This window comes from Scardinius erythrophthalmus (assembly GCF_964197995.2).
Source record: "Scardinius erythrophthalmus genome assembly, chromosome: 21".
NCBI classification, from domain to species: Eukaryota; Metazoa; Chordata; class Actinopteri; order Cypriniformes; family Leuciscidae; genus Scardinius; species Scardinius erythrophthalmus.
Genome location: NC_138241.1, coordinates 16,680,296 through 16,741,243, shown reverse-complemented (window position 1 = coordinate 16,741,243; position 60,948 = coordinate 16,680,296). Strand labels below are relative to the sequence as shown.

The 60,948-nt window shown below is 38.2% G+C and overlaps 4 protein-coding genes and 1 long non-coding RNA gene across 6 annotated transcripts in view; 2 read left to right on the top strand and 3 right to left on the bottom strand.

Moving 5' to 3' along the window:
- Window positions 1-746: 746 nt before the first annotated feature.
- Window positions 747-1,775, bottom strand: LOC308681785. The gene is made up of 3 exons (XR_014029061.1): window positions 1,581-1,775; window positions 1,042-1,116; window positions 747-951 (listed from the first exon to the last, which is right to left on the bottom strand). It is a non-coding gene; the product is annotated as an uncharacterized lncRNA (long non-coding RNA).
- A 5,585-nt stretch (window positions 1,776-7,360) lies between these two features.
- On the top strand, window positions 7,361-24,852 carry kcnk1b (potassium channel, subfamily K, member 1b). The gene is made up of 3 exons (XM_081350153.1): window positions 7,361-7,865; window positions 13,930-14,325; window positions 22,433-24,852. Exons 1-3 carry the CDS (start codon window positions 7,511-7,513, stop codon window positions 22,693-22,695), a joined length of 1,014 nt encoding a protein of 337 aa, XP_081206279.1. The 5' UTR covers window positions 7,361-7,510; the 3' UTR covers window positions 22,696-24,852.
- A 1,398-nt stretch (window positions 24,853-26,250) lies between these two features.
- tacc3 (transforming, acidic coiled-coil containing protein 3) lies at window positions 26,251-38,576 on the bottom strand. 2 transcript variants are annotated; one of them, XM_081351679.1, is made up of 17 exons: window positions 38,464-38,576; window positions 37,774-37,890; window positions 37,104-37,269; window positions 34,956-35,083; window positions 33,186-34,727; window positions 32,206-32,272; window positions 31,949-32,102; window positions 31,795-31,856; window positions 29,347-29,480; window positions 29,094-29,175; window positions 28,820-28,969; window positions 28,679-28,746; window positions 27,308-27,351; window positions 27,069-27,229; window positions 26,789-26,895; window positions 26,549-26,669; window positions 26,251-26,411 (listed from the first exon to the last, which is right to left on the bottom strand). In XM_081351679.1, exons 3-17 carry the CDS (start codon window positions 37,266-37,268, stop codon window positions 26,340-26,342), a joined length of 3,057 nt encoding a protein of 1,018 aa, XP_081207805.1. In that variant the 5' UTR covers window position 37,269; window positions 37,774-37,890; window positions 38,464-38,576; the 3' UTR covers window positions 26,251-26,339. The 2 variants fall into 2 exon arrangements, with proteins under 2 accessions (XP_081207805.1, XP_081207804.1); XM_081351678.1 differs by lacking the exon at window positions 37,774-37,890.
- A 6,354-nt stretch (window positions 38,577-44,930) lies between these two features.
- mycla (MYCL proto-oncogene, bHLH transcription factor a) lies at window positions 44,931-48,928 on the bottom strand. Its single transcript, XM_081350971.1, has 3 exons — window positions 48,324-48,928; window positions 47,075-47,664; window positions 44,931-46,074 (listed from the first exon to the last, which is right to left on the bottom strand). Exons 2-3 carry the CDS (start codon window positions 47,637-47,639, stop codon window positions 45,512-45,514), a joined length of 1,128 nt encoding a protein of 375 aa, XP_081207097.1. The 5' UTR covers window positions 47,640-47,664; window positions 48,324-48,928; the 3' UTR covers window positions 44,931-45,511.
- Window positions 48,929-59,815: 10,887 nt separating this feature from the next.
- The window catches only part of mfsd2aa (MFSD2 lysolipid transporter A, lysophospholipid a), a 22,926-nt gene continuing 21,793 nt past the window's right edge, over window positions 59,816-60,948 (top strand). Inside the window, exon 1 of the mRNA XM_081351601.1 lies at window positions 59,816-60,073. Coding sequence (XP_081207727.1) covers window positions 59,981-60,073 — 93 coding nt within the window. The 5' untranslated portion in view covers window positions 59,816-59,980. The remainder of the gene's footprint in view (window positions 60,074-60,948) is intronic.

Sequence of the window (60,948 nt, the reverse complement as noted above, 5' to 3'; positions counted from 1 at the left end):
TCCACCAGAAAAGAGGAAAAACAAACGTAAAACGATGCTGTACCTTTTCACTTTTCTAACTCTTTAAGTACCTCACACCAACTTGGTCCCATAGTGACATTTTTGACCACAAACGAAATTGCTGATCATGTGAATTCATATTGAAATGACTGAATTCACCAGTGAACATTCACAGAACAACAGATAATTTTACTGCACCTTAACTCTGTTTCGGGTCGAAGCCTCTACTTCTACTTCCTCTATCTTGTTTCATGAGAATACTCAACAACCATTTATGAACACTGTTTATTCAAGTCACACATTTAAGCTTTTCAAAAGCCATAGTGTACATTACAGTCTCCAGTCTAACGGCATCCCAGACTTAAACATTTTATGATTCAAAATAGCTGAATAACTAACCATCAGAGATTTCAGTATAGAGATAAAGGTTACAGCACAATGAGTGTATATAAGCACTGTTGTTTGTTTTTGGCATCTGATAAAGCTTTTGGACTTGGAAACAGTGATGTCAGACTAACCATCGGACTGAAACACAAATGTTTTAAAGTTAAGTATGATGGACATTTTTAATCAACTTGAATCAACAGTGTTCATAAATGGTTGTTGAGTATTCTCATGAAACAAGATAGAGGAAGTAGAAGTAGAGGCTTCGACCCGAAACAGAGTTAAGGTGCAGTAAAATTATCTGTTGTTCTGTGAATGTTCACTGGTGAATTCAGTCATTTCAATATGAATTCACACGATCAGCAATTTCGTTTGTGGTCAAAAATGTCACTATGGGACCAAGTTGGTGTGAGGTACTTAACGAGTTAGAAAAGTGAAAAGGTACAGCATCGTTTTCCGTTTGTTTTTCCTCTTTTCTGGTGGATGGTCCAGGCACTTCAATGATTTTCAGGTCTACAGGAGGATTTTTATTCTTGATCAAACTTGTATTTCAGCTTTCCGAGATCCCTGCAAAGTACAAAATTTACTGTTAGTAATGTTATTAAAGTGATAGTTGTGAAATTTAAATAATTTCCTCAGCCTTGTGACGTTCCAAACCTGTTTGACTTTCTGTCTGTGGAACCCAAAAGCAGATCTCAGGCATAATGCAACCCCAGTCACCGATCGCTGACACTGCATGAAACACAAGCAGAAAAAAAATGTGTAAATCATTCATGAAACCATTCTTATGCACACTTGTCTAGTTCAATTCAATGCAACAATTTATGTAAAAATGGTTAAGCTCCAAAAATGTCCCAGAAAAGATCCTAAAAATAATCAATGAGTTCACAACTCATGTGTTATGGGTTGTGTTGCAAGTCTTCTGAAGCCTAATTGCTTTTTCATATTTATTTATTTTTTTGTCGAAAAAGACTAAACTTGAAGTTATAATTCAGAGTTAAAATGTCTATTGCATTTTTTGTGAATCAAACCTGTGATATTATTTTTCTGAGTAACATGAATGAGATTTGAGATCATGAGAAAAGATTTTCAGAGAGTAACTGATTAAAAAACACAAGTACACAGTCAAACAATACAATTTCACACAGAGAAAGTTCATAGTAATAAAGTACTTGCATGTGGTGCAGGTAACTTACTGTAATTCAATGTTGCCACTGAAATGTTCAGATTATTTTAGAAATGTAATGGTTGTTCTGGGGAAACAAAAGAACAAAGCTGATTATTCACAACATAATATTTATTGACCAGTAAATGGAGAGAGAATGAGGGCACCTGTAGTAAGTAAAGTTAACGTTAGGCTAAACAAAAACAGAGCAAACTATAACCTGTTTTTGTTATTCATAACAAACGCCAAGAATCAGAGAATTTTCTAAATTAGTTAGGGTATATCAGCAATTTGAAGACACAGTTGTACAAAATATGTTGAATTGAATGACTAAATCAATCTAAGACAATAAGTCAATCATTTCCATTTGTTCATTAACGTTAGATCAACGTAGTTAGCATCGCGGCTAAAACCTTCATACCAGATACTGTGCAATAAACGAGTGGTAAACACTGTAAAAACGTAGTAATGTATAATAAATTTAGTTTATATATATGTGTGTTTAAATATATAGTGAATAGACTCTGTATTTATATTTATTTGGCGAGTTTACAAACCTTGTAATGGAGAGCCGAACAAACGGCGGAAGCTTTGATGAGAGGAGCCGTTACTTAGTTTCCTGATGACGATCAGCTGAGCTTTGTTGCGCGCGAGCATCACTGAAGCGACGACAGCAGAGGAACAGCAGCAGTTTCGTGACAGAATAATACTTTTCTCCTCCTGCTTCTTCTTCTTCATATAATATTATTATTATTTAGTGTTGTTGTTTAAGGTTTAAATGACTTAATAAAATAGGCCTATACTAAATATATGTAAGCTACCCAAGTGAAAAAGACTATAGTTACTGTTAAATGTATTAAAAATGCATTAAAGTATATTTGTATTGTAGGTCTACTAAAAACACACTCAAGTACATTTTTAATACATTTAATAGTACATCTTTTTCACCTGGGTATGTATACTGAATCAAACTTGCCTATAATAATAATAATAATAAAAATGCATTAAAGTAGGCTATATTTGTATTGTAGGTCTACTAAAAACACACTCAAGTACATTTTTAATACATTTAATAGTACGTCTTTTTCACCTGGGTATGTATACTGAATCAAACTTAAGTAGCCTATAATAATAATAATAATAGGATAATAATAATAATAATAGAATAATAATCTAATTCGGTCCTCACTGAACCATTGGGTTCCTCCAGATGCTGGCTTTAACATAAGAGATCTTCCAGGAACCACTTAAATGTTAAAAGATCTTCCAATAACCCTTTTATCGCATTTAAGTTCCTCTATTTTCCCCCAAAGCACTTCAAGGTCTCATGGTAATGAAAAGGTGACTCCAGAACCTCTGAAGTAAATACAAAGTGCTTAAAGGATCCCATAAGTTCCAGCAAGAACCTCAAAGATTGTCAATGCTCCTCCAGTAACCCTACTATAGGAAAAAGAGCTTTGAGGCACCAAAATTACATTTTGAAGTTCCTTGAGTATCCAACAGGATACTTGAGGCTCCTTTAGTTTTTACAGTGTAGGTCTCAATTCTGTGCTCATGGGAGTCACTTCAAAGATTTTACATACTCAACGTCAGGCCCGGAGTGGGTAATCGGGAGAATCGGGAGTATTCCCGGCGGGCCGCTTCACTTTTGGGCCGGTCGAGGAATTTTTTTTTTTTTTTTTACATTTCAATGTCACATTAGTTACATTAGGATACACACGTTCCGCATTCTGCCACCACAGCGCGCAACTCTGCATGGGTTGTACCATGTGAGGGAGTTCTCCCCTCCCCTCCTATAGAAATGGTTGGGTCCATAGCCCGTCTTTTCAAAACGTTTTCTCAGGGAGGCTACCGCGGCTCCGCCGGCGCCTACTGATAGCTGGGCCGGCCGTAACGGTACGCGTCAGGGAGGATGGATGGGAGGAAGAGGCCAGGAGGTATGCAGCTTTGTTTCCGCCACAGAATAAAACATTTTAAAAGATAATTGCGACTTTTTATCTCGAGTTTACATCTCGCAATTCTGACTTTTTTTCTCAGAATTGCGAGATATAAAGTCAGAATTGCCTGAAATAAAGTCGCAATTGCGTGTTAAAAAGTCAGAATTGTGAGATATAAAGTCAGAATTGCCTGAAATAAAGTTGCAATTGCGTGTTATAAAGAATTGTGAGATAGAGTCAGAATTGCGTGATATAAAGTCGCAATTGCTTCTTATAAAGTCAGAATTGCAAGATATAAAATCAGAACTGCCTGAAATAAAGTCGCAATTGCTTATAAAGTCAGAACTGCCAGATATAGAGTCAGAATTGTGTGATATAAAGTCATAAAACGTGTTATAAAGTCAGAATTGCGAAATATAAAGTAAGAATTGTGTGATATAAAGTCGCAATTGCTTATAAAGTCAGAACTGCCAGATATAGTCAGAATTGCAAATTATAAAGTCAGAATTGTGTGAAATAAAGTCGCAATTGCTTATAAAGTCAGAACTGCAAGATATACAGGGGTTAAAGTGAAAAAAATTCCTGAGCCTGAACTTTTTTTTGGGGGGGGGGGGGGTACTTATTTTCAAGTATTACAGCTGTATCTTAATGGCATCTTTTTATGAATGAAAGCCAGTATCACTAATATTATAGCTACTTATATCTCGATGAAAATGATTTCCCCCAAAATTTTAAACGTTAGGCTTCAAAAAAATAAAAACTTTTAATTTAAGTGAACTTAAGACAATCATCATTAAACCCATGTCATATTTATCTGTACCATACAGAAATTGAATAAGGTTATAAAACAGTCCGCACTGCATAAATTATAAATTAAATATAGATTAATCCTTATCAAAGCTACAAGCGTTCTTTAGTCAAGAACAGTGAGTAATTTTCTCTGCTCCCTCTGTTCTTTAGGTCAACTTTACTGACAGACAGAATGAATGGCTCCTGTCACTTTAAGATCTGCCGCTGTTGACAGGATCTCACATCTCATTCTCTCTACCATTTAAGATTTTATTTAACTCATTTAAGACTGTTCTTGTGATCATACTCGACAAAGAGGACATTCTGGCATAAATGTGTGTGTTATTGTTCGTTCAAGCGCGAAAGAGAACTCGATACTGGCGCGCATCTTTCTGTGCGTCGTACGTGTCAGGACATTCACTGAAAGCGCGTTCTCTTTGTCTTGTCGCGCAGGAATGGTTCTAAAGCATTTGCGTGAATAAGAGCGTGATCATAACCCTAGCTAAAGGATGTCAGAAAGAAAGAACGGATGGATGCTGCGTTAATTGCGTTAAATATTTTAAAACGTTAAAGCTGGACAAAAATGAATCGCATGCGTTGACGTTGACAGCACTTTTCATACATTGCTGACAGAAAATACTGCGGTTTGAAAGCTAACCGGTAAGCTACACAGAATGTTCTACATTTAATATTTATCTAACAGTCTGAAGTTACCCATTATCCTGACCTGAGCTAATTTCCTGAATCAACCAACTAACATCTCCTTTCTTTCTTTTCATCCATAATGACATTAGCCTGTTGTTGTTTCTCGCGTTTCATCACTAACTGTGTCGCAATCTATTTTTTTATAGTCTATGGTCGCAACCGCTATACCTGCGCATTAGAACTTTCAGTGAACTAATTTTACAGGCTCGGTCCTGCTCCTCTGTGGCAATGACGGCGTGCGGTTAAAAATCACAACAAACGAATTTGAAAGTGGGGGGGGACATACCCCCCCGTCCGCATAGGAAATTATACCCGTGGGTAAGACATCATCCCCGGGCTTTATGAACTTGCGCTCCATGCTTTCACCGACGACGCTAACGTATGGATCGTGATCACATTGTGTTGCCAGGACCCGCCCTGCTCTGCTTCTGATAGGCTTGTAACGTTAGTTAGAGCAGCGATCCTCTCATATGATTGGTAGGTGAAATCAATTGACTCGAAAATATTAAACCGCATGCAAGTTCCCAATTTTTTTTCCCCTCACGGCCGCACGCCGGAGATCCGGCATGGTGCCGGAATACTTTAAGCCCTGGATATAAAGTCAGAATTGTGTGATATAAAGTAGCAATTGCGTGTTATAAAGTCAGAATTGTGTGATATAAAGTAGCAATTGCATGTTATAAAGTCAGAATTGCGAAATATAAAGTCAGAATTGCGAAATATAAAGTCAGAATTGTGTGAAAAAGTTGCAATTGCTTCTTATGCTTCTTATAAAGTCTAAGTGAATTATTATTTAACCTTTACATTATTTGTTAACCCATGGTATTAATACTAACTACACAATAGTACGAGCTGAACTGTTGCTTCATTTATCCAATTTTAAAAAAGTGCTAATTTGGAATTCCACCATGGAAAAAGTGGGCCGGTCTTGGGCCTGAAACTCCCGGGCTGAAAAGTGGCCCCACTCCGGCCCTGCTCAACGTTATCAAGACAGTTGCGAAAGTACAGTAGTCAACATTTGAAGTGGATCAAAAAAGTTTGTCGAAGTTGTCCTAAGACAAGAACGGGTATTGTTCAAAATTCATGTATAACTTTGATGAAAGTTTTTGATCCACTTTAAATGTTGACTACTGTAGTATGAATGTAATCCGGACGTACTACATTCGCCATGTTGTCATTTTCATGTGACCTGCAGAGTCAGTTTTTTTCTGGTGTTGTGCTGAATTTCGACCCCCGCCAAATTATTACCCCCCTAGTATTGGTAGGTTTAGGATTAGTTGTGGGGGAGGGATTAGGGGTGGGGTTAGGATTAGGCAATCAGGTACTGACTTCAATGAATGGGTAATAATTTGGCAGGGGGTCGAAATTTGGCACAACACCTGCTTCACTGCCATTCACAAATCCTCTCCGTGGGATAGTAAAGTGTCCATCGTATAGGCTACACACCTCAGAATCTCATCGAAAGAAGTAGGTAATCCGCATATTTTGGCCTACTCCTTAATGAGTAGCCTATTCTACTGTGAATTCAGACATAGCCTACTTCTTTTGTCTCATACTTTTTTCGCCTACTATATAAGGAAGTATGTGATTTTGGATGCAGCCTACCTGTGTGTTTGACTTGCCTTTGAAATGACCTCGACAGCGATTCGAAAGCATACGGAGCTGTCTGCTCTATAATCACTCTCGCGGTACTTTGATGTCATACACCAATAGGTCTGCACAGTGCCGCTTTAAACACACCTAACAACTCAACAACAAAACGACAACAAAATAATTCCCCAATGAATAGGCTTGTTCGACTTGAACCGGCGCTGCACAGACCGATCGGTTTATGACATCAAAGTATCGCGAGAGCAATTCAAAAGCATAAGGAGCCGTCTACTTTCTATTCGCTCCCGCGGTACTTTGATGTCATTTACCGATCGGTCTATTGACTCTAATGATTCACTTTTTTAGTGAATCAAAAACGGCGATTAATAAATGTTAGCCTGCACTTCGTTTGAGTTGGCTACTTTTATTAAATATGTAGAACATAAGGACAAATTATTGAATTGCATTTAAATGCTGTTTCTAAAACGTCCCTGAAAATAAATTAAATAGCCCAATCGTTGCAAGAATTGTAGGTCTAATACATTGATTTCTGATGTGTTCTGTTCAGTGGAAATAAACCGATTAAATGGCTGGCAGCAGACTCATTTGAAATATTTCTGTCTCAAAATAAGCAAAGGGATCATTATTGGAACCAAAATCGATTAGCATCTTTCCACAGCAACCATGCTCTGCCTGAGATTGCAACAATGATGTAAGTAAGTAGGAGGGTGTTAAACTCGGCACAGACAGTGATGCTCTTTCCTCTCTTGATGTGTTACCTGGTGGGCGAGAGCCAGTGACGTCACGTCCCCGTTACGAGCTGAGCTCGATCTTCCTCGCGCTGCATTCGGAGCCACTCGATTAAACAAGGGCATTAAAACGCATCTAAACCACGCGAGCCCGACATCATCAACATCGGATCTAATAGGGAAAACTGAAGATGCTCCAATCCCTCGCCGGTAATTCGTGTGTGCGCTTGATTCAGAGCAACAAATCGGCATGGTATTTTCTGTTTCTGGTGCTCGGCTATATTCTATATCTCATATTCGGTGCGGTGGTGTTCTCCTCTGTGGAGCTGCCGTATGAAGACCTCCTGCGCCAGCAGCTCAGAGAGATCAAACGACAGTTCCTCCAGGAGCACGAATGTCTGTCCGAGGAGCGGCTGGAGAGGTTTCTGTCCAAAGCGTTGGAGGCCAGCAACTATGGGGTGTCTATTCTCAACAACGCATCGGCCAGCTGGAACTGGGACTTCACCTCGTCTTTGTTTTTTGCAAGCACTGTCTTATCAACCACAGGTGAGTCATTGAGCAATGCGGATAAAGTCATAAAGTTATATGACTGCATGACATTAAATAACTAACCTGCATACTTGATACTCTGAAGATCCGATGCAATTCATGTTTTTTAATGGTGCACCATTGATGATTCTATATATTTACAATGACCTATATTTATTTTAAAGGCTTCAGCAAGGCATCAATAACTACAACACACAACACAGACATCTCATTTGCCTTTTCCGACTCTTTTTCAAATAAGTTTAATCCAATTCTGATAATAACAGAGAAGTTCTTCTCCTTTGTTTTTCTCCATTTTCTTTGTTCCCTTCGAGAGAAGCTGTCTCGTCTGTCATTTAACACCTGCCTTAACTCAGAAATGTTACCTTAGACAGGTATCTAATTCTCAAACGGGCATGAAACGGACAACAACAACTTTATAGAAGATCTCTACAATTTGGTCTTATTCAGATTGTGAACTAGGCTGAAATGGGCCTGCATGCTCAAATATACAGAGAAGAGGAAGCTCAGACATGCAGATAACAATTTTTAGTTTCTGTTCTATTGAGGTGGACTCAATAGTGTTCCCCTGAAATAAGAAAACTTTAAATGAAAACAACCTCTTCTCTCATTATGAAACTCGCCATTCATAACAAGCCTCAGCATGTGCAACTATCCAAACCAGCATAACATGAAAGACTATCTTCTTTAACCCTGTAAAGACTGACATAATAAATAATTATTAATTATGAATAAAATTCATTATTGAACAAAAATATGCAACTTGGTGCAGATGTTTTTATTTAAATGGCTAAAAAAAATGAATTTTTGAGTTTGTAATGAAAATCAAGTCTGCATGTAAATATCAGTTAGGCCTATCACTTTATATCCTACAATAATATATCTTAGTAAGATGATATTTAAATGCTTTTATGATCAAAGCTCTGTAGTTTTAATCGTGGTGGGCAAATCATATAATGCAATGAAATACAATAAATAAATCTTTCTCAAAAGCCTGATGTATAATTTTTTATACATTTTAACATGATTTAAAAAAAAAGGATAATCAAGTAAATCTAAGATGCTTCAGTCCAGTAAATGTTCATCTTAATCTCAAAAGTAATAACAATATTAGTTTACAAAACATTCAAGATTTCATAGCAAAAAGACACGTCTCCATGACCACATATTTAGAATTATACTAAAAGGTCATTTACTTACTATAATGTATGAACTATTATTAAGAGGGTAGAAGGCATGTAGTAATAAGTGAGGGTTAGTGGTATAAAAGGAGCATCTCAGTCTTTGCAAGCAAAAATGGGTCATGGTCATGACTCATGGCTCACCACTTTGTTCCTAATTTCATGAGAGAATTGTCAAACAATCCAAGTCACATTTCTCAATGCCAGATTGCAAAGAATGTGGGTCTTTTACCATCTACCATACATAATTTTATGAAAATATTCAGGATATCCAGAGAAATCTCCTCAAAGAAGTCCATGTAGGGGCAAGGCAGGAAATGTGCGTGACCATTGAGCCCTCAGATGTCATTGCATGAGAAACCATCATGCTACTGTGTTAAATATAGCCACATGGGCTCGGGAGTACTTTGGAAAACCGTTGTCATTTAAAGTATACTTGTGCATCAAGAACTTCAATCACTGTTGCGCAAGGAGAAATACATCAGTTCTTTGCAGTGATGCCGCTGACATCTGTCTTGGTATGCGGGTGCATTAGTGCAGACGGTTTGAGTGACTTGAAAATGTGTGAAAGATTGTACAGAGAAAATTCATTGAAATACATATCATAGATGTGTGCTCATAGAAATAACCATCTTTTCTGGGAAGCAAGACAATGCCAGGCCTCATTCTGCACTTGCTAGACACTACGCCGTACAGTGGATGTGCTTGACTGGCTGCCTGAAGTCCATATCTGTCTCTTATTGAAAATGTATGACCCATCATGAAAAGGAGAATCAGACGACGTCCACGGACTGTTGAGCAGCTGTCTTGTATCTGGCGAGATTCGGGTCAAATATCCTCTGGCAAAACTGCAACAAATATTATCCTCAATTCCCAAGTGATTAAAAAGTGTACTTAAAAGGAAAGGTGATGTGACACAGTGGTAAACATGCCACTGTCCCAACTTTTTTGGAGGGTGTTGCAATCATCAAAATCAAAATTTATATGTGTTAAATAAAATTTAAAAATGGGGTTGTATGAGTAAAATCACTGTGATGATTTACCAGGAAAAAAAGTTTTCAACCATTTTATCATTAACGTAATAATAATGAAAACTCTGTTTTCAACCATTTTATCATTAATATATCATTGAAGATATATTCAATATCTATTTCCCCTTTACATGTATGCATGTTGCACAAAAGATAGTTTCAAATCTTCTTTCTTTTTATCTAAAAAGGGAAATTTGAACAAGACAGTCTGATAGAGAGCGGAATAAGGCCATAGAAGTATAACCACAGTTTTTTAACCTGATATGGCACAGTCATCACATAAAGGACATCATGTTCCTCATTTTGAAAGTGGAAACTCAATGGCTAGAGAATACTCATGCTCAATGGCTAGAGAATACCCAGAATGCACTGTGAGAGTCGCACACGTAATTAATTTGAATTTCCACGTCTGACCAGAAGATGGCGCACGCAGATGAATCACCCATCCATTTTCCAAACCACTGGTCCTATAGAGAGCCTAAGTCCCTCCCCTTCCGGTCGACCACCATGGGACCTTATTTCGGAAAAATATTGTATGGTAGTCAATGGCGAGAGACAACAAATATTTTGATCTCGTTTGAATTGTGCCCTGATTTACACATATGATGTTTGTCAATTTAAAAGATACATTTTAAAGTCAAGAAAGTCGCAGCTTGATGTAAAACTGCTGAGGTATAAGACTGTGAAAATACGTAATTACAAAGACTACAAACCCAGAAGGCGCACATGCGACGTCATACCTTTTCTCTCAATGAATGAAGCTAACTTTACTGAAGCTAACGTCTGTCATTTTATTCTATAGTCTTACATTATAATCGTAACGTTACGCCGTCATGCCTGAGTGTTTTGAGCCAGAATACACACATACGAGCAACGGATCTTGTGACGTACATAGTGCGAGACGAGAGATGTAGTTCATTGAGCGATTTTCACATAAAACTAAACGTTACTCTTCTGTTTTATGACAAACTGCGACTTTCTTGACTTTCATAATTACCTTTTAAATTGACAAACATCATATGTGTAGTTCAGGGCACAGTTCAGACGGAATAAAAAGATAAGTTATCTCTCGCCATTGACTTCCATACATATTTTTTCCGAAGTAAGGTCCCATGAGCCGGAAGCGGAGGGGCGGGACTTAGGCTCTCTATACAGCGTTAAATCAGAGCCCGTCTACGGAGAGCCTGCCCACTCCCTATTAAGCTCTATTGTACCGAATTTTGGTTGTAGTACCACCAGAGTTCCACTGGGGGCGATCGCCATGAGTGCAAAATGAATGGGAGTCAATGGGGCTAGACAGCTAAATGTGTCTCTTTCACCCGATTGCCGTTGATAAATCTCAAATCTGATTGTAGATTTTGCAAGTTCAACATGGGTTTTAGGTCGAAAGTTGAACGAACGAGTACTTATGTCCTTTCGTTTTCTTACAGGTTGAGTTGTTGTTGCCCATAACACGCTAGCATTCTGCTAATGAACGCTGATTGGTCAGTGAAGGACTGATTACGACCAGAGATACCGCTTGATGGCATCGTGTCATCCGCAGCGGGACCAGAAACAAACAAAACAAAAACTCTTCTAACAAGTGTGTTTACCTGTGTCAGCTGTGTTGTCGATGCCTCGAGAGAAAAGAAAGTGCACAGCGCGAACGCACCAGAGTGACTGAAGGATTGCCGTGAAGCAGTATCTCTGGTCGTACATGTATATGACGTCATTGACACTTTAAAAGACTTTTTAAAGCAAATACGTGACTCAAAAAAATCTAACACCCAGCAATGTGTAATTTATTTGCATCTCCTTTCGAATACAACATTCAAATTACAAGACAAAAAATTATATCCTGAGAAAAGTGGATTTTTATTGGTATAGCGCCATAGACCTCCATTCATTCTGCACTCGTCCTGTGAGCGCCCTCATATGGAATCAGAGAGGAACTGCAACCAGTTCAGAAGCCGGAAGTGTACTGAGAGTGAAACTTCTCGCCATATTAGACATTCTCTGGTTAAATCTTATTGAGAGTGAGGAGTTGTCGTCACGGTATAGAGCCCCTCCCCTCGATCCGCCATGTTGGCAGGATTCCAGCGGCAAAACATCATTGTTTACGTGTGCTGTTAACTCGGTAGTAGAGGAGGTTTTCGCAATTCCGCACTGTTTTACCATGCCTGGAAGTAAAAACTGCTCCAGTGTTTGTCACAAGAAGCCAAGCGCCGACACTAGGCATTTCTCAATAGCAAGTACGCAAAGTTCGGACTTCAATGTCAAGTGCAGCTCAGGAGAATGACTCCCGAGGACGCGCGTCACTCAGCTCGCTCTGCTACTCCGGTTATCTCACTCTGTATGTACATTTTAGGCAACAATAAAACGAAATATGTTATAAAACACTACACTGCCTCTTTTCGTTTTCATTTAAAGAAATCTTAAACATTACACAAATGTGGTTCAGGCAACGCATATTTATTATATTCACTACATGTAACGTTAGCATATTTATAACAAAACTTTTTTTTTTAAATTGTTATATTTAAATTGTTCTTTCCGTTTAAATTTTAAAAATATTAAACTTATTAATATGGTTCAGGCAATATATAATGTGCATTTGTACTCTGATCATCACTGTAATAAAAAAAAAATAATAATAAAAAAACTAAACCCTGTCTCTTTTTGTTGAATTTCAGTTTTATCAATAATAGCCATTATAAAAGTAAGTAGCCTATAAGTAAAAAGTACAAGAAGCTATACAATAAGAAATAAAGCAAACGATTCAGTCAAACATACAAAGTCAGCGCTCTAGTCTAATATTACAACAACGGTAAAGTTAAATAGCCTAAATATAAAGTTATGAAATTTCACTTAGCCCTCAGTTTGGCCAGGGAACAAGATTCACAAGACCAAAGATCGCCCGTTAGGTCAACACAAGACGAATTATATGTTATCTTCTCTAAATACCGCTGTTTTGCGCTTGGTGTGAGCTTGTTCCTGTAAGGTCCCTTTTCTTTCGCTTTATCTTTTTGCATTGCTTTACTTTCTTCCTTTTCTTTTTCGTATTCGTAGATCAGTCTGTGTCCCGCTGAAATAATAAATAGCCTAATAATAATAGCCTAATAAATGCGCAAAAATGAAAGAGCTCTGGAATGTTTAGTCGCGCTTCTGTGTAGTTCTGAAGGCGTTGCCCCTGGCAACCGATAGCGTCTCCTTCCATCATGGCCGACAGGCTCAGACCCCGCCCAAATCAACCCAAGTCGGCACGTGACTCCTCACTCTCAATAGGCATTAATTCCTTTTTAATTGATTATTAAATTGTTTCATTAAGGTTTATAGATGGTTTCCATGAAAGAGTTCAGGACTTTGGGCATAAACTTATGGTAATCACTAGAAATTGTTCTTTGGTCATTTCCTTTTCAAAGTGGCATTTATGTCCTTGCTTCCTTATTAATTGACTTTGCTCTGTAACGCAAATCCTTCTAGCACGGTTGTGTCTGAGGCTCGAGGCATTTAGAGACCCTGCAAACTAACCTGATTGTTGATGCTCATAATGTGAGATTGTCCATTAGTTGTGAGCTCTAGGGAGACATCAAACTGCTGAGAGCAATATAATCTGTTTATCTCAGGGACAAGCACACAGAAATGAAATTACAGTGCTTGACTAAATGATTAATTCGTTGATAATCCAGGATGGGACTTAATCTACGTGTTAATCTGTGTCTGGCAATGGCTTTGAGACAGTATGGTTTTGTTTTCAGTGACAAGGATAGTGTGTGCTAATCCATGGGTATATGCTAGTCTTCTGAAGGAAACGTTTTCATTAAGTAAATGGGAATGTTTAATGTGTAATTTTCACCTTATAATTCACAGGATATGGTCACACTGCTCCTCTCTCTGATGGTGGGAAGGCTTTCTGCATCATTTACTCTGTGATTGGCATCCCTTTCACCCTCCTCTTCCTCACGGCTGTGGTGCAAAGGATCATGGTCTATAGCACATGGCGGCCCGTTATGTACGTGCACACGCGCTGGGGTCTGTCTAAACCCCTGGTGGCCCTCGTACATGCAACCATGCTGGCCGTCGTGGCTGTGTCCTGTTTCTTCCTCATCCCCGCGGCCATCTTCTCTGCCCTAGAAGAGAACTGGAACTTTCTGGAATCCTTCTACTTCTGCTTTATCTCACTCTCCACTATCGGTCTGGGTGACTATGTGCCTGGAGAGGCCTTCAACCAGAAGTTTCGTGAGCTCTACAAACTGGGCATCACTGGTAGGTGTGGTTTCTATGTGCTTTGTTTTGTTTTGGCTTAGAGCTGCACAATTCTGGATGAATTGAGAATCACAATTTTTTTTTGTTTCAAACAGAAATCACGATTCTCCCACGATTCTGAACAGACAACTAAACAAAATAACATGAAATTTACTAGAGGTTCTGACAAAATATAATTGCTGCAGTCTGTTTAAAACGTTTAAATAATCCAAATGTTTTCTTTGTTTGTTTTTTGAGTGAATGATTCAATGACTCACTCATAAATACTTCACTTGTTTCATTCATGGATGAATCAACGTTTTTGAACAAATCTCTTAAATTAATGATTCAGTGACAAATACATTTTTAACAGTCACTTGTCGCCAACTACTGGTGTAATGATGTAATCGATACAATCGTGATGCGTCAAGTTATTTTCAAAAGGTGATTTGCTCTATTTTGATCACTTCCATAGACATCAGTGTTTATATTCAAACTTTAATATAAACTTTTATCCCAGTAGGCCTACTTCTTTGATAATATGAATATTTGTAACAGAAATAACGAGACAGTTTGTGAAGCTGTTTCATACCTATACATGCTAAGGAGTTTATTTAGTTTTTATTCGTTTATTTTTCGAAAATTCAGAAAATCACAGTTGATGCAGCCGTGTTTTCATTACAGATTTGCGCAAAACTTTTGCGATATTTTCTAAATGTCGATAAAAAATTATTGAGAAAAGATGGCGTTTCCATTAACCGATGTTATGTGACTAAAACTTAATTTTTTCCTCTCGCGATAAGGAGACGTAGATGTGTTATCCAAGCATTAATGGCAACGAAAGCCCCTTATACTTAGGAGCGCCAAGGTCTTGATTAATTGTGGCATTTCTTTGTTGTTTAGAATCCAGTATTCCCGTAATTCTTTTATCCTTTATGATTTTAATAAAGAACTCTGTCTCTGACCTGTAAATGCGAAAAAAGTTTCCATTGCAGTTTTGTGAAATATTCCTTTTTCAAAATTATGTTTTATTAACAAAGTTCTGGAGGAACACGTTCAGATAACTAAACCTTATTAAACACATGTGGAGCACATTCAGATAATCAAACCTAATTAGACACGAGTGGAGCACACTCTGTTAATCAACCCAATCAACGAGTTAAGAGGTGTGTGTGTATATATATATACAGCAAACTTGCCTCCGTTCGTCGACAGATTAACAGCATCCCTCCACCACCCCATGGGGGTTCTGGGTTCGGACAAAAATTCTGAGCTCGGAGCCCTCCCCCTGGACAGCACGCCAAATACGCATAATCTTTGCTCTGTTTAATTGATTTTAGTGTGAACTTGTGAATTGCCTGAAAAAATACCTCATGCGAGCTTTTTTATGATATATGAGAGTTTTTGCGAAATTGAAGTGTTTCCATTGGGTGCAATTTCAATTTGCACAATTTAAAGGGTAATGGAAACACATCTTGAAGTGTGGATTTTTGTCAGAGTGCAAAAGATAGAGGACTTAAACTTGACTGAAAGCCTTAAATATGTAAGGAATAATGGCCGTTTCACCTCAGTCAATTATTCCACTTATACTAGTTACCACACATTGTCTCGATGATGTTTCAAGACACTTGTCAGATTTTTGTCCTTAAAACACTCTTGTGTGTGGGACTAATTTCTTACTCATCTCATCATCTTAAGATGTTGCTATTTCCAAAACATCATTTTAGAGCTACGGAGGCTCGAGCCACTGATAGCAGACTAATGCAGTTATTAGAGAGAGAGAAAAAGAGAGAGATTAAAGATTCTGTGTCTCTCAACTGTGTTCGCAACAGTGCCTCTACCAATAGCGAAACTGTAAGTTGATCATCTCCAAGAACAGTGCTGTTATTACCTCGCTAGTGAGAAATGCCATGTCGTTTTTTTTGTTAAACTGTTTCACTGATAAAATCTTCAGAGCAATGCTGAGTGCGTGTGAGAGAGAGAGAGAGTGAGAGTGAGAGAGAGAGTATGTGCTTTCCATACATAAAACGTAATTTTGTGGCAAAATAGACATGGAAATAATTTGTTGTTTTTATCCTGTTGTATACTATGTTTATTTTCTTGGTTAGTGTCATTGTGGGTTTTGGTTCTTTTGCTGTTGTCTGTTGTAAGGACCTTTGAAATACCTGAAATCATTTGGCAAGGTGATATGGAACTGTAATGCGTTCAAGCCCTGCCTGGAACTACTTAGCCGTGCATTTCCCTGAAAATAATTGCACACCTTAAAACGTGTCACCCAATCAGATTCAAGCTGCCCCGTAGTATAAATATTTGTGTGTATTAAAAAAACTCAAAAAAGTCTCAGAAATGCTGACATGAATAACATATGTCAGTATAACCATGTTCTGTGGTATTTTTGTAATCTAAACTGATTTAATGTTCTAGTTGTAGTTTTTGGTTTCTAAAATGTTAAAATTGTGGTCCAATTTAATGGCCCTTATATTTACTCAAGCCTTTTTTTCTCATAGTGACGTATTTTATTGAGTAAGCGCTAGTCGATTCAGTTCCTGTTGTCGTTAGTGAAACTGTACAATATGTAAGTAAAAATACTCCGCTTACTTCCTTTTGTATATCTGAATATCTTCATGTGTAAGTCTGGCCTGTTGTCATAGGAACAGATGGAAGGTAAAAGGAAGTGCATGTGTTTTAAGGGTTCAAATGTTCTTCCACTGCTGCTCTACTGCTCCATCTAGTGTTTGTATTACATAATATGAAGCAGTACAGCTCTCCTTTTTTTTTAAAAAGTTGCATGAAAATCCCACATGGCTTGCGTACTTGTGTGGGTTTAGTTGATGCAGATGGCGCCATCCTTCTATTCAGTATGTGGGAGTCGGTGAGAAAGGTCCACATTTGCTGTCGTGGCGTAATTGTGGAGGAGGATATGGCATTTGTGAGGCCAACACATGCTGAGTTGGCTTGAAGTCTCATATTTCTTTTGCTCTGACTCTCTGCAGTCTAAAAGCATTTTATTCATGATCATTGAAGTGGCATATACACACCTTTCCTTTAAAGTTAACACAACATATTTTGCAACCTATTTTATTTAGCATGTTGTAATGTGATGTATTTTTTATGAAGAAATTTAGAACAGGACTTAAGGAATAGTTCACTTTAAAATGAAAATTCTGTCATCATATACTACTCACCCTCATGTTGTTTCAAACTTGTATGAATTCCTTTCTTCTGCTGAACACCAAAGGAAGATATTTAGAAGAATGTCAGTAACCAGGCAGTTTCTGGGTCCCATTGACTTCCATAGTATATTTTTTTCCTACTATGGAAGTCAATGGGAGCCCGAAACTGCCTGGTTAATGATATTCTTCTAAATATCTTCCTTTCTGTTCAGCAGAATAAAGGAAATCATACAGGTTTGAAACAACATGAGGGTGAGTATATGATGACAGAATTTTCATTTTAGAGTGAACTACTCCTTTAACTTTAGGCCTATCCATCAAAAATCGGATTGTGAAAATGGGCATTATATGCCATACTTAAAGGAAAAGTTCACCCAAAAATACAAAATTCTGTCATTAATTACTCACCCTCATGTCGTTCCAAACCACAAATGAAGATCTTTTTTAAGAAATCTGAGAGCTTTCTGTCCCACCATAGACAGCTACGGAGCTATCAATTTGACGCTTCAAAAAGTTCATCAAGAGATCGTAAAACTAATCCATATGAATTGAGCAGTTTAACATTTCCACCGAAATTACCCGGAACAATTTGTGCCAGGAACTTTACCAGGCAAATAGTCCGGTGACGTAGGACTGCGCGCGACTTTACAGATCCCACTGGATTTCATCCTCTGAATTTAAAGGTCCCATGACATGCTACTTTTTGTAGGCTTTAATATAGGCCTTAGTGGTCCCTAGTACTGTATCTGAAATCTCTTTCCAAAAATTCAGTCTCAGTGCAGAATTATAGCCACTATAAGCCAGTCCCAGAATGAGCTTCCTTCAGACGGGCCGTTTCGGTGTCTGTAGCTTTAAATGTTAATGAGGAGGAGAAAGGCGGCGTAAGGTGGAGGGTGGGTGTGGCCTTGACCATCTGCGGCAACGGTAGACAATGCATGTTTACATTGGATATATTGCAATGGCACGGAGACACGCAGTCGTTCAAGCATTTCAGTTTGACCCAGAATCTGATCCAGATGGAGAAACAACGGATGAAGAAGTTATGCAACTCAGCGGCTCCAGCAGGACGTTTCCGAATGGTTAGTTTAAAATATTATGTCTGGACTTTATTCGGATGGTTTAGTTATTATCATGTAGCTAACGCTAACCTACTGTTGCCTTTCACGAGAGATCTGTAACATCTGTAATTTATCTTATTACAATTACATCAAGCTCTGCGATCTTGAAATGCGGATATCGCGCACACCGTATAACCAACAGGAAAACGCTATCCAAATAACAAAGAAGTGTACAACACTCGCGTTACAGTGTGTGTATTCACACACACTTGATGCTATCTAACATTACATTAGCGCAAGTAACTGCATAGCTAATGTTACAGCCACATTCTACGTGTAACAAGCTAGGTAACCATAAACAGTAAAGCAACAACTTGTATTATTAGTTGACTTACTTGTCCGAGGTGTGTAACGTTAGCTGAGCCAAAGAGAGTTGGTACTGATCCAGACTTTAGTTTCAGACGTTCAGCAAGCCCAGCTCTGTATTAACCCCTCGGTGTTCATTTGTAACTTACATCCAATTATTGAGCAATTATTATGCTTCGCTCGCTCAAAAGCCATTATATCTCTCGTGGACAAACTAAAATCGCGCGCGCGTTCCTACTTCCTTCCTAGCTCATTTTCTCATGGGAGGAAAATATTCTCTGGGCGGGCAAAGCAGAGACAAGGGAGGTAACATTCCTCCTTATAACGTCATAAGGAGGAGATTCAAGATCAGCGCGGTTGAGCGTCCATTTTCTCAAAGGCAGAGAAAGATAGCAAAAGCTCCATTTACACCGATTAAAATTTCTAGAAACTTGGGGACCATATACAGGCTAGGGGAAGTCATATTAATGTTAAAAAACCCCAGAAAGTGAAAATTGGTTGTATTTTTTAAATTCCATTGTTGATTCGAATGGCAGACGACTGTTACTGCACGCACCGCAACAGATGGTGATTGAATAAAATGCTGCGTGGAGTCACCCAATCAAAATGCGGCATGAACTCAACCAATCAGCATGTTCAGCGCCCAAGTCCCACCCCTGAAAGTTCCTGAACTTTGAAAAAGTACTACCTCGCGAGCAGGGACTTTCGGAGGGGGAAATATTTACCCGGAACTTCATTTAGACCCTGGTTCCTGCGGTGTAAACACACCGACTACCACCCCAAATTACCCGGAACAATTTGTCCCAGGAACTTTTTTACCAGGAACTTTACCAGGCAAATAGTCTGGTGACGTAGGAGGACTTTACAGTTCCCACTGGATTTCATCCTCTGAATTTAAGCTTTAGTTCCTTGAATTAAAGTTCCTAGTTCCTGAATTAAAGTTCCTAGTTCCTGGGGAAAGTTCCTACGGTGAAAACACGGCTTTGATCGCTTTATATGATGAACAGATCGAATTTAGGCTTTTATTCACATATAAACATTCATCAACTCACACATCAGCAGAGCCGGCCCGTCCATTAGGCGACATAGGCGGTCGCCTAGGGCCCCGCCTTGCCAGAGGGGGCCCCTGTATCTAACAATAACTATACTTCATAAATCGTTAATTAAGCATAATATTTAAAATTCACTTAGGTGCGTGCATCTCGACTTCCGCAGTCAGAGAAGCCCGACGCATTGCATGGACCTGACTAATCATGATACAGTTCACAGAGACGGTGAGTATCTAATAAATTACCCAGACCTACAACATACATAAAAAGGATAGCTCTGTATAGTTCAGACATGACAAATTTCCGAAAAAGATAATAAATACATAACAATAGAACGAATAAAATACGAAAACATAAGAAATATGCACAGTAGCTCGTCACATGCTAATTTGCACAATACCGCCCGAGATATAGTGGGAGACCTCGAGTACCGTAATTATCACAGTATCCACACACACGGATTCCACCACACTTCTCTCCAAAATGCTCACGTTTTAGAAACAAGAGACTTTTTTTTTTTTGTGGTGCTCTTACCCTTTAGTAATGCTTAATTTCTTAGGCCTATATGAGGCATTTTGCATGACAGAAAATGTGCTGTCAAAAATAAAATACCAAATATTATAATCTCTATGGTAATAACGTCACGAAGTCTCGTCAGAGTCGTAGTCATACAGCAATGCTATTTTTAGTTAATTGAAATAATAATATGTTAAACTGTGGTAGAAATGGCATCCAAACGCCATCTTTCTGGAGCTGAAAAAAGGAAGAGGAGAATGGTTGAGGAATAAAGACAAGCTCAAAGTAAAGGTGTGTTCTTCTGACTTCTATAAAAAGTGCGTTATTTATTGCTGTATTATTAGTTTTACTAATAAATGTAACAATGCCCATGATCGCAGACAGACAGACAGACATGGAAAAATTGGGCCACATTCAGCGTGTTAAGAATTATCTACCCATGCATTTTGTATAGATTTTAATCCTCTGATGAAGTTATCGTAGTTTTTTTAAATTAAGGTGGACCATCTCAGACCTCAAAATGGCCGTTTTACCCCTTTTGATAGGCTATTTATGCAATTAATTTATATTAACTGTCTCTTTTTCTGCAATTTCTCAACTGAGAATAATGGTCATTAATAATCACTATTATAATTTTGAGCAAAATAATTGTGATTATCAGTTCCATTATTATCATGCAGTCCTAACCCACCCCATCCATTCTCCCTTACCGCTAAAAACAGGTTTCTCACTCTTTCCAAATTAATATTTAAACATTTCTAAATAATACAAAACATTTTTATTATTGTGATCATCAGTAAAAAGTTAAAATGTAGTAGCCTACTGCATTTCTAGTCATTATGCATAATTACTACTGCATTTACAAAAATACCTTTAATTTATGCTTTATTTTATATGCTTTATTTTTTTATGTGTGCTTTCTGTCTTTTATGTACTAGGCTAGGGCTATGCTAAAAATCTCTTAGTTTCTTAGTGTTTTTTCATATGTACGTTGAATGTTACACTTTTATAAACTTATATATTGAGCAATCTATAGCCTAATTTTATATATATATATATATATATATATATATATATATATATATATATATATTAAAATTTATGTACAATTCACACATTTTACTTCATTTATTTGAGTTTCATGTAAATATTTTTTTCATTTTTGAATGCTACACTTAATACACATTTACAAACTTAAATATTGAAATTGTCATATCATGTGCTTTCTCTTCCTTCATAAAATTGTTATGAGAGTTTTTTACTCCAGTGGGGCCAATTTTCATGATCTTGCCTAGGGCCCCACAACCCCACGGGCCGGCACTGCACATCAGTTATGTTAAACGGATGTTCTCTTGACTTTTCATTCTCGTGTTACGCAGCACGTTTGAGCTTCTACAAGAAGAACCAATGAGATTTGTTCTTGCGCAACAAGCATGTTCGGTTGAGCTTCTGTTTATGAGCTTCAGTGTTTAAATGTTCATATAAAGCGATCGAGTATCTTCAGAAACTTTGGCCTAAACCTCTCAATTCATATGGGTTAGTTTTACGATCTCTTGATGAACCTTTTTGAAGCGACAAAGTGGTAAATGCTGTAACGAAAGTCACACGGGTAAATGATGATAGAATTTTCGTTTTTGGATTAACTAACACTTTAAGATAGGTGGTTGGAAGGGTGTTGCAAGTAAAAACATTTTTATTGTGTTATAGCAATTTATTGCCCTATTATAAAAAAATATAAAGACATTTTTAATATCAGATGTTTAAGTGTCCATTTGTAACATTTTGCCAGACTGGAGAAAACTCCCTTCAAGCTACAATGAAGCAAGAAACACACACACAGACATGTAGAGCATACAGAGAAATGTTTGAGGTGAAACACACCATTAAACTTATTTAGTTAGCATAAACTCGGTAAAAAGTTTACATTCCTTCATCTCTCCATCTCTCTCCCCTTTGTGTCCCACAGTGTATCTCCTCCTCGGTCTGATTGCCATGCTGGTGGTGTTGGAGACCTTCTGTGAGCTGCAGCAGTTGAAGCAGCTGAGGAAGATGTTTTATCTGAAGAAGGAGAAGCCCCAGGATCGCCTGGCCATCATGGAACATGACCACCTGGCTTTTACCTCCATGCCAGACGGTATCATCAACTCGCCCCAGGAAGATAAAACCGAGCCCTTTGTGGACTTCCCTGTCCTAACTTCTCCGGGAGGTGATGACCCCATGATCAAATAGATGTGTTAGCTTCCATCAACATAACCTCCAATCGAGGAAGACATCTTTAGCCGAGGGTTCTCGCGTGTGACTTGCTGGCCACAGAATTGTGAAAATTACTTGAATATATCACTTGAGATTCTGCGTATTTAACAGCCCTCTACAAATCGATGGCAATCTGGCTTCCTGTTTCTTGACGTGATGAAACCGTTCAGTGTGCTTACTGAATATCTGCAAATGATCATAAGCACACTTAGGCCTAGCCCATAAAAACCCGGGAGCTAGATTAAAAAGCATACATAATTGCACGCTAAAATCTAGTATGTACTTGTCTATTGAGATTGTCGAAATGGTAGAAGTAACCCGACAGCATTTGTGGTATAATGTTGATTACCACAAAAACTTTTTTTTAAGAAAGCAAAAATGTGGGTTTCAGTGAGGCACTTACAATGGACGTGAATGGGGCCAATTCGTAAACACTAAAATACTACTTTAATACTATATAAAATATACTATCATTGTATGGACAAAAAAAATAAAATACAATGGAAGTCAATGGGAACCAAAACTGTTTGGTTATCAACATTCTTCGAAATATCTATTGTTGTGTTCAGCAGAAGAAAGAAATGCAACATGAGGGTGAGTAAATGACAGAATTTTAATTTTTGGGTGGACTGTCACTTTAAATTTTAAAAAATTTGACCCATTTACTGTAATAGTAAGACCCTTATTGTAACCTCAAATTTAGGTTAAACTTGTGTTGCACCTGGAATATTATTTTTCAAAAATAGACTCGTAAATCGTAAAGCACTCCTGCCGTGATCTAAACTTCGAATAAAGACCGCTGTCTTCTCAGATCTTCATAAATATGTTGTGAGTGCTCAATATATATTGTTGGAGACTGTCATCAAACATAGTAGTTGCACATCCATCATCTGTTAAGTGTTATTTCAGACTCGCATGATCTACCTTGTGAGTTTGCTAACAGTAAGATTTAGATTTTAAGATTTAAATGATATCTTCTACAAGTGGCTAACGAAAATATTCTAGCAATCTCATGAAGCTGTATTGCTCTAATGCATTCAAATGTTAAGACTATGATGCACTATAATGCAGCATATACTGTAGCATAAATCGGTGTCGAAGCGCAAAAAAATGTATACTTAAAGGGGAGTCATTACACGTTTTAGATGACAGTTGAAAATGTAACATTTACCTTAAAGGAGAGTTTAAAGGTGTTTTAAAGGGGGAAAAAAACATGCCATACTGTATTCTTGTCTTGATACAGTGAAAACAGTGATATTTTACCTTGGTCTCAATATTATGACGCTTGATAGAGCAAGTCAATCTCAGTTTACATGGATTTTTTGAATCCAAGGCTGGTTCTATGTGTCTTTGTCTTGAGCTACTGAGATCCAGCACAATGTCTTTGCATACCAAAAATGTTTGACGAAAATCTAGGATTTCTGAAGTTTGGTTCAGTATTATCGACTAATTGACTGTAGAAAACTTAGATCATCCAGATCTTTAACTGTTTGCATTCAAAACAATTTTGTGGCTATTTAATAAACATAAAAGATTGAATTATATTTTTGAAACATGCTTGAAGTGTTGTTTACGACAGAATGCTTGTGTTTGTATTATGAGAATGACTGTAGGCACAGACTGATGACTACTGTTTAAGGTCCCGTTGGAAGATCACAGTGTACAGCAGATTTGTTGTGTCACAATCACCACAGTAGAATGTCATGACATTTTTATCACAATAGAATAAAAGCTGAATGTTTTAAGGACTCATTTTAACAGCTGTTTTGTCTGACTGTAGGGATTATTTACAGATAGTGCTGTTTTTATATTAATAAACATGCTGAATCCGAGCTCAGGCCATGGGAACTTGAATGTGCTGATGTGACATATTTATTGTGTGAATAATGAAATGCTTTGTGATGTCAGTGCTGGATTCTTTGTGCTTATTTGCCCTTGGTGTTTTGCTGCATTATTCTCTGTATGATCAGCTACAGTGTCTTAACATTGAATCAGTGCAGCATAAAATCATGTATGTATTAGTTATTGATTTTCAGTAGTATGTTTAGAAATGCACAAGGGCATATGGTCTTGTTCTCTGTTTAAGATGTGTTTGTGAAATACTGGTGAATAAATGTTGTCATTTCAATAGATAAAAATCCTGACTGGATTAATATAGCCTTGCAAACATTTTTTTATTTTATTTTTAGGGAAAACTCATCACCATTACCAATCCTTTTAAATGTTAAAAAATTACCAGAAAATCAGTGCAATAATATTTTTTTTATTATATATATTAGTGCTGTCATAAATTAACACGTTAACGTTATCCTTGCAAGCACACTTAAATTAACTCTTAAATGTACGTAAACAGTTAGGGTGAAAAAATAGGATGTCAGATATGAGTCATGTGCGTCAGGTCTTAAAATGATGTTAGTCATAATGTTAATCAAATAACAAAAAACAGAAAATCACTGACTGCTTTTATAGCTTTAAGTAGGATTAATCTATATTTAATTTATAATTTATGCAGTGAAAACTGAAGTGTTTGATATCTCTTTAATTTTTGTATATATATCTTGCATAAAAATCTTAAAGCACAACGGTATTTACAAGGATCAAAAACAATAACTTTGTGTGCATTCTGACAGTGAAACACAAGTAAAAATAACATTATGACTGACAAGTAAAAATCTGAACTGGTCTGACTGGGTCAATAGAAAGAATTGAGCCCTGCTATTTTGAAGGCACAGGTAAATGTGGCATTTATTATAATGGGTTTATGTGAAGATTGTTTTAAGTTCACTTAAATTAAAAGTTTTTTTAACAGCCCAATAAATGTATTTTAAAAGAAAAGAAAAGCTTTCAATTATACTGTAATGCCAAATGCCTATAATTAATGGGCTAAAATTGAGAGAGAGAAAATAAATCAGTTTCACAAGACATAGTGGTACTGGTATCAGTGATGCTTTCTTTCATAAAAAAAGATGCCATTAAACAATGTGCAATTAATATATATTTTTTAATTGATAACATTAAATATAAATGTTATAAATGTATATATATATATATATACAATATTGTGTAAATGCATGAGTGTTTAGGACTTCTGTAACAAACAGAAAGCCATCTTTAAATTGCTTTTTGTGAGTGCAATTGAAATACAATTTTGGAATAACTGGAAGTCTTAAGTAAAATGTGTGACTCAGATTGAGAAAAATATAACAATGATGAAGTGGGGTGACATTCAAAACACACAAAAAAATACTAAAGATATAAAGTACTATTGAATCAGTCATAAAAAAAAAAACTTTCAATGGAACTATAAAAATAGAACTGGTTAAAAATAGACTATAGGATATAGCACTTAGCTGCTTTTAACCTATCCTGTCTGTTACCCAAGTCTTTAACAGATTTAAGCACTGACACTTTTATATGGCAGTATATTTTAGACAAAGCAGTGGTGTGAGGAAGTAGGATGTGAACTTGAACCTGGGTCCCCATGAGCCAACAGCTCTAACAATTGCAATATTAAGAGTCAAAACAAAGGTTTATACTTTCATTATTATTTATTTAAACATTCTTACAACAAATACAAATAACGAACCAACACAAATAATGAACACAAAGGGCAAAGTGCTTTAAAAACCATGCTTTTGCACTTTAATCAGCAGCTCATCACACAGATCTGAGACATCTTTGACTTCTTTAGCCTGAAAATAGAAAATAGTAAATGTCAACAAAAAAGGCAATACAGATGTTCAACACACCAAGTAATTCAGCCCTACACCCATACAAATCTGCTGTACCACCACTGCAAGAGTGACATCTCTTGTGTGCACTCAATTACCTTTTGTCCCAGATCCTTCTCAAGGGACTGAACTTTCAGTTGTTCTCTCTTGAGCTGCACCTGCAGTGTTGCCACCTCTGCGCCCAGTTTAGTGCGAACCTCGGCTATGGCCTTATTTGCTCTGAAACAGTGGCATTGGTGAGACTTTTTAGCCATATTAATCGATCCAGGTTTACTGTACTATTACGTTCATAAGAAAGGACATATTTCAGACATTACAGACTGTTTAAGAGCACATACTGATCTAGTTTCTCCTCAGCATGGGCCTTCAGAGCTTGATAACGCTTTTCCTCTTTCTGCAGTCTGTCCATGCAGTTCTGAGCGTACTGCTTCAGCGTCTCCTCATTCTATAGGACAGAAGAGAGAGAGAGAGAGAGAGAGAGAGAGAGAGAGAGAGAGAGAGAGAGAGAGAGAGAGAGAGAGAGAGAGAGAGAAAAAAAAGAAGACCGTTATACACTAAAATAACATCTTGATTTGGGATTAAGTTTGCCAGTCTTGTTGCAGAAATCTCAGAGTGTACCTTTTTGAATCCCTCAATAACTTCCTTGCATCTGTCAAGACGTTTGACAACAGAGGAGAAGGATTGCTCCAATTCATTCAATTCTTTAGACAGCTGATCTTTTTCCTGAAGGACTCGCTGCAACTCAATTTTAGCCAAGTCTTCCTTCTGTTTATACTCATCTGTAAACACAGGTGTGTTTTAATATCCAACATACTCCCTAAAAATAATGTGCTTAATCAAAAAAAATCTGGTCACACCTGTGATTTGAGTGATGGTGGCCTCGAATTCTGACACTATGAACCTGAGAAGAGGAGGAAGAGAGTGTGTTATTGGTGTACTGTTCAAATGTCAATTATTCATTATGGATTTCACACTTTTTGAATCAGTAATCCCAACTGAGTGGAAAAGTATTTTTTTAAAAACACTTTGAATCGTTATCTTGCTCTTGAGATATTTGAATTAAGCAAATCATTCCTTGGTGTCTTTTCTTTAAATTGACTTTTTGTAGGGCTGGGTATCATTCAAAAATGTTTGATATCAATAACTTGACTTCGATACCGGTTCCTGAACGATACTTTTTTTCTATACCAATTTTATGAAATCTGTTTTAACAAGATTACATTACATATTACCTAAAAAAAACTATTTTTTCAGTTTGTTGACTTTTTACAGACTCAATGACTCATATAGGCCACTGGGGGGCGGAATATATGCCTTGCGCTCTAACACACGCATAATAGCAATGAGACGTTTTAATTATTTATTAATAAACTAGTGTCTTCTGAGTCAGTGATGGCTGCAAAGATGATGACATAGCTGACTCATCTCCGTAAGTAGTGAACGCGCGCCGCTACAGAGAGAAATGCACCTTTCATTGGGATTACATAATCAGATTATTTGTTTTCTATTCAAATTGGTTTGTTTAAAAGTAGACTTTCAAGATTTCTAATTTGCCTATTTCTCATGTCTGTGAGGCAAGTAGCCTATCCGCTGAGTTTGTTAATTTATGATGTGCTCCAGTTCTTAGTCGAAGACGGCACAACTTTCTGCTCTAAAGTTTATTACATGCACTGTTAAGTGCTTCGTGTTGCCGGTCTTGGCAGCAATTACCTTGTCGCAAATATTGCATCGCGCGCTCTTGGCATCGAGCTTGGTGAAATGTGCTACACTTTTGATCTTTTCCACATCTTTTACATCTATGGTGGTTGGGACACCTACACACTACAGCCTCATGTGTGAGCCATGTCTCTTGGCGTAAATTTGTATTTTTCCTTGATGCCTTGCCACAGCCAATCCTGCTGCATGCTTATTGGCTAACTGACATTGACGAGATTAACCCCTAGGGTATCGAAATTTGGTACCGAACAACAAGATCTTTTGATACTCTATGGTAGAGGCAATTTGGTCGGTGCCTAAAAAGTATCGAACTCGATACACAGCCCTACTTATTTAAGAATTAAATTTAAAAGAACAAGTTCAAAGAACAACTTGTTCAGAATTCAAACATCACAAGAGGGAGATCAATCTGACTAAATATTCATTCAAGATATTTCCATCACTTTTCCAATCCTGAAAGGCAATGATCATGGTAACCCCTATGTGAAAGTGTTTGTCTTAATAGGACTTACAACATGTGTTGATTCTCCAGACACAATTTCTCAATCTGAGTCTGCATCTCTTTTTGCCGTTCTGCCGCCTAAGAAAAGAGAAACAAAGCATTAGAGAGGCCAATGAGACACATGTGCTCATAATCTTGTGTGGGAACTGACCTTTCTGTCTGCTTTCTGTAGTATAGCGTCCATGTCTCTCTGACTGTACTTCAGAACCTCTATGATGGAGTCCTCAGTCTTCACTGGCTGTTTTAAGGTGTGAACCAGTAAGTCCAGAACAGTTGGATCTGGTACCACAGTTTCCACAGCCTGAAGAAGAATGGACATGGTAAAAATTGACTCCAGTGTGCAAAGGAAAATGCTTGTTTCAGTGCCTACTAATGTAGTGAATGTGTTACAAAACCAAGGATTACGGGAGTTTGTGTTGTCTTACTGGTGGAGGCAGATCATCCAGCAGTTTCATACTGTCATAGTGAGACTTCTGCTTCACTTCAGACTTTGCAGCCTCCATCATCCTAACACACAAAATAAGTTTGCATGATCGCTCATGTGTACACTCTGGATTTTGATCACAATGTAGATCAGATCTGTTGCATTAAGGCAAATTGTAATATTTTCAGTAACATTTCAAAAGAGGTTTGAAAATTAGAAAAGTTAATTTGAATGTGTTTGTGGAGAATACTGACCTGATGGCAAGAGAAGGCCGTGGCAGGCTGAATCCAGAGTTGCCGCCGTCCACCACAATTTTCTTTGGACTCTCCTTCAACAGCGGGTCAAACTTCAAATACAGTGACTGTTTCCGCAAAGCTGACTCCTTAAACTATAAAAAGAGTTTCTGTGAAGCACTGAAAATCTGAAATGTTGCTTAATAGAGGGTATGCATAAGTCACTTTCCCACCGGAACTAGGGATGCTCCGATACCAGTTTTTTCAGAACCGATCCAATCCGATCCGATAACAAAAATTCTGAGTATCGACCGATACCAATACCGATCCGATACCAGTGCAGTTTTTTTTTTTTAAATCAAGTAGAATTTCTGTAACTCTGTGTGTTGAACTGATAATCACTATTTTGTGTTAAACACAATCTACTTAATACAGACTAGACAACTTAGATTATGATCATACATTTTTTATTTGTTTTTCTTTATAACTATGACAAACATGCTATTATAAACTAGATTAGTGGATAATTCATCAGTAAAATTTATTCTAGAAAAATCACAAGTTTAGTAATAAATCTGGCAAAACTTTAGACATTGCAATTTGTATTGTTGTAAAATACATTCATGAAAAACAAGATCAAAAAGATTTTAAAAATGTAGGCTAGCTACTATAAAATTAAGAATTATTTTTTTATAGCGCAGCTGAAGCAGCAACATATGAAAGATAGGGCAGAACAAGAAAGGCTATTAATAATCTTTCATTGCGCAAAAGTATTAGAATACGAAAGGCTCCAATACAGTGCGGCACAAAGCGCTTATGCACAACCCGTCGAGTCCACAATAAACACAGTTCAAAGCACTGAGGAAATACATATTGATGCGTAGTGTATTATACAGTATCTATCTTTGCAATAGTTTATTCAGCCTTTTCTTTTAACAGTTTTAAATTTCAGTTACTGTGCGCATGAAGAACAGTCATATTGCTCTACTCCATTGAGATCCAACAGACACCCGGTAGAAAGTAACATGATTAAGGTACAGCAATACAGACCAGCAAGATAAAGTCATTTTATGCAAAACCATAGAACTTTATCTACATATCAAGTACAATAATATTAACATTGAATCATCTTGTTGAGAGTTTCATCGCGTAGACTGACGTAACCGAACGCGCTGTTTGAATGCTGGAGAATGATTGACAGCTGCAGCGGAGGAAAGAGTTTAAGTGAACTTGAATTTAACGACTTAAATATTCATTTCTACCTCATATTAGACTATTAAATGGCTTCTGAACACTTATAATATAGTGCACAAAACTTTATAGTGCTTTATAATACATTTGTGCCTTTTGTGGGGCCTAACAATGACAGAATAGTAATATTACGCACAATATCGGATTTGGATCGGCTTCGTCTGATCGATACCCGATCCGGCCAAAATGGCAGTATCGGAGCCGATACCGATACTGAATATCGGACCGGCGCATCCCTAACCGGAACACACCCTCACCCAGACTGAGTGGCAAAAGAGCCTGCTGCATGACAGTATTTAATAGGGGAAACTGCAAAAAAAAAAAAAAAAAAAGTGATTATCGTTTAAACAAAAGGTTTAAACATTGGATATAGTGTTTCTTACAACTTACCAAAGATTCAGTGATCTATGGATATTGACATGCAGCCACGAAATGCGTTTCCTGACATTTATTTGTGCCTGATTTCGACGCCAGTGAAAAACAAAGCAAATTAGCCTGTGAAAGCTTTATATAAATACAAGATAGGTAGGTCTAAATTCAGATCACTTATATCAGTGTTATATAGTAGTCAACATTTGAAGTGGATCAAATCCTTTCAAAGTTATACATGAATTTAACTACCCATTCTTGTCTTAGGACAACTTAGAACTTTTTTGATCCACTTCAAATGTTGACCACTGTATATAGGCCTATTGTCATATCGTCCAGCGCTAAAACTTGTAAAGTTTTTTGCCAGTGTTTATTTAAAAACATCCAATTATGCAGAATATACGATGGTAAATATTTAATTGATGAGTTGTCAATACAATATATAGCCTAGTGTATGATTTTACCCCTAAATTCAAACTGCAAATCCACCTTTCACTGCCTGGAGTCCAGTTGTTTCTATGAATTGCAGCAATACATTTGCTTCTCTGTAGCGTTCGGCAGACGGTAAAAACATACCTCAGATTTCTAGGCAAAACTAGACGTACAGTCAATCGCAAAGCTCTTTTCCGGGTTAGATGTCTTTGTGTTTTTGGCGGCATTCACACTGAAAACAAATGCTGCCGCTCAGTCTTTTTGCCACTCAGTGGGTGTAACCGCAGTCACCCCGGCCAACAGTGACATCACACGCATACCCTCTATAACCTAATTGCTTCACTATTTGGTGCAGCATTTCCTTTAAAAACTCATTTACTTCTACTTTATTTAAGGCTCATAAATGGAAACACTCACAGTGCTAGATCCAAACTGCTCCAGATAATCCATCTGCCCATCAAAATCTCCTCCAGGCATGACTGAGACAAAGAGCAAACATTTTGCTCCCAATGTTAAAAGCTTGCACCTTATGAGTCAGCGTCATTTAAAACATACAACCATGTTTACTCACACAATGCCCCTGGCACAAATTCATCTTCACTTGGTGTCACCACACCAAGATCACAGGTCTGGTTCTGAAAATCCAATAAAGATTCAGTTGTTGCCATGATCTCTGGCTCCTGTGAAGTGTGGGACACAGCAGATGACTCTATATTTTCTGCCTGCTAGGAGAATAAGTGTAAAATATTATTTTATATGAAATAACAGGATCATAACTTGTGGAAAAAGACTGATTTTTTGGAAATTCTTAAAATGAAAGGCAGTTACCTGCTTGGTGACAGGAAGATGAGTTTCTGCCATGTTTTTATTGCCTTCAGAAACTGCTTGGTGAGATCTGGAGGAGAAAAAAAAAAAAATCTGAGCTCAACAATTATTTACATTTATGCATTTGGTAAATACTTTTATCCAAAGTGCATTTCATTGCATTCAGGCAATACTAGGGGTGGGATTAACTAGGCACCTTACGATTCGATTGTGATTCAGAGGGCTGTGATGCAATGATAAAACGATTATCAATGCATCTTTTTCTTCTATAAAGTTTTTTTTCCTTACGGTTTGGCTACTTGGTATATCTCTGTCGCTATTTCTCTCGCTCTCACTGTCAAAGTTACCATGGCGACGGATAGCGTAACCACCTAATATGGCGGCACCTTCCCGGAATGCAACGCGGAGTGAAACGCATGACGTCAGATTCTCATTCTCTATAGTGCAGTTTCGTTACGTTTGTCATATGTAACAGAAGTTGCTACTCTTATTAATTGGACAACGTAGTGGTCACACCAGTGAGACCTCTTGTCGCCCATTTGCTTGCAGTCTAGAACCCTACTTGCATAAAGTGTGGCTCTTATCCTGGTCCTTTTTCCCCTTCAACTTCATTGAAGCCAAAGTTACACTAGATTTTAATGCAGAGGGTGCCGGTCGGATTTCTCGCTTAACCATCATGCGTCTCTGTTATTTGCACAGCTGCACGCCACAGACGGTCCAGGTGCCTTTTGCGTTCCGTCAACATTACGTTATCATTTAACATTTGAAAATCGATTTTTGACATTAGTGATACGATTCAGAATCGTCCATGTCCGCATCGCGATGCACCTAAGAATCGATTTTATCCCCCACCCCTAGGGAATACATTTAATCACTTCATCTGAGAATCAAACCAATAATACAGGCACGCTTCTGATTCTGAAAATTATCTTTAAAATGACATGCATTGTGTATAGATGCTGTTCTAGCTCTAGTTTCTGTACCGATTCTCAGGCTGATTATCCTGTGTAGGAACCTCAGGCTGCTGAAGAGGAGATCGTGCTTTCATCAAAACCGGGCTGGTCTGGACCCCACGTGGTGGAGAGCTACCCACTGCAGCCTTTGTACCAAAGGGGTTAAAGTTTGGGTCGTCAAAATCGAAGGTGTAAGAACCTTGAACAGAAGGAACATCCACAGGTTTTGTCTCCTCTGGGTTCTTGGGGGACAACTTCTTGGGTTCTGGTTCTTTCTTCTCTGTGACTGTTTTCTTGGTCACAGGTTTTGCACCTGCAGGTCTTTTGACCCCTAGGCGTTTTGGAGGTTTGCGCTTGACTTCAGCTCCATCGTCAAAATTAAACTCTAGTAGCATCTGGTTTTCCTTAGGTGGCATTGAGGCATTGGAGGATGTTGGGACATCTGGGGTCTGGACTAAGAGCTCTGATTCCAGCTTGGCTTCTTGGCTTGGGACATCTGGGCTATGGACTGAGAGCTCAGATTCCTGTTTGGCTTCTTGGCTTGGGGCATCTGGGCTATGGACTGAGAGCTCAGACTCCTGTTTGGCTTCTTGGCTTGGGACATCTGGGCTTTGGACTGAGAGCTCAGACTCCTGTTTGGCTTCTTGGCTTGGGACATCTGGGCTTTGGACTGAGAGCTCAGACTCCTGCTTGGCTTCTTGGCTTGGGACATCTGGGCTTTGGACTGAGAGCTCAGACTCCTGCTTGGCTTCTTGGCTTGGGACATCTGGGCTTTGGACTGAGAGCTCTGATTCCAGCTTGGCTTCTTGGCTTGTCAGGGATGGGACATCTGGGGTCTGGACTAAGAGCTCTGATTCCTGCTTGGCCTCTTGGCTTGTCAGGGATGGGACATCTGGGGTCTGGACTGAGAGCTCGGATTCCTGCTTGGCTTCTTGGATTGGCAGGGGTGGATCAGAAACAGCTGATGCTTTGCCAATCAGAGGAGAGTTTGGGATCTTTGAGCCACCAGTTTGGAATGGGTTGAGCAAATCAAGATTGTCAAAATCCAAGTTGTATGATCCTGCGGGGGGAAGTGGCAAATCCTGGGCCTCAAGCTGATCTTCTGTAGTAGGAATCTGCTGTGACGCTGGGGCTGGGTCAGTCATATCAGTCTCCTCTGTCTCTGTGATGCTGTTTTCAACATTATCTGTCTTGAGGATGACAGTACCCTCTGCTGAAGATATGTTGGCAGAACATTCTGCAAGGGAATTATCCACTGATGAGATAAAAGGAAGAGTCTCATCAAGTGCAATGTTGGTCACCTCTGGAACCTCAGCCTGAGGTGCAGAAACAAGGGCTGGAGTTGTATCCGACTCTACAAGCTCTGATATCCAAGCCTCAGGAAAAGCAGAAGACTTAGGAGGTGAATTCGCCATTTTATTGGACCCCTGGAAAGGGTTGATAGCATCTGGATTGTCGAGATCGAGGGTATAGGCCCCATTGCTCTGAACAGGAATGTCATCATCAGGGTAGGCAACGCAGTTACTCTGCATTTCAATCGGTGTGGTGGAGGTGTTATTCAACAATGAACTCCTGTAAAACAATTTTTTTTTAATTATTATTATTATTTTTTTAAATGTTAGTGGATTGTCATTTCAATTTAAATAGATTATTATGAATGACTGTTACAGCTTATGATTGCATAAAGACACTGAACTAAACTAGATGTTAAAAAATTATGCCTTGTTAAATTACTATTCTTAAATAATATAAAATAAAAATAAAATCCTAAACAAGTTGAGCTGCAAGTAATTTGCTCACTGGTCAGTAGAGGCTGAGTGAGTCTCCAGTGCTTTAGTGTTGCCTTCTTGGATGGCAGGCCTACTGGTGCGGCTTGGGGACATGATTTTCTTTGTGACTGGGTCTCGCCGTGGAGTTTGAAAACAAACCTATGCAAAAACAACAAAGAATTACGCATGTAAATTTAAACTACAGTACATGTCCGACAATGCACGATCAACTAATGCTTAACTTCTTAAGTACAAAAGAGTTTAGCACTATTACAAAAGTCATATTGAATGGCCCCTCGCCCTTTTCAAATAGCCAATAGCATTTAGTTTACATCACAGACTGCCATGCATACTTGACAGCACCATGGAAGCGAATCCAAGCACTGATGATAGGTTGGATTCAACAGTACAGGTGTGAATAAATTCTAGCCATTTCATTCTTAACCAACGTACAGTTGGAAAATGGAATAAAAACCGAATACACATCTCCAACCCATATTGCTCTGTGACTTTTCAACGCCGGTCGCTTTGGCCAGGTGGTATTTATAGCAAAGGGGGCGGGACGCTTTAGATTCTAGAGAGCATTTGATTGGACAGAAGATGTGATGTCCACGGTGATGTGATAAAAATCCGTGATCCATTTTAGCGAAAGTGGGAGACTAAGTTTTGAAAGCTTATATCTCCTAAATGCAAATTTTGTCATTGTTTTGGAACACATCAGCTTATTCATAACCGTAATTTTTGGGTTAGTTCACCCAAAAATGAAAATTCTGTCAGTTATTACTCACCATCATGTTGTTCCAACCCCGTAAGACTTTCGTTCATCTTCGGTAGAAAATAGTCCAAGTGACTACAGTGGCTCAACCTTGAAGGATTAGTTCACTTTTAAAAAAAACTTTTGCTGATAATTTACTCACCCCCATGTCATCCAAGATGTCCATGTCTTTCTTTCTTCAGTCGAAAAGAAATTAACGTTTTTGATTAAAACATTCCAGGATTTTTCTCCATATAATGGACTACAATGGGACCCAAACGGTTCAAGGTCCAAATGACAGTTTCAGTGCAGCTTCAAAGGGCTTTAAACGATACCAGACGATGAATAAGGGTCTTATCTAGCGAAACGATCGGTCATTTGCTCAACTCGCCTTGCTCTGTTCTGTGATGCGCGTTCGTGACGTCACATAATTTTTATAACATCACCGTGGACATCACATCTTCTGTCCAATCAAATGCTCTCTAGAATCTAAAGCTTCCCGCCCCCTCTGCTATAAATACCACCTGGCCAAAGCGACCACGACGCATGCACGAGAACGGAGAAGATGATGCTCACGATCATTTGATGGGAAAGGGTGAAAGGTAAGCCATTCATTTTGCAGCATTGGTAAGACACTTTTACGTTTTCTCATTGGTTTCTCCCGATTCGGACATCCAGGAAATGCACACTTTAGAACCATTTTAAACACTACATCGAGACCCATCTGCGTCATCTTCTCAGATCTCGCTCATGTGTCGTAGCGCTCTCGTGAATTCACGTCAAAGGCCCACACAGAAGAAAATGAATAGTAGAATAAAGTCATTATTTTAGTTTGTTTTTGCGCACAAAAAGTATTCTCGTCGCTTGATAAACTTAAGGTTGAGCCACTGTAGTCACTTGGACTATTTTAACGATGTCTTTACTAACCTTTCTGGGCTGACAGATGAAATTACCTTGCAGCCTATGAAGCAATGAGCCAGCACTCAGATTTCGTCAAAAAATATCTTCATTTGTGTTCCGAAGATGAACGAAAGTCTTACGGGGTTGGAACAACATGAGGGTGAGTAATTACTGACAGAATTTTCCTTTTTGGGTGAACTAACCATTTACGGCTAACATATTCAAACTAAAATAAAATAAAAACCTTAAATTTTGATTTCAGGGGGCCTTTAAGCAGCACAACTGTTTTCAACATTGATAGTAATACAAAATGTTTCTTGAGCAGCAAATCAGCATATTGAAGGATTTCTGAATGATCATTCGACATTGAAGACAGGAGTAATGAGGACTGCTGAAAGTCCAACTTTGCCATTATAGGAATAAATTATATTTTAATATAATATTCAAATAGAAAACATTACAATTGAGAATTTATTGCACAAAACAAAAGGTAGAAACACAAATGGAAACATTTGGAAAACCCACCTTTGCCCCTCTATGCGCAGTCCTGCTGATGTTGTCAGCCTGCGACTGCCGCAGGATCGAGGGCCTGCCAGTCGGCTGCTCCAATGCGAAAATGTCACAAGCGTCTTCCGAACTGCCGTTCATCCATACAGCTCCCTGATTCTCCTTTAGCGCCTCAGAACTCATACTGCAAGATAAGAGACACACAGAATATGACAACATGGGTTATGGAAAGCCACGCCCAGCGGGTACCATTCACAGCTGGTTTTACTGATAAGACCCGGAGGCGGGCATCTGACCTTCTCACCCAACACCCAGAGACACTGATACTCATGAGACACCTCAAATCTGTTGGATTTCTTTCGAGCATCAGACAGAGATCAGACTAAACCACTGTGACTAACAACCCAAGCATGTAATATTAACCGGTGCAATTCAGCCATGTGCTGAGGGAACAAAGTGTTTCTTTATCTGTGAAGGAATCATGCCTTAGAGAGATGGTCAAAGGATATAGCAGAAGAAAACCAGCAGTTAACTAAGCTTTTTTTTTTTTTGATGGCAGCAACACAGCCTTGTGATTTGGCTTATAGTGACATAATGGTCTACAAGACACTATGGCAATCCCTTGATGGCATGATTTTTATGACAAGGAGGAACAAGAGACTGGTAAAATTTTTCAAAGAATCATTACCAATTTTGGCCTCATCTGTCCTTCCCTGGATTCTGCTCAACTATGTAGGACTGACAATAAAATTGTCATCTTTGTAATGACAGGCACTTCTGACAGCTTCTCTCTCCTACAGCCTACCTGGACAGGTTATAAACAGCCCACCATCATAAATAAAATTATCAGGTTTTAACCTGGACACAGTTAAATCCAAGATCAAGTAATCGAAATGAAAGCAATAACGTAACGTTAACGTTAAAGAAGCCAAACAAGAACAACCAGGAAGATTTGAACTAAGACTAAAAGTTAACAGCCACGCGCCCACATGGATGACACAGGGTTCGTTAAAAATAACACTAAAGAACCATACATTTCAATAAAAAAGCAAAATACGTATTTTTATTGGAAATGCAGTCTCTAAATCTCAAACAAAGCTCAAACTATGTATATTTGTTTTCCAAACCAATACTACATTGTCTTGCTTTTGTTATCCAAATATAATTGCACACATTTCGTGAATACAATAAGTGTGAATATCTCTGCATAAGTCAATTAGTGCTAGATCGATAACAATTAACATTACCAGCGTCCTAGTAACGTTAGCACTGGAAAAAACGTAACAGTTAATTAGCAACGTCTTTTACTGTTCGATGTCGCGCAATATTTCATTATAGGTATCCTATAACTGTGTACACGGTTTCCTAAAATACGTACCTTATTCAAACTGCTCAAATTTAACACAAAAAACGTTTTCTTCTCAGTGAAAGACAGCGCGACACACACATACAGAGATGCTGTGCGTCTATAAACTTTCCGCTGTTTGAAACGGTTCAAATTTAAACGACGCAGTCTTAGCCAATCAAAAGCAAGATTCGGCGTTTGCCAGGCGGGGCGATCACATGAAATGACCAATAACATTGCGCGTGAAACTGCCGTCCTAGTGGATGTTCTTTTGATCGACATCCAAATCATCCAATGGGTGGAAAAAACATTGACGCAGACAGATAGGTAGATAAATACGACCTCGTTTACCCTTTTACCACTGGACTAGAAAAAAACGTCAGTTACATTTTAAATATTAAATATAAGTGTTTGTGTTGTTTTTGTCCTACTGTTTCGTTATAATTAAAAGGACACATTGACGAGAGGGATAAACTTTATTTTATTTTTATTCTGGATGTTAATGTCACAATTTACTTTCACTATCCTTTTTTTTTCTTTTTTTTTTTTAACTATGAAACAGGTTTGCAACTGGGTGATTTGTTACCAATACCTTTAATGAAAAGCACTTAAAATAGATTATTATAGCTTATTGTTGTGTATTTAAATAAAAATAAATACGCGTGATCTGTAGCCATTAAAACTATAAAATAGCTCATAATAGCACAAACAACAGAAATTATAAAGAGATCTGTGACTACACAGGTAAGAAAAAAGTTTATTTGCTAAAGAGCTATGCAGAATTGAAATGTTTTACCTTTACTGCATTAATAGGCGTATATAATCGTGCATATAATAACCCTTTGTCTTTTATTCACAAACAAGACCATTAGTTATGTGTCCTTCGACCGCCAGAGGGCAGCATCGGATCATTAATTATTTCGTACTTTATGAAGCAAGCGTTAGCCATGGGTTGGGAGAGAAGAATGCGTTTATATGTTTATGTGCATGTTTATATATGGACTATATGTATATAAAAATATTTATTAATCCGTTGCGGATTTAAGCTTATTGTATCATGCCAAAAGCTTGAGTCTGAATCTGAGAAAATAGCAATTGCGAGAGAAAGAGGGAGGGGCAGGGAAGAGAAGAGAGTTACATAACAAAGGCATGTCTGTGCTGAGGTCAGCCAGAGCTCCCTCTCCCTACACTACTGACCTATATTCAGCTTACATCACACAAGGATACATATACACACTAACCATACATGCCTAATGACACACTTTCTTTTCTTTCCCAGGTTTATTTTTAATCTATAATCTAAATGTGCACTGAGTCTCAGAATTATTTGGAGTTTTTATAGTGCTTGCATAGAACAAAAATAGAATAAAATGCAAATGTACAATGCAAAAGTACGGTTCTTAGTTTTGTACATGCTGCATAGATCCCATAGGCATAACATTCATAGATCCATAAAAACAATTAGCAGAGTAGCACCTTTTTCAACTTTTTTGTGGAAATTAAAAGTATTTGCCTAGCTATTCACACCCACCATCACAAATTTAAGAATTATTGCTGTATTATATCCAACAAGCACACAGAATTCCTCTCATTTAATATTGCAGATCCAGGCAAATTGTAAACTGCATCAATGATAATGCATTGAAGTTAGTGCAGACATGGTGCTGCTGATAATTGAGGCTTTGGTTTGATGACTAGGAGTCTAAAATCTCATTAAAGACAAAAAGCAAAGACAAAGACCCCCCACCAATCTAATGATTGGGATACAACTCCTTCAGCCAATCACAGCACAGAGGGGCGGTTTCAAATGATACAACTGGGTCTCTAGGTTCAGTTGAAGACTCTCTCCATTCATCTGAGAGTGCATCAACACAATGCAACAGCTGTTCCTTACCAACGAGCACACATAGACACACAAACCCCTGAAATCCAATCTAATAACCACAAGTACAGACATGTATTTCCTGTATTTAAGACAACACTTTCATTTAGTAATTGTTAATTAGATATAATACAAAATAAAGTTGAAAGTTTTCCATCATGTAACAAGGGTGTTGCATACTGGAATGAAGGCAGATCTGAATGCAATTGGTTTATCAAAAAGCAATTGTCAACAACAAAAAATTTTTTTTAAAAATGAATTAATGGATGAATCATTCAGTAACATGCATGAAGAAAAAAACGTAGGATCAATTTTGATTTTGTGCTGACTTTAAGAGTGTCTAATAGTGTGTTTATGCAGTGTTGGTGAAAGTTACTTTTAAAGGCACACTATGCAGTTTCCGTTTTCTCAAACAGCGCCCCCCAGAGTCGCTGTGGAGTACTTGTATTTAATGTTACTGTTGTAAATACCACTCACGCAGAGCCGTCTCTGCACTCTTCCGACCGCGCTTTCTTCGTCGACTCTGCCATGATTCACGTCTGAAATGCGTGCTAGTGTCTTCCATAGAGGCTGCTTATGTCGTAAAGCAAATCGTGATTATCGCGAAATTTGGCTGGGCACCACCTCTCAAACTTGCATTGCTGGTTTTCGAAGCTGTTATATTAAGGTACAAATCTTGCATAGTGTGCCTTTAAAAGCAATGCATTACAATATTTTGCAGCGTTACTCCCTAAAAAAGTAACTAATCGTGTTACGTTACTTTTGCGTTACCTTTTTCTTATCTGGGCTTGGCTTGCTTGTTTGTTTTCCAAATACAGGTTAATACAGGTTTGCATAATGTTCTGAGTTTGTAAATCTTGTAAATGTAAATCTTGGGGTAATCTTTGATGACCAGCCCTCAAAGACCACAATGCAAAGATCATGCAGGTTGCACTGCATAACATCAGGAAGACCAGACCCTTCCTAACTGAACATGCCGCACAACTTCTCGTCCAGGCCTTTAGTCATTTCTATAATGGACTATTGCAAATGTCTTCCGGCTGGACTTCCATCATGTTCGATCAAACCACTAAATGATCCAGAACACAGCATCATGACTGGTCTTCAATGAGCCCAAGAGAGTCCACGTCACACCTCTGTTTATCTCTCTGCACTGGCTTCCAGTTACGGCTCGCATCAAGTTCAAGATGCCTGCATATAGAACAGCCGGCTCTGCACCCTCCACTCCTATGAGTCTACATCCCCTCCAGAAGCCTGAGGCCCGTAAATGAGCAACACCTCATGGTACCTTTACTGAGAGACCTAACCCTTTATCTGAAAGAAACAGAAGTGAAGAAACAGCTGAAGATTCATCTCTTCTATCTCAACTGTATCCTGCTGAAGAAAAAAAACATTCCCCTATGCTTTTACTTTTCCTTAATCTCTGCATGTTCTAGCTTGTACTATTCTAAACAATGCTCTGAAACTTCGTATACCTGCACTGCTCGTGTTAATTGCCTCTTGAGATTTGAGCCAAAAGCACACCAAATAAAAGCTGTTCCTGATTTACTTAAATGTTTGGGCAGACAGATTCAGTTTCAGAGCAAGTCAAATGCAATAAACTTGCTTCTGTGCCACACCCAGACCATAACGTCCACAGTGAGGTGACAGACAGACCGAGAGACGGAGAGACATAAACACTCCAGTTACTCTCTGACAGAGAGAAAAGGAGAAATGAAAGAGATTGGAGAAAAACACACACACATGGGGATTAGGAAGTGGGAACTAAATAAGTGAGTATGTGTGGCAAAGATTAGTTTTATTATGATCAGTGGGTCACCGGTTGTTTAGGAGCTGTCTGACTTCCTGTGATTCTATGGGAATGGAATCTGGGTCAGCGCTTGGCAGAGATGGTGCTGGTACAGCCGGGCTTTATGTCTGAGAGAGAGCTACTGTTTATGTGTGGATTCTTATGTAACAGACTTTGAATAATGGGAAAAGAGAGTGATATGGCCTCTTTGAAAATAAACACACCAAACACCAATAATAGCTGCACTATAACAAGATAATGTAGATAAAGTTATCCTTTTATAAAACTTTACTTAAAGGTATAGCGGAGGATCTTTCCGAATTTTAGATAAGACCCGCCCTCTCCACTTTTTGAAAAGTTTGATTGATTCACCAGAATGATTGACAATTAGGAGGACCAATAGTATAGGTGATCCACCCGGAAGTAAAAAAAACCTCCGCTATACCTTTAACTAAAGTAAAGATCATGTTCCATGAAGATATTTTGTAAATTTCCTACCGTAAATATATAAAACATTCATTTTTGTGAGTGAATGCAGCAGTCGCGCGAACATAATTGGACAACTATCAGGGTTCTCAAGTTTTATCAAAAGCTTGGAGTGAGATCACATTTGGTTGGGAGAGGAGCCCGAATGGAGCCCCGCCCCTACTTGTCCCCGCCCCCCAATTTTACCCATTGTTCATAATTAACCAGCACAAATTGAAAATATAACAATTGGTAAATCTGATAAATGACAGAGAAATTCATCACATCAAATATAGCCTACTCTTTAATGTTATATTTCAAAATTACAAATAAGTTATGCAAAAATTACAAAAATATTACAAATTGCTGCACACAGTTTGAACAGTGTCTAGTTGAAATGGTATAATGATTTATTGTGTAGTGGGACTTTGTGAACAAATGACATATTAGAGTACTATTAAGGTGTGTGTGTGTGTGTGTGTGTGTGTGTGTGTGTGTGTGTGTGTGTGTGTGTGTGTGTGTGTGTGTGCGTGTGTGTGTATGTGTGTGTGTGTGTGTGTGTACAAGAGTACACACTCCAGCTTATGAAATGTGTTTTGTGTTTGAAAAATGTGTTGTAAGTGTTTAAAAAAATACAAATGGCAATTAATATGTTTTGACAGGATATAAAATATTAGAGCACTCTGCTTTAATACATAGCCTTAATGTAACTAGAAAGACTATTAATACAGTACAATATATATTTTAAAATAAAATAAATACATTTAAATTTATTTAAAATAAAATTAAGAAATACATCTTCATTCCTTCCCATACCCACTAACATTTCCCTTAGTTTCAGATAACGTAAGCTGGCCAAACTGAGCCAAAGCTTGGTTGCAAAGTAGTTTTTGACTGCATCAATAATAATGTATGGGTTATATTAAATGTTCTAACCTAAAAATGTTAGACGAGCTTTCTTCCAACTTACCTTCTCCATCATCACGACGTGTGTTCGCGCGATGTTGTTGGTTACCTAGTAACGAACGTACGGTGGCCGAGAATGTTCCGTCAACTTCCGTGTGTTCGCGCGCCTATTAACGAACGCAATCTGGCCGAGATACGTGCTGGCGGCAGGACACTTCACTTTGTGTGCCCGCGCCTCGTATACAACGTTATATATAAAGCTTGCAGGACAACTTGGTTGGCATTGCCTTTTCAGCGTGAGAAATACACGGTGTGGCGTGTGAGCGTGTGAACTGGCTGAATTGCGTGTGTCTCACGGCCAATGCGTGAGACTTGAGAACCCTGCAACTATAAAGGTGATTTTCTCAATATTTAGATTTTTTTGCACCCTCAGATTCCAGATGTTCAAATAGTTGTATCTCGGCCAAATATTGTCCTATCCTAACAAACCATACATCAATGGAAAGTTTATTTATTAAATTTTCAGTTGATGTATGAATCTCAATTAAAAAAAAGTGACCCATGTGACTGGTTTTGTGGTCCAGGGTCACATATCGTTAGCCTCATAGCATAATTGCCTAAGTCATATTTAAAAAAAGGCAACTTAGGCAATTATGCTATGAGGCTAACGATATGTTGATTTTGTGCCCAAGAAACACTTATCAATGTTGAAAATTATTTTAAGCTAATTCATTTTTTGTGTAATACAAAGTTCAAAAGAGCAGCGTTTATTTGAAGTAGAACATTTTGTAAGAATGCTTTTACTGTCACTTTTGGTCTATTTAACATGTCCTTGCTGCGTAAGTATTCATTTCTCGCTCTCAAAATAAACATTTTTTTCTAGACAATCATGAAGTAAAATCTGATGGACTAAACTGTTCCCAGTTTGGTGAAGAAATTCAGATACACATGAAAATGCATGGGGCTGCTTGCATCACTTCCTCTTTCAGCTTCCTGCATCCCACTTCTGCAGTTTTAAGAATTCATTTGAAGAAATGAAATATGGGACTAAATTTAATATATATATGAGCGAGAGAATAAGCCTCCCATAAACGCAAAACAGTTTTCACACCTCTACCATGTCACTGTTTAACCTGTTGTGCAGGATAATGGGGGTAAAGGTGATTTTTGAACTACCGGTTTTGCAGTAAATATACAGAACACTTCCTCTTTCAGCTTTAACAGAAGGCACACACAGGAAAGGATCTGAAAAACTAATCTTAACATGAGCCTTAATTTACTGCCTCTTAAGATTCAGAAGATGTAAAAAGTAATAAAAAAAAAAAAAAAAAAAAAAAAAAATACTATACATACTAATACAATACTGACCAGGAATCAGGAAATTAACAATTTAGCTTAAACGGTATTACTCTAGCTTTGGTTTATTCCTACAAGACGTCTGGAGTTCATAACTGTTATAGTGTTCATTTTAGACCCTGGTCCAATTTTTTTATTAAATAGGAAAAAACACTTTAATTTTAGATGCTTTATTCTTTAACAAAATAGAATTTCTGTGCAGTTGATGAGTAGATCCAGGAGGACAACATCCTCTTAATACAGTATTTACAACAAGTTTTGTACAGATCAAGTTATGAACAAGACATTTCATATTTTCTACACGTTCAAACACCATGCTCCCCACTCATAATAACCTGCCCCCCACCCCCACATGCACACAAACACCACCCACCCTTCTTGCAATGGAGGTAAATGTATCAACTTCCTCTTCATCACCATCTGCTGAGGTTTATAAAGGCATTGCATGTGCACATTTCTGTCATTGTCTTCTCAAACAAAGTTGTCCATGTGTCGACTAAAGTCTAGAGGCCAGCACGCACACATGTACAGATCCCTTCAAGAAGGGCAGATTTCAATGTGATTTTAAAGATCTCCCTGCAGTGTTTTAAGTGTCATTTCAGTGATTGACAAACAATGAGTTCCCTTGTCCATAATGAGCTTTGGAAATATTGTGCAGTGTTAAAGCAGACAAATTTTTTTTTTCATGAGTTCTGTAACGCACTGATCCTGCGGAGAAGCTGCTGTTGTTTGGCTTTCAGTTTTTTCTTCTCCTGAGCTTGTCGCCGTTGGCACCCGTGAAGCTTCAGCAAGTAATCCGTCGCCTGCGTCAAAATCGCTACCTTCGAGGTCTTCGAGGATCCGGACAGACCTGGAATCTCCTCCCGGAGCGCCTGGAACCTCGAGCGAAGGTCATCCCTCCTCTTTCTCTCCAGGAAGTTACGACGCTGCTCGCTGAAGTCCTCAGAGTCCGATGTGGCAGGTGAGGAAAGTGGAGACGAGGGAGAGGACGAAGGCTCCAGGCGTGGCCGTTTGCTCACAGGCTCAATCTCATCGAAGTCATCCTCAGGATCCGTGTCAGGGGAAGGAGCAGCATAATTGTGCTGCTGCCGATGTAGAGACACGTGGAAGTGCTTGGGACATGGTCCAAATGGATCGGCACTCACTGTAATGGTTACAGGCGTTCGGCGGCTTGGAGGGCGACCACGCTTCGGTCGGTTGTCCACTGTAACCACGTCAATCACATCATCATCATCCTCGTCGTCATCTGAGACCACAAAACATTTGGCACATTTAGCTAAAGCACTTAGCATATCAAATTAATTGAGACATCTTTTCCAGCACAACATACTTTAATAATAAAAAGAAAACCAGACTGGACTGTCTGAAACAGAAAACGGAATAAGAAACCTACAATTAAACTGAATGCATCCACTGCATAGAGGTTAAATTAACCAATGAGTGACGGTTGTTTACATGTCACCTCTCTAATAAAAGTGAGTCTGTAGAATATTTCACAGTTCTTGGCAAGAAAGTTGCATTCCAACTACGCAGCCACATGAGCCAGTTTGTTTTTAATGCCATTCCAGCTTCTATAGCCATTTTAAATGGCAAAACGGAGGTCAAAATAATAAAACTACCAAGATAGTTTAAACCACATTTGTATAAATAGAGAAAAATACCCCAAACTTATTCTGATTATTGTTAACCTAAACTATTAAAATAGTTTTTTGTTAACTACAAAATAAAACAGATGAAAAATATAATTTAACAATATTGTTTAAATTTGAAACCATGTTGAACACATTAAATCACGAAAAAACAAAAAGTCAAGACAGAACATCTTGTATGATGAATGTAAACGCTGCATGACCTTGCCTGCAGTGGCAATTGGGTTTATAAAAGTGAAGTTTCCCCTCACTAGTGTGCAGGGTGTGGGAAAGGAAAACTGGGCGTGGAGCGGACTACAGAACTTTGAGCAGAGAAAAAGGAATCCGCTCCAACATTTGACGCTCCACATCAGCTTTTAGCCGGCGAGTGGCTTGGTCACAGCCAAAGCTTGATGCTTTGGCTTCTTATGGATCAATTTTCTTTTGAATAGAAGAATCACTAACTAACTGCCAAATCTGATCTGAATTGAAGTTATTAGATAAATGACTTCCGTTAACATCCATCTTTATGGCACGGTAACAGCAGATATATGACCTCATTGGCTCAGGATTATTCTGAAGTACAAGTGGACTCATGCCAGTAATCACATATCTTACCGGATGAATCCGAGCGACACTCAGAACCGGAGGAGCCCGCAGCCACTTTCTTGTTATGTGGGACAGGGAGTTCCAGGACTGCGGCGGGGCTCACGCACTGCGCCGCATGGGTCCCAGTCACGGGCGTGACCGATGGAGCACGAGCAGTTTTCTGTGTGGTCAGGGTCTGAATCTGAGCGGCCACCGGTGCTCGCTCGCCATGAGCCACTTTTTCTAGTCGGTGACTCGTGGAAAAACCACTCCACATGCAGTCTTTGATAACGATAGAGCCCAGATTACCAAAAATGTCCAGTGGGTCGAATTTGTGCAGCCCCTCGTATTCCTCATCACATGTTAATACCTTCGGCGGTGCCCACCCGAGCCAGTCCCCTGGTAGCGGCAGTAACCAGTCCCCAACAAGGGTCCTTGAGGGTGACATGGGCGGGGTGGGAAGCAGCTCGAATTTCTTCCATATATCCTCACTCGGGGCTGTAGATTTAAAGAAGTCCTCCTCGGTGTCCATCTCATCGTAAAAGTAGTGCTCCATGTCCCAGCCGTACAGTGTGTGTGTGTTGACTCCAAGCATTGCTGCAGAACGTCTACAAGATTATCTGTGAAGACAACGGGGTCATCAGATCAAATGATGAGTGCCCACGTGGAGTTCAAATGCGACGCAATGCACATTACAAGCAAAACGCTCTCCCACAATGCATGCTGGTTACTCATTTCTTAACTGACACAATGTACCTACTTTAAAGCAAGTTTGCAATGATACATATTTACATGCAATTTTGACATGCAAATACATTCTCACCAAATGCATAGCTTAAATGTGATCTTCACATGTAAACGCATATGCTTAATAATTGCACGCTCTTAATCGATTGCATTGATTAAATGCACTAACTATAAAATTATAAACATTTGATTTCTGTAGCACGCGCACAACTGCAGGGGTTTCGCCTAGTGAGCGCTCGTGCAGCCACAAAACAACCAAAGCAACATATCAAAGTCGGTAATCAACACTAGCAGGATTAAATCACTGATTAAAAGTCACATAGAAATCATGAGTTGCCGTATTTTGTGGCGCTTTATACTTCTATAAAGATTAAACGCACTAACAGGGGGGTAATAAAGGGAGCACCCGAGTCCGATTAAAGGATCCAGGAAATGTTCAACGACCCACGGGGTTTAATCGAAAGTTTACAGCGAAACGAACTTAAGCTACGGTTAAAGCAAATTATGGAATTCTGATGTAAAATGCACTTACCATGGGGTCGCAGACCTGCACAGTCCAGGGAGAGTCTACGGGACGCGCAGAACAGAACAAAGAAGCGCAGCGTCCGGTAGAACTCCCGTAACTCACACACGCGCTCACTAAACAATAGCGCGCGAGACACAACAGACGCCTCTGTTTAACGGCCGTTTAACCTGAACAACGAGAAAAGTTTTTTTCCCTTGCAGAAATAAAGCGGGTGTCCTGTTACAACGGCAGCAACGATCGATCCGCGTGGTGCAGTGCAGCCGCACCCTCCCCCAGCCCACTGCCGGTAAAAGTGCTTTCGCGCCAGATCTGCGTCTTTGTGTGCGAGAGCGTCGCGTGGACCCACCCACCGGAATCACGGGGCGGGGAGAGCGTGTGAACCGCGCTTAATGTGAATGTGAAGGCAATTCGCAGAACAAAAATAAGCATTTGAATGAAAATAGAAGCGTCTACGTCACTACTCTAATATAATCATGATTGAGCTGATGCGTCCTTTTAATTGTCTTCTGATGCATGACGCACTAATCAATATTGCGTCTGAACTGGCGAGGACAGCACGCGCTAATCCTTGAAAGCCAAGATGCAAACACTGGAGTTTTTGCCTTCTGTACGTTTTTTTTTTAAAGCATCTGTTGATTAAATGCAAGTGTTTTTTATTTTTAATTATTTGTACTTAATTGCATGATAAATGTAGGCCTATTAAACATCACCAAAGTGTTGCAGACGGGAAAAGCAAAAAACAGTACTAATAAACTTCTAATAACAGTAATTTGAAAGCAAGACGATATAAAGAATGGAAATAAGCCATAAAATAACAAGAAAAAAATATGTTTTTTTCTTTACTAGAATTGAGGTCTCTGATTTTTGTCATCTTGGGGCAGAATAGGCAACAAAACTAAATAGAAAAAAATTTAAGTTTATATTAAGGAATATTTTGCATCAATCCATAGCCTATACAGTCCATCCATATCACTCTGCTCCCATATCCCCCCCAAATTTGTATTATTACTATTACAAATTGAATTGTCCAGTCAGATAAAAAATATTGTGAAAAAAAAAAATTTTTCAAGAGCGATACAATCCAATGAAATGGCTCCTTTCAAAATGGACATTTTAGTTTAATAAAACATCTATTCAGTTGATCAGTTGATTGACTCATACTTAGACTCATTGATCAGTGTATCCTTTTAAGTTTGTTGATGAACTGGTCGTGCATTTCTTTGTATTATATGATTTCAGTCAGGAATTCTACTTTTGTATGCTATGTAGGCACATCTATTGGAGACAAGTTATCCATGTTTTTTCCATTTAATTTAGATTCTGCACTCACATGAGAGGTTTGAGATTTAGTATAGAGCAGTTATTGGTTGTGTTAATGTCATGAACCCCTCCACCCAACACACTCCTCGCTGAGGGCAGAGTGTGAACGCTAGTCGAGTAGAAGTGTGATCTAATGCTTGATCATCACACCTCTACGCAAATGACCCGAGCAGATATACAGCACTGAGTGGGAAAGGTTTAGGTCTATCAAGTACACTGAAATTTCTATGAAAATACTTTCACAAGCAAGCAACGTATGTGTACAGATAATTTGTAGATATAGAAGTAAAAAAGTTTATTTATTACAGGAAAAAGTGCCAGTGCTCAAAAAGAAATGTGTCTGGTATACTTATGTATGGTTCAGGATAGGAAAGACAACGAAAGTGTCCAGTACTATAAGAGTGCAATATTTCTTTATAGGCTTTTGTAATGTGTGCAGTTATGGAAACTGGGCGTAGATTATCATAAAACCCCTACACAAACACAGGAAAGGTGGAGAAATGAGAGTTCTGGAACAGTAATTTGTCCTAACAAGTTCAGCATTGTCTTATTAAAAGTATGTTCAGATTATTTTTAACTAAAAGTCTGGGACCCACACATTTGAGCATGCTCTATTAACTGCTCTGGACATCTGTTGTATAAGTCTGGTCAGTCAAAACACCCAGTCAAGTGGTCAAAAAGCTTATAATGGGCAGTAGCTACTTACTACTTAAACAAAGAACCCCCCCCCCCACACACACACACACCTTTCAAGGAGCACATGTCTATACTCAACGCAGATTGCATTTAGGCGCCCCCTATTGCATAAAGGATACATGACACTTCCTAACCCTGCATTGGCTTGCATGAAAGAAACAAAAGATTTTTTTTTCTGTTTCTCATCCCTCATTCCCAGAGAAATCCCATACCGTCTTATTTCCTGCCTGTAGGGTTTGTACACAGATAATTGCATAATATTAAAATAATACAAGAAGACAAAATAGAACATATTCCATAAAAATATAACATATATTAGATTTGTTTTTTTATTAGTAATTATAACAGTCACACACACACACACACATATATATATTATGATTATATATTAACTTGTGTGTGTGTGTGTGTATAATATATATATATATATATATATATATATATATATATATATATATATATAAATATATATATATAAAAGTTAATATACGTTAACATGTTTTACATTATTTTACATTATCTTAATTTTTTAGTTATTTGAGATATATTGATATATTTTACCATTGTCTTTATTTAAATCTGTGGCTATTTAAACTCAAACTCAACCCTCTCTGAGCATCAACACAACCTATTAACACAAAAGAAGTCACCCAAAGACATGACAGTAGTATTCAAATCCCCCACTCAGTTCTGTCTTTCTCTCCTCTTCTCGCACTCCCTTGCTTCTGTACGCCACCATCCCCCTCTTCAATGGAGGCAAAAACTTGGAGGCCACCGTCTTTGTTAAGGCAACAGATTAGCCTGAAACAAAGGGTTAAGGGAGGGTTAGCGCTGCAGGCTAGCTGCGCTCCATGTGCTGGGAGCTGGTATTGTTCTACAGAGCCTCGGACTCATATGCGCATGTGTAGAAAGGTTGGAGGCTTAACACCTTTCAGCAACTACACTGTCTACACACACTCTCTGAGGAGTAGGGGAAAAAAAGAGCATACAACTTCATTAGGTGAAAATGAGATGCTGTACATGAACAATAATTGTTTTCACACATGGAAATGAACTGATCATGAAAGTATGTGAAGTTAATGTAAACACAAGCTATGACAAAAGATCTGACAAAATAATCCCTCTGCCATTCAAAGAGGTGTGTTTGAGAATAGTCTGATCTTCAGACCAACTCCTGTTTCTGCCCCTCAATCCCCATTCTCCTCATCTCACCTTTATCCCCCTCGAACCCCAATGACCTCAGAGGGTTTCAGAGACCAGAAAGATTTTATGTGAGGGCTCTGAAAATGAGTTTGAGTTGCACATGAGTTTATGTTGCACATTCATGAAGTTTATCTCATCATACCGTTCAATAGTTTGGGGCGAGTATGATTTTTTAAATTATTAAAATAAATTATAATTCTACAGAAGGTTTCTATTCAAACAAATGCTGTTCTTTTTTTAACTTTATATTCATCAAAGAATCCTGAAGAATGTATCATGGTTACCACAACATATTAAGCAGTACAACTGTTTTCAACATAAACGTTTCTTGTGGATCAAATCAGCATTTATTTGAATCAAAATTCAGTAAAAACTAAAATATTGTGAAATTATATTACAATTCAAAATAACTGGTTTATAACTGTATCAGTTGTGTCATTTGTCTCATTTAAATACACTAGTGCAAAATAAGTTTTTGTGTGTGTTTTTAGTAATTGTTGATTTGATGCCCGTGTAAGAGACTGTGAACGCATTGAATTCAGGGAGCATGCTAGGTTACAATGATGGCTGTGAATAGAATAAAATATAATATTCAGAAGTAAACAGTGTAGCTTATCAGAATGTTTTTTTTAAAACCACAACCTTCTTGGGGCTTTCTTTGACCGATACAACCCTCTAATGTCAGAATGTTTATTTTTAAACCACAACCTTTTAAAAATGATAGGTTTAACGATATCTTTAGCATTTCTCATCCAAACTAGCCTACGTCAAACTTGGCACTACACTTACTCGTATGGCTACCCGTGGCAAGACACCTGTCAAGTTTGAAATCCATCGGACTAACCATGTGGTTAACAGACTTACACACACACACACACACACACACACAGACAGACATTTCTGTAATTTATAGATAGATACATTAGCGGTAAACATGTTTCCTGAGGATGGGCCATACACAAGCCAAGCAGCACGATTGATTCACATGATAAGTGAACTACAGAGATCAGAGTAATTGTCATGGAAATGTAATGTGTCACGACACATTCAACAGCTCTTGAGGGAAATGTGCTCATACTGATTTTTTCACAGTCAAATTAGAAGCGGAGATCGCGCTAAAGGTGGAATTTTTTTTAATAATTTTGCTATGTCTGGTAAATAATTTACTTTTTTGTCACTAAATACGATGATCTAATCCAAGTTCATTTGAATAAAAACTTAGTTGCATTGATAATATTTCCATTTGAATAAAATGCCAGCTCGTCTATTTATGGCTTGTAATTGCATTGCTGTCCAGCAGATGACGCCACACCCTTAAATTCATTCGTCATTGGAACGGAGACCAAACTGTCTAAATGGCCACGGTGTTTGTTGATAGTAAGTAGGCTACAGAAGTTTAATTGTTAATTTAGGTAATTAAATGCTGACCATGTTACTTCTTCAAAACAATATAATAATAGAGAACAAGAATACAGAATATATCAATCTCATCTGTAGCAAATGACAACTGCTCTGCAGACAAGAAATCCGTTTCAGAAATCAACTGTTATGAACACAGATACAGTGGTGATATATTCAAAGCATTTTCTTGTCTTAACGATAACATACACTGTGTGTCCATGAATGAACATACATGCACATGCTTATGAGAACACGTGCGAGTTAGAGGCGACAGATGTCCACAGTATCAGGTTCATGTAGCCTACACCATACTCATTTTAGAATGTGTGTGTAAAGTTACAGACCTCTACACATTTATGCATTTGGCAGACACTTTTATCCAAAGCAACTTACATTGCATTCAGGGTGCACTTTTAAAAAAAATGTGTTCTTGCTTTCCCTGGGAATCAAACCCATAACCTTGCTAGCATGCTTTACTGATTGAGCTACAGAAAGGCTTTAAAAAAAAAAGTTGAATAGTGATTAACACACTAATCCGAAGTCCTAAATATTGGACAAACAGTATAAAAAGAAGCTGAATGCACAGAGCCTACACATCAGATCGACAAGCTTTTGAAAGATTTGCACTGAAGTAGGCTATGCTATGCTGAACAGCTGCAAATGGGCTATGTATCACCCACACCCTGATTGGCTGGGATTTAAAGAGCAACTTGCAGGTTAGAAGACCCAACAAGTCAATGTATAGAAAAATAATGTAGGAACTAGATTTTCTTAAAAAAAAATTTATAAATACGCTACAGTGGCTTCTGGAGTCGTTTTTGTGAGAAAATTTTACTTCCGCATCTGAAAATGGGCGTGACGGGCGAGAGTCGTGACGTAGCACGAGGGAGAGCGGTCGATTCAAACAACAGAGAAAAATGGATTGCAATGACATTTCGGACGCTGAGGAAATTGTTGACGGACCACAGCCATACAATTATGAGCCTGCTAGGCTGCCAAGAGAGCAGGGACAGGCCAGGATTAATGTTAGACAGAACATATTGGAACTTACAATAACAGAAACTAAGCTTTGATCAGGCGTTTGTCATGCTCATTAATATCCGCCCAGACTAACGTTACGTGATATAACTTAGCGGTTTCTCATCGAGAGACAGAGAGATATTTATTCCTGCAAACATTTTTTGTTCCATAGGTGCTTGTGTGGGAAATGCGAGGCAATGTTTACAGCTGAGGAAAGTCAGTGTTGCAGGGAGGTGGATGGGCGCAGATAGAATTTTTTAACTGGGGGGGACCAAGCTGTCAGCAAATGATTTAAACTCAATTCGTTATTTGCGTAATTTGGGCTTTAACTAGTGCTCAAGTAGTAACTTTGCATAATTTGGGCTAATGATTTGCATTAAAAAGCCATTGGGGGATTGTTATTTGAAATCATGGATAAACAACAATGACCAAAGGTAAACAAAGGCCTACCTGATCACCACTAGCAATGCATGATCAGACTGTTATTTGACTAGTAGCCTATGCCAATCACCCACCAAAACTTCATGTCTTTAGCAAAGTATGTTTTTTTTAAAACATTTGCTTATCTCAGCATACAAAGTCTATCATTATGAACAAAAAGCAAAGAACCTATGTGCAAATAATAATAATACTAATTGTTTGGTTTTTGAAAAAACGAGGTGATTGTTTTTTGTCTCTTCATCGCCTTTATATGACATTTATACAGTCAATTTTTTTCAGTTCAGAAAATCACCGGTTCAGCTCAGAAATAGGGGCTGTTTACACCTGGCCACTTCATGCGTTTTCTGTGATGGGATAGCTATCCGATCGTGAAAAGACCAGGTGTAAATGCCCTCCGAAACGCATTCGAGACAGATTTGAATCCGATCGCTCAAACCACTTCAGGAGGAGGTCTGGTCCGCATCCCAGACGAAACTGAACAAGTGTAAATGCATCTGGTTGTTGAAACCATATATGTAAATTTTACTCCTCCCAAAAATGCTAAAAAATAAACGTGTGAGAGCGTGTTATAGGCTATATGTAATGTTATAGCCAGATATGGCGACGCTACTGGAACAGCATCGCCGCAGACGAGAAGCTGAACATATTCATCAAGCAAACTATCGCAAATCAAAGTGAAAGTAAGTCACAGACGCGGGACCAAGCGCGGGAATTGAAGATCGGATTTAAATCCGTTTTGCAAAAACACGTTTATGTAGGCTATAGTGTACACATAATGTATAGCGAAAACAGTGATTAATCCCCTGTTTTACCGATTTTTGTCGCGTTTCGTAGGGATAGTGACGGCGGGGGACGGATCGGGTCACTATGAATCTGGGGGGGTCATGTCCCCCCCGTCCCCAGTGCCATCTGCGCGCCTGCGTGGATGCATACTGGGCCTTAGTGGAAAATGCCCAACTTCCATGGTTGCAGTTAGTGTTACTACAGTAAAGCCATGGTGAATGTTGCTGATCTGTGGACACTGGATAGTTCGTTCATTCATTGCACAATGTTTATTCCTGGTTTCCACGTCAGCACTGTTCGATCCGTTAATAACGGAGAAATGTGAATATTTCTCACTAGATCTCGCAGCGATGTTATTACTTCAGTGGCGAATTCAAATGCTTTATTTACTGGATCTCGCAGTTAGGCTACAGTGTTGCTTGATCAGGCTCGCGCTGCACTGGTCCAAACTGATAAACAGTCCACACAAACACAATAACGAGTAGCTCAGTTTCGTTCCGCTTACATTGCGTTTGCCAGTTGATGTTGTGCTCGCGCCTACATCCGGCGGGAGAACCCGAAGATGTGTGCATAATTCTCCGGAGTGAAATGTGCGCCACAAACGACCGAGTGTGCGGTGACAGACGCGGCAGTGAAGTCTGCTCTCTTCACCTGAACAAAACGCACCCAAGAACGAAAAGCCTTGTTTTTCCTAGAAGGAAAATGATGGACACGATGTCCTGACAGGCTGGATTTTGTGCAACCAGCACAAACACAATCATTTACCATTATGGCTTCTCTAAAACTCGATCTAAAACTTTCTCTGTCGCTCACTACTGCTCTAACTACTACACCCACAATGAGAGCGCTGGCTGAACGCGAGCTCATATTTACCTCGGCATACGTCATATGACGCGTTGCTATAGGGGGAAAGGCGTATTCCAGAGCCTAGCACATTTTCATCAAAATCTCTACAACCAATTAGATTTCATTAGTAATTTCTACATATGTGTTTTTAAAAAACCTCTTCAGACAATATCAAGTATTAATTCAGTTATAAATTTAACCTGCAAGTTGCTCTTTAAGAGTCTAAGTGTGTTTTAGTCGATCTAAGAATATAGATACATTGAGTCTTTTTGGAACTCTTTTTGAAACTCCCTCTTCACCGCAAACACAGATTCGACTAATTTTATACCCTCATTAATTCCATCATCCACACAGGTAACAGTTGGTGGGACCTCTGTTGGCAGCAGTCTCTTTAAGTGTTTTAAATTCTCATGTAAGAATAGTAACATTAACTTCCTAGTAAATTATATTTAGCAGATGCTTTCCAAAGCAATACAGTACGCTTAATACAGGAACAGCCTCCCTGGATCAACTCGTGGTTGTTAGGTGTCTTATTCATGGATCAGTTGTGTGATCTGAACTTGAATATGCACTCTTTAGTCAGTAGAATAGTCTTCCGCAATGCTTATGCAACGTAAGCTTTATACTCAATACAGTTTTTTGTAAACTTTCCACATTCTGTCATTCCACAGCAGCTCAGAAGGATTGAGATCAGGGCTTTGACTGGGCCAGTTCAGGATATTACCTTTTTATTTTTAAACCACTCCAGCTTTAGCTATCCGTTTTCATTTATTTTCCTGCTGAAAGGTAAATTCTTCCCAGCTCCACCATATTGCACCCAGATTGTTGTACTTTGCTCCATCTATTCCCCTTACAAACATCTTCAGAACTGTTCAGCTATAGTAATAAAATAATCATATATATGGAAGTAATAAAATAAAAGATGTTCTTGAAATAATGTACTTTGCCAAATATAGCTATTAGCATTGCACAAAAGTTATTTTTATGTCATACGATTATTTCCTTAAATTGAAATTGTTGAAATTTCCACATTTCTTCTTGTGAGTTTTGGAATCAAATCAGATTTTTGGAAATTGTTCATGGCCCTCATCATCTCAGATCTTCACATGTTGCATGGTCTTCAAGGGCAGTGTACGTGATTTGCTCTCTCATCAACCTTCATGAAAATACAGGAAGTGGGACATTTTTCATATTTTAACTGCACACAGATGGACTCTAATGAAGAGAGAAGCAACTTTTAGAGGTAGAATAAGGGTGAATGATTTCATCTACCTCAGTTCTAGAGTAAAAAGCCCACAGCTCAAAATCCAATTAACGACTGAAGAATACAACCAACCTTTTTTGATAATCCATCAAACTCAGATGGTTCTTTATTGGCATCAGTGATTCCATGAAGAACCTTTAACATCCACAGAACCTTTACAATGCACAAAAAGGTTCTTTAAAGTGGAAAATTTTTCTTCAGATTATTAAAAGGTTCTTCACACTAAGAAAAACAAATGGTTGTTTTAAGAACTGTTAACTGGAAGGTTCTTTGAGGAATGAAAAATGGTTCTTCTATGGCATCTCTGTGAAAACGTCCTTTTGAAACCTCAATAAAAAGTAAATAATTGCATTACTTAGTTACTTTGTATTGAAAGTAATGCATTACGTTACTTTTGTATTACATTTTTCATGTGGGCTGGCCTTACTTGTTGTATAATATTTGTGTTATTTAACATATTTAATCATTGCAGGTTTGTGTAATATTCTGAGTTTGTATTTCACTGTATGTATTAATTTTGAGGAATACTGAATCTGTTTTTGTGCCAGTGAAACGAGTAAATGCATGTTCACTCGATGTTTAGTCCATCCACAGTCGCACACAACGCCTTTGCATTACTCCCAACTTCTCTATAAGGACGGGAGAGGTGTCAGTCGATGAATGGCAAAACAAAGAAACTTGCATTACTTATTTGAAAAAGTAACTCAGATATTCTGTTGTAAATTTAAAAGTAATCCGTTACTTTACTAGTTATTTGAAAAAGTAATCTGATTACGTTTCTCACGTTACTTGTATTGCGTTACCTCCCAAACATTCATACACAGTTATTTCAAAACCTGCTAACCTAAAACTGTTAAAAAATGACTGTAGTTACAAAAGGGAGAGTTACTAATGGATTTTTTTTCGAATATTAAAATTAGAAGCAGAAAATAATTAAATGCATAAACATAACCCTCACTCTGGCACTTTTTTGCTTACTCTTTTCATTAAAGTCCATCTGTGTGCAGCAAAAATGTACCACTTTTACTACATGCAGAGCATGAAGTATGGAAGTAAAATAATGTTAAATGTTTTTGAAATAAAAAAAGCCTGTTGAATTGCACTACTTGAAAAAATAGGCATTGCATTAACCATGCTTGCATTTTAATGCATTGTATTTTTAAGGCTTGCAAGGTTGAATATTTAAGCTGTGAATATTTCAATTAAAAACATTTCAAACACATTTTCATTAGACCCTGCGACCTCATATGAGGACATTACATTTTTGCCTCTTGACACAATGATAGTCAAATTTGTAAATCTTAGACCTGTTGGCCACATTTTGGGACACTGCCCACACCATCTTGTGGTGATATCACAACATTACACCAATGTCAGTGAGAAGAAAATGGCTGGAATATCAGCAAAACACTTCTACATCAGTTCCCAAAAGAAAAATGACCCAGGTAAAAAAATTATTCAAATTATATGAATGAAACAAATGTATTTATGTACAATACTATCTCTATCATCATATGGACATTGGGACTATAACATTATTTATTCTACCATGTGGTTAGCTAAACTTGGGAATATTTAGATGGATCGCAATAGCATTGAAAAAACAACATTTGTCTGTGTGTGTGTGTGCGTGCGTGCATTACTGAGTTAACATGAATCCTTGAGTATGAGGTATTAAGGGAAACCGAGAGAAAGCTGATAACATGTAGGCCTACACAGGGAAAGTAACAATGAAGTTATTGAATGAAACATAAACACAGCTTTTGTGTGTTTATCATCTTTTCCGCATATATACTGACACAGATAATCATTTTCATTTTATGAACGAATTACTTGTTCAAACTGTTGCTGGTCTTCGTCAACAACACACGCTTTTGCACCTCCTGCTGGTGAGAGTATGCTCAGCAATCTACTGCTTTTCCTGCAGTTCCTGGATGTCAATGTTGAATTTACTGTCGAATTTGAACCACTGAATTTGTGGAAACGAATTTGCAAAGCGAAATAAAATGGACCGAAAATTGCCTGTTGAATATTATAGGTTGTATTTTTAAACAGTTTGAATATTTTGGAAGTGAAATATGAAAGGTGAATATGGATTATTGAATTTTAATAATGAAAATGTGTTTGAAATGTTTTTAATTGAAATATTCACAGCTTAAATATTCAACCATGTTGAATTTCAGCCCATAAAAATGCAAGCATGGTTAATGCAATGCCTATTTTTTTCAAGTATCAGGCTTTTTTTATTTCAAAAACATTTGACATTATTTTACTTCCATAGTGAAGTGCCCTACTGCATATCGAAAAAATCTTATATCATAAACTCCATCTTTTGTGTGTGTGTGTGTGTGTGTGTGTGTGTGTGTGTGTGTGTGTGTGTGTGTGTGTGTGTGTGTGTGTGTGTGTGTGTGTGTGTGTGTGTGTGTGTGTGTGTGACTTTGGAGCAACAGCGTGTGCACTGTGCACATCTTTCGATGCGTGACAAGAGGAAAAAAGCGTGTGGGCGTGAACACGCCACGACACTTCAGAGTCATCAGCATTCAAAACGAGGCAGAAGTGGAGACTGAACAGCATCTCGTTTTTGTTCGACCTTGGAAGCAACTCCCTGTTAAATAGTGTTATTAAGTCTGAACACAAGGATAAAGCAGTGCACTCTGCTCCTGCAATAAAATTACCTCTGATCTGTGTTATGGCAAGAGGAGAGGGGGTCGAACAGTTTTCATCATCCGGTCTGTTTCCTACAGCCAAAGCCGTGCATCAAGATGGAATCAAAATTGCTAAGGTAAGTTACCTAGTTAGAAATTAAATCATTGATGTATATTTTTAGCGCTATGTATTTTTTAATCCAAGTAGGTAACGTTACTCTCAGAGCAAATGGTTTGATTAATTGATAAGGCGGGAGTTTAGATTGATGCTGGATATAATGATTACAGCAGCACGTGTCAGCCGTTATTGAATGCGGAACAGCTGGCTACCAACGAATGACATTGATGTCATATTTGTAAATATAGGCTAAGCCGATGGTATTTATATTTGGGGGATATATGATATGACACATGACGATATTTGTTTCCTATACACACATTAGCTTTACTAAGGTGAGGCGTGTCTGTGAAAACAGCGAAGAAAAGCCGGGTTTAAAGGGGACGTGTGTGTGTTCATTTTGACTCGAAGGAATAGTTAACCCAAAAGCAAATAATAATAATCATTAAAAATCATGTTTTTAGCTTTTTCTTTCCTGTGCATAACAAAATATGTCAGGTGCTGACAGCGTCAAAACTTTGTGGTTGAACTATTCCTTAAAAGTTACAGACGGTGTTGCACATTATTTAAATTAATAGTTCCCTGTTATTTGTTTGCTGTTGTTGGCTAACTAATCCTCCATGATATTGTACTAGATATGTCTCACAGTCAGTGCTGATTACAGGTCAGAGAAGACTACATTTTTACAAACAAGAGAATTGCAATTCAAACTGGTAAATCCAACAATGCACACTACTGCTAATATCTATTTTATAACATATACTGACAACCACCATAATGCAGGTAGTAAAAGAGGAAGCCACATGAAGTATCATGAAGAAGTTCATCACAAGTAGCCTTTTCACAAGCTGAATTAAGGTGCACAGTCATTCATGAAAACACAAAACACCATCA

Bases quoted from the DNA above. Each gene is read 5' to 3' on its own strand.
- kcnk1b (XM_081350153.1), top strand. From the start codon at position 7,511: ATGCTCCAATCCCTCGCCGGTAATTCGTGTGTGCGCTTGATTCAGAGC. The intron at 7,866-13,929 runs GTGAGTCATTGA...TATAATTCACAG, and splicing joins CACTGTCTTATCAACCACAG to GATATGGTCACACTGCTCCT. The intron at 14,326-22,432 runs GTAGGTGTGGTT...TGTGTCCCACAG, and splicing joins CTACAAACTGGGCATCACTG to TGTATCTCCTCCTCGGTCTG.
- tacc3 (XM_081351679.1), bottom strand. From the start codon at position 37,268: ATGAGTTCTGAGGCGCTAAAGGAGAATCAGGGAGCTGTATGGATGAAC. The intron at 32,273-33,185 runs GTACAGAAACTA...TTTCTCCTCCAG, and splicing joins GATAATCAGCCTGAGAATCG to ATCTCACCAAGCAGTTTCTG. The intron at 32,103-32,205 runs GTAACTGCCTTT...TTATTCTCCTAG, and splicing joins ATCTTCCTGTCACCAAGCAG to CAGGCAGAAAATATAGAGTC.
- mycla (XM_081350971.1), bottom strand. From the start codon at position 47,639: ATGCTTGGAGTCAACACACACACACTGTACGGCTGGGACATGGAGCAC. The intron at 46,075-47,074 runs GTAAGATATGTG...TTGTGGTCTCAG, and splicing joins GTGTCGCTCGGATTCATCCG to ATGACGACGAGGATGATGAT.